Source organism: Panthera pardus, unplaced genomic scaffold (genome assembly GCF_024362965.1).
Source record: "Panthera pardus isolate Hobbes unplaced genomic scaffold, ASM2436296v1 HiC_scaffold_8, whole genome shotgun sequence".
NCBI classification, from domain to species: domain Eukaryota; kingdom Metazoa; phylum Chordata; class Mammalia; order Carnivora; family Felidae; genus Panthera; species Panthera pardus.
In genome coordinates, this window is record NW_026527013.1 from 144,286,070 (window position 1) to 144,357,160 (window position 71,091).

The 71,091-nt window shown below is 45.8% G+C and overlaps 2 protein-coding genes and 1 long non-coding RNA gene across 6 annotated transcripts; 2 read left to right on the forward strand and 1 right to left on the reverse strand.

Annotated features, from left to right (window-relative positions):
• Nucleotides 1-27,056: 27,056 nt before the first annotated feature.
• LOC109268952 (uncharacterized) lies at nt 27,057-33,378 on the reverse strand. Its single transcript, XR_002080856.2, has 3 exons — nt 32,162-33,378; nt 28,924-29,029; nt 27,057-27,592 (listed from the first exon to the last, which is right to left on the reverse strand). It is a non-coding gene; the product is annotated as an uncharacterized LOC109268952 (long non-coding RNA).
• A 12-nt stretch (nt 33,379-33,390) lies between these two features.
• Nucleotides 33,391-34,976, forward strand: HILPDA (hypoxia inducible lipid droplet associated). The gene is given in 3 exon segments (XM_019452663.2): nt 33,391-33,606; nt 34,716-34,942; nt 34,945-34,976. Coding segments are annotated over 3 exon segments (459 nt in total). The 5' UTR covers nt 33,391-33,406.
• GARIN1A (golgi associated RAB2 interactor 1A) lies at nt 33,495-59,911 on the forward strand. Of its 4 annotated transcripts, none has more exons than XM_019452661.2 (5): nt 33,495-33,606; nt 49,911-50,089; nt 50,922-51,171; nt 54,621-54,739; nt 59,547-59,911. In XM_019452661.2, exons 2-5 carry the CDS (start codon nt 49,932-49,934, stop codon nt 59,740-59,742), a joined length of 723 nt encoding a protein of 240 aa, XP_019308206.2. In that variant the 5' UTR covers nt 33,495-33,606; nt 49,911-49,931; the 3' UTR covers nt 59,743-59,911. The 4 variants fall into 4 exon arrangements, with proteins under 4 accessions (XP_019308206.2, XP_019308207.2, XP_019308205.2 ...); XM_019452662.2 differs by lacking the exon at nt 33,495-33,606 and adding an exon at nt 35,244-35,341; XM_019452660.2 differs by lacking the exon at nt 33,495-33,606 and adding an exon at nt 35,514-35,595.
• Nucleotides 59,912-71,091: the final 11,180 nt, after the last annotated feature.

Here is a 71,091-nt window from a genome sequence, read left to right on the forward strand (position 1 = left end):
CGTGAGTTCAAGCCCCGCGTCGGGCTCTGTGCTGACAGCTCAGAGCCTGGAGCCTGTTTTGGATTCTGTGTCTCCCTCTCTCTCTGACCCTCCCCCGTTCATGCTCTGTCTCTCTCTGTCTCCAAAATAAATAAACGTTAAAAAAAAAAATTAAAAAAAAATGTATGGAGTACTCCTATGGGCAAGGTGCTTTGTGCTTAGGTGTTAGAGGGGTACACAGAAGAATTAGATACATCTCTTGTCCTTGAGTTACCCACACTGTAGGAAGGTGGAAAAGGCAAGGATAACTGCAATATGAGAGGGAAACTAATGGCGAGTTTATACTTAGTTTACACTAAGTATATACGCATCAGACACCAGGCTGGGCAATTTGCTTATCCTTTTCTCAGCAAACCTGCTTCTCATGACTTATGTCTATTTCTCAGGCGAGGAAACTGAGGCTCAGGAAGGTTAAGCAGTTTGTCCACCGTCAGAAAGTAGTGATTGGTGGAGCCCCACGGCTTGTTTACTCCAACACCTGAGCCCTCAAATGTCGTCCTAGTAACTCTCATCTGCTCTATCCTGTACAGAACTGGACACCTTTGGCAGAGAATCTAATACGAGGTACGGCCTCTCGCAATGAACTTCAAAGGATGGTTCAGATTCTTTTGTGATTCAGATTTTGATCTGAACAAGTTTTTCTTGAAAGAAGTGGAGTTTAGCTCGGAAATATTTTCGTTACGGGACAGCCGGGTGGTTCAGCCAGTGAAGTGTCCAACTCTTGATTTCAGCTCAGGTCATGATCTCACGGGTTCAGGTTCGTGTGATCAGGGCCTGCATGAGGCTCCGGCGCTGATAGGCTGATAGCACGGAGGCTGCTTGGGATTTTCTCTCTGCCCTTCCCACCCCACCCCCGCCAAGTCCCCGCTTGCCCACCTTTCTCAAAGTAAATAAACTTAAAAAAAAAAAAAAAAAAAAAAAGAGGGGCGCCTGGGTGGCTCAATGAAACCTCTCACTTCGCCTTCGCCTCAGGTCATAATCTCAAACGGTGAGTTTCAGCCCCGCCTAGGGCTCTGTGCTGACAGCTCAGAGCCTGGAGCCTGCTTCCGATTCTGGGTCTCCCTCTCTCTCTGCCCCTGCCCCACTTGCGCTCTGTCTGTCTCTCTCTCTCAAAAATAAACATTTAAAATTTTTCTGTAAGGAAATGTTTTCTTTATGGGTCCCACTTATTGTAAAATTTCGTAGCAGACATCACAAAGCTCCTTGTTAACAATTGTTCCCCCGATTGTGGGAAGAAAGTGGACTGACTTTTTAGGGACAAACATGAACATCTCTACCCCACAAAAGTGTACCTAGGCCTAAAGGAAGTTGTAATGATCACTTCCACCTGCACTTCTTACAATTGAAAAAGCGTGTTTGATTTGTTCAACAGATAATTGTGGAACACATGACATAACAGGTATATACCCATAACAGGGTATAACAGTGTGCGAGGCACGTTAGGATATATAAAGGAATCTAGCTGGGAAAATGAAATAGCAAAAGCTAAATAACAATATCAGGTAATGGCTCTCAGCCGGGGGTGATTTTGCCTCCCAGGGTGCATTTGGCAATGACTGGAGGCATATTTGGTGGTCACATCTGGAGGGGCGCTGCTGGCCTACACGGGTGGGGGCCAGGGATGCTGCTGAACGTCTTAAAATGCACAGGATAATCCCTCGCAACAAACGATTATCCAATTCAAAATGTCAATAGACCTGAGGTGGGGAATCCCTGATATGAAGCACGCGCGTGCTCATTGGTAGTGCAAACTAAGCGTGTAGAAATTGTAAGAGGAGACCCAATGCTATCAGCTGGAGTAATCAGAAAAGATTTCACTGAAGAAAAGGATGAATCTGGGTTTTGGAAGAAGTTACTTTTTTTCCTTTTTTTTAATGTGTATTTAAAAAAAAATTTTAACATTTATTTATTTTTGAGACAGAGAGAGACAGAGCATGAACAGGGGAGGGTCAGAGAAAGGGAGACACAGAATCTGAAACAGGTTCCAGGCTCTGAGCTGTCAGCACAGAGCCCGACGCGGGGCTCGAACTCACAGACCGTGAGATCGTGACCTGAGCCGAAGTCGGCCGCTTAACCGACTGAGCCACCCGCTTAACCGACTGAGCCACCCAGGCGCCCCTTAATGTGTGTTTTTGAGAGAGAGAGAGAGAGAGAGAGAGAGAGAGAGAGAGAACGAGCGGGTGAGGGGCAGAGAGAGAGAGAGACAGCAGATCTGAAGTGGGCTCCATGCTGATAGCAATGAGCAAGATCGGACTCTCGACTGACTAAGCCACCCAGGCCCCGCCCGAAGAAGTTATGATTTAGGAAAAGAGGGGAACTGGGGGGGACATTCCAAGGGGGGAATATAGCATGGGCAAAACTGTTGAGGTGGAGTGAGGTAGGGGGTTTCTGGGACAGTGAGCAGGCTATCCTGGAGGGAGCACTCTCTCCACTCCACAGACTGAGGGTGGCATCAGGCAGGTGTTGACCTGTGAGGAAGCCGAAGCACAGAAAGCTTAAGAGAGGACCCTGTGATGGTCTCTGAGCTGGGGTGAGAAGCCAGTCCTCCTGTCCCCTGGGCCCTGGGCTTTCCCCACTGTAGTCCAGCTCACCCGAGCCACCGCCCCACCTTGTACTGATGTCTTTTACCAGGAGCCAAAAGGAATTTGGGGGGGGGCATCACCCAAACCAAAGCTTCCCTCTGTCCTGAATCCAGCTCGTCTACTCTGAAACATTACCATCTCTTTACCTGAAATGACATCCTATAGAAACCTCAACACACACACTCATACGCTTATCAAATAAGAAGAGGAGGCTGGTAGAAATAGAATCACATTCTAAAGAGCACCAAACACACAATTAATAGTCAACAGACTAACTGAGGGAAGAGAAGCCAGCAGATCAATAGAAACAGAAGAGCTTCTGGCTGGCTGTGGCGCGAACGAAGAAGCCAGTAGGCACGGGACAGTGGGGAGAAGGAGGAGGGCTGGATGGGCAGGTCCTCAGGGTTGTCAGAGCTGGTGAAATGGGGGGAAAATCTCACCTGGTGGAGGGGAAGGGAGACCGGGAGTTTCCCACTTAGACAATCAGAGGAGGCACAGGGCAAAGGTGCCAGAGGGGCAGAGGCTGTCCTGACTGGTTAGTGACTCTCTCCTCTCCAGTTTACATTTAGGGGACAGTGGAGGCGAGGCATCCAGGAGCAGGGTCAGAACAGGGTGGAAAGGAGAACAAAGGGCAGGTGCTTTAGGTCAGAGGAGAGGATGCGGAGCCTGGGATTTGGGGAAAGCACCAAGTGGATTGCCAGGCGCTGTCCGCAGGCTCCTCAAAGAGTCATCCACCTGTGCCCCCAGACACTGAGGACATGGATGAGGTTAGGTGAGAAGGAGCCGCCCAGGGAGAATAGCAATTGGGGGTGCTACAGGAGGTGGAGCCCCACCCCTGCCAGCCAGCCAGCCCTAGCCAAGTGATGGGGGTAGATGGGAGGAAGCAGGACCCAGGTGCTGGCCTCAGGACTCTTCTCCCATACCCTTCCTTGTCCTAGTCCTGGCCTCCCGGGCGTAAACAGCCTGACAACTTGGCCCCATATCACTCAGGCCCCAAAAACATGATGAAAATCATGTTTTTCATCTCCAGTGGGGATGAGGTTGGAGTCCGGCAGGGTTGGTACAGGGGTGAGAGTGGAGAGGGGTGGTGGGTGGAGGTCACCAGTCCAGGAAAAGAGCTATGCCAAGACCACAGCAACTCCTTGTGCCCATTCCCACAGCACCCTCCACCTTGGGTCCCCACCGAGACGCCCTTCCCTTCACTCCCAAGGGTGCAGGTGGCACACGAGCCTGTCTTTGAAGGCAGTCTGCCCACCCTCTCTTGCTTCTGTTTCCAATCATTTCTCAGCCTTGCCTCATGAGAAAAATGTAAGCAATGTGCAAAGCACACTTTTCTCTTGCCTGGGAGGCCCTGACATTATCACAGCCACAACAAACCGCGGCCTTCACCCCAACCCACTCCTGCCTCTTGCCCAAGGCTGGAAAGCAGAGGGATGTAGGGTGATGGTGGGGCCAGTGTGGGCCCAAGGCACCAGGGCGGGCCCCCACCCTGGTCGCTGCATCCGCTGGCCTGCGGAGGGGCTACTGTGGGTGCTTTGGGTTCCCAGGGTGCCGTGAGGACAGGAAGGTCAAGATGTTCCCATCCAGGTCGGGAGGGCAATTAGGCCCTAAGTTCTGGAAGAGCCACACCCTCTTTCCTTGTCTGCCTAAGCCTCGTGCCAGGTCACAGTGGACAAGCAGGACAGAGGGCAGAGGGGAGAGTGGTGAATGGGGGCCTCTGCCTTGGGGTGAAGGCCGGGCTGTTAGGGGGAAAGAGGGCAGCCTCAGGACCACCTCATCCCCCCAAGTCTCCCTCCACCCCCAGCCATTGCCTCCCACTCCCCTAATCCGGCCAAGGGTACATCTGGGAGTGTTACCTCTCCACCCTGCTCCCTGGGGGCTCCCACACTCCTCTGTTCTCTCTCCTGCCCCATCTGCTCACTCCCCTGCCACGCTCAGAGGAATTACCTGTTTTCCTGTTTCCACCCCCTCCCCCAAGTATTCCAGCTCAGCCCCCAGCTCAGCCCTCAGGGTGGGTGTGAGGACTGCCCTGGGGGTTTCCTGATGGAGACTTGGGCCTCTTGGCGGATCCCCAGGGCCCCAAGCAGGCCTCCAGACGCACCTGGTTACCTACAGGCAGGCCCTGTATCCACAGCACCGCCTTCCCCTCCCTTAGGTGTATCTGCGCCTCGGCCCAGAGCCGCTGGGGAAGGCTAGGGCACCAAATTATCAGAAAGGGCAATCTTGGGGGCAAGACTGAGGAGGCAATACCTCTACCCCCTCGAAGGTACAGAGGTGGGCCTGATGACCCCAGGTCAGAGGGAGATCTCGTTGGGATACTGCGTACCCTTCTTTCTCCTTGTCACCCTCATTATAGTCCTATACTGTCTCACTATCCCCTACCAGAGCTGTGGAACCCTTGACACAATCCTACCCACCTTCCAGGCAGGCCTGCCAGTGAGTGTGAGTGTGTGTGTGTGTGTGTGGGGGGGGGTTGGAGAGAGAGAGAGAGAGAGAGAGAGAGAGAGAGAGAGAGAGAGAGAGGAGCATGACCTGGGGCTCCTTCTCACTACATACACTGCAGAAAGGAAAAAGGGCATCTTATCTGCCTGTAGTCCCCAAACGCTGCGAGATGCTGTCCTGTTTCTAGCCAATGAAACCAAGAACTCTCTCGAGACTGAGAACAGATTTAGGAAGCGGTTTGGAAAGTTTACATCAATGCCAGCGACCCGTCCCAACGTGGGTTTCTGTGGCCCCTGGAAACCCGAGCCTCCGGGGGTAGGGTTCTGGTGTGGGGCATTCCTGACAAGCCCCCTTGAGTGCTCTGGCCCCAGGATGGGGGGCGGCAGGAGGAGGCGGGCAGGGGAAGAGGCGTGAGACCCTGGCACTTGGCACCCCCCCCCCCCCCGGGGCTGTGCTCATAACAGCGTGAGTAGGTAGGGGCTTCCGCAGCCACTCTGAAGCACGTGGCCCAAGTACGCGTCCACTCCTGGCCAGCACGAAGTCTCTGCTTCCTGCGGTCCACCCTTGGTTCTTCTGAGGCCTGATTGTCATTGCGAGGGAGTACGTTACATGCTTAGGGAGGTGACCAATGCGGTAAGTTCCGTGAAAATGCCTTGAGACGTGTTGAGCACTGTACCGACACAAATTCTTGTTCTCAGTGGTTTCGTCAAACAAAGAGCCCGGTAGAGGGTCCTCGCCCCACAGGGGCAGGGGTGGAGTCGGGGTTGGAGGTGAGGTTCACCTCATCCAGCTCTTTTCATTTTGCAAATGGGAAATGTGAGCCTTGGTGAAGCGAACTGGGTCTCCCAGGGCAGGACGGAGTGGTTAAGCCAGAACTGGAGTCCTGGAAAGCAGCTGTCACGGAGCATCCAAGGTGGGACACTGCTGTGTGACCCCCAAAATGGGGCCCTTTGTGTACATCAAACCCATGCCACACAACAGCCTGTCAAGTAGGAATATTAATTTTATAGATGAGGAAACTGGTTGTGAAAAGTTCTTTTTTTTTTTTTAAACGTTTATTTATTTTTGAGACAGAAAGAGACAGAGCATGAACAGGGGAGGGGCAGAGAGAGAGGGAGACACAGAATCTGAAACAGGCTCCAGGCTCTGAGCTGTCAGCACAGAGCCCGACGCGGGGCTCGAACTCACGGACCGCGAGATCATGACCTGAGCCGAAGTCAGCCGCTTAACTGACCGAGCCACCCAGGCGCCCCAGAAAAAGTTCTTTTTTAAAAAAAATTTTTAAACGTTTATTTAGTTTCGAGAGACAGAGTGCAAGTGGGGGAGGGGCAGAGAGAGAGGGAGACCCAGAATCTGAAGCAGGCTCCAGGCTCTGAGCTGTCAGCACAGAGCCTGAGGCCGGACTCAAACCCATCAACCGTGAGATCGCGTGACCTGAGCCGTTGTCCGACTGAGCCATCCAGGCACTCTAGCGAGAAAGGTTCTTTTTAGTTCACTCTTCCAAACTGAGATATAATTCACATAGCATAAAACTCATTTAAAAATGTACAGTTCCGTGTTTTTAGTGTATTCGCAAGATTCTGCAACTCTTACCACACTGTCTAATTTCAGACCAGTTTTGTCACCCCAAAGAGGACACACCCCTCACCTTTTTGCGGTCACTCCCCATTCTCCCCCCATCCCTCCCCAGCCCCTGGCAACCACAAAATTACTTTCTGTCTCTATAAATGTGCCTATTCTAAACTTTTCATATAAACAGAATCAGACAATAATATGTGGCCTTTTATATCTGGCTTTTCACTCACTTGAAAATTTTCATTTACCTACGGTAAAATTCACTCTTTTTGATTCGCAGTTCTGAGTTTTGACAATGTATGGGGTCATGGAACCACCAACAGGATCCAGATGCGAAACAGTTCCCATCACTTCATGCGCCCCTTTGGAGCCAGCTGTCCCCCTCCCCACCGCCACGCCTAGTCCCTTGCATCCCCAAATCTGTCGCCTAGTCCCTTGCATCCCCAAATCTGTCGTCTGTCCCTATCCTTTTGCCTTTCCTGGAGTGCCCTGTAAGTGGAATCCTAGCTTTCCAAGTCTGACTTCTTTCACTTAGCACGATGCATTTGAGAGTCACCCACATTGTTGCCTATGTCGGTGGTCTCCTCTTTTCTATTGCTCAGTGGCCTTCCATTGTGTGGCTGTGCCACGGGTAGTCACCCACCCACAACTGAACACCATTTGGCAATTATGAACGAAGCCTCTGTAAACATTCACACACAGGCTTTTGTGTGAACGTAGGTTTCATTTCTCTTGGGTACCACGGGACTGGGAGTGGCAGGACATAGAGTAAATGTGTAGGTAACCTCATAAGAAACTGCTAAATCAACTTCCAAATTGCTGTTCCATTTTGCGTCCTCAGTTCTTGCCAGCATTTGGTAGGGTCAGGGTTTTGTTTGTCTTTTTTGCCATTTTAATGAGTATGTATGAAAAAGGTTTAAAAAAAAATTTTTTTTTAACGTTTATTTATTTTTGAGACAGAGAGAGACAGAGCATGAATGGGGGAGGGTCAGAGAGAGAGAGGGAGACACAGAATCTGAAACAGGCTCCAGGCTCTGAGCTGTCAGCACAGAGCCCAACGCGGGGCTTGAACTCACGAACCGCAAGATCATGACCTGAGCCAAAGTCGGACGCTTAACCGACTGAGCCACCGAGGCGCCCCGAAAAAGTTTTTAAATTTGCCTCAAATTATACATACAGTGAGCGGCAGAGCTGATATTTAACTGTAATCTATGCGTCTCCTAAATCCATTCCCTTTCTTCTACGCATACACATCCTTGAACACTTCATTTACCCCACCTTGACTCAGCGTGCAGTGATGGGGGGCCGGCGAATACCCTCTACCAGCCAGAATAACCTAGGTTATGTTGCAGTAAGAACAGCAACGACGAGGGGTGGCTAGGTGGCTCAGTCGGTTAAGCGTCCGACTCTTGGTTTTCAGCTCAGGTCATGGTCTCGCCATGGGTGGGTCTGAGCCCCACGTTGGGCTCCTAGCCAACAGTGCAGAGCCTGCTTTGGATTCTCTCTCTCGCTCCCTCTCTCTTCCCCACCCCCACTCACTTTCTCTGTCTCTCTCTCTCTCAAAGCAAATAAACCTAAAAATTAAAAGAAAAAAAAAAAAAAGAACAGCAACAACTCCTCATTCTAAACTCAGGCTGATGGAGTATTATCCTCTTGCTGTGGCAGAGAAGAGAGCTCTGAAGGGCTTAAAAAGGCATTTAAGGACTAGAGTCTGAAAGCAATACCATTATTTCCACTTATATCTTATTGGCCATAACCGGTCTGTGGCCACACCCGTCAGCAGGGACCAGGGACCCAGCAGTGCAATCCTACCGCGGGCCAGAAAGCCGAGAGGAGGAAACATTGGGTGAGTGGCTTTAATATATACCATATATTTTATAGATAATTGTTGATTACTTAGAAGGTGCAGGTAACACTAAATGAAAGGGGTTCTTGTAAAACATTGCATAATTTTAAAGATCAGTCCCAACCAGGATTTTCAACACCCTCTTCACAGTTGTCACAGAAAGCCTAGACAACAGACAGGCAGCCCTTTTTTCCTGGATTCAGGAAGAGCCCGCATGGCTTACAAACATATGTTCCATTAAGGTTTGGCAATGGACTGAAAATCCAACCCTCCTGTCCCTTATTCCATTCCCCAGGTTCATATTGCTGTTCTAGCCATGCCCTAATTCCCTTTGATTTGTGATTGCAGGCAAGGCTCTTTCTTCAGGGGGGGAGGTACCAGGCACCCTCTGAGCCTCAGGGTCTTAAAGCTATAGGGCAACTCATGCTAGATAGACCAGGGAGATGTAGGCAAAGACACCTTCTCTACACAGTCCTGCCTGAGACCTTGGACTAGACGTGGGAAAGTCTCCAGGCCAAAGCTACATCGACTAGAACAGCTGGGTTCTAGTGAGTTCATGAGCTTGGCCAATAGAGGGCCTCCCTCAGTTGTCCTCATATCAGCTGTGTGACTGTGGCCAGAAATTCTGTGTTGTTTCTTCATCTGGAAAATAAGGATGATCATGACCTCTGTTAAGCTATGAGAAGTAGCAGTTTATAAAGGAAGCACCTGGCACATAGCGGTTGCTTAATAAACAATAGCTATTATTATCATGACACCTGGAGCTAAATGGAAGCCCTGTGCATTTTCTTTTTCTTTTTTTTAATGTTTATTTATTTTGAGAGAGAGAGAGAAAGAGAGAGAGGGAAAGTACACACATGTGGGCGGTGGGGGGTAGAGAGACAGAGAGAGAGAATCCCAAGCAGGCTCCACACTGCCAGCACAGAGACCCACGCGGGGTTCGATCTCACGAACCGTGAGATCATGACCTGAGCCAAAATCAAGAGTCTGACCCTTAACTGACTGAGCCACCCGGGCGCCCAGCCAGCCCTGTGTATTTTCATACACAGAGAGTAAAAAATCTGCAGAGGGTGAGTTCTGAGGTGTGATTTTTCCCTTGACCTTGGGAATGAAGGTGTTATTGTTAATTGGTTAAAACTAGTCCTTTGTCTCCTGACTATTGAAATAACTCTGCCATTGTTATTGTTTTCATTAGATTGGCACACCTATTTTGCGTGGCTGACATATATGCCCAGTGTGAATAAGATGTAATTATTAAAACTCCAAATGGCGTTTAAAAAGAAATCTAGAGAAACTTCTTGAGAAGGTCTACTGCCAGAGAGCCTTAAGCAAGGAAAAAATAGCTTTCTTTTCTTTTACAGTTTTCACATTTCGTTCTTGTTTTAATTCTTGAGTTTGTAATTACTTTATGTATTATTGTACAATGGCTAATAAAGAGAAATAAACTCTAGAAGTTTAAACTTTTAAACTTTTATTCACTTAAACTTTTTCAAAACAAATTGGTTTGGATGGCCATACTCAAACCCAAGTCTCGGTCTGAGACAAGGGTGCCCCCTTCTGGTACTTTTCACTACCGCAGTGACTCCATAAACTGGTTAGGCTGTTGGCCTCACGCAGCTGAGAAGGGGTCCTGGTGAACCCCACCTTCTGTTTCATTCTTCTCAGCTGTGGGTCTGCGGGTCTCTGCATGGTGCACAGACCGGCAGAGGGCAGTGGCCCTCAAGTGTTGTGGGGTTTTACTCTTTGGGATCACATCTTCTAGTTCCCAATAATGCCCCTCCATCAGTATAGCACCAGCCACACAGTCTAAAGAGCAGCTCATGAAAACCCTATGATTTAAGACTGAACACAGTTATTATTCTCACTTTAACGGAAGAATAGAGGTTAAAGAAACAGCAAGTGATTGCCCAAGACCACACAGCCCCTGAATGGGAAGAAAGTTCTCGAACCCAGGCCTTCACATACCTAGCTATGTATTTTCTCTGCCTGACAACATTACTTTTATTTTTAAAATAGCCTACTCACTGTGTACTAGGTCAATGAATCTCAGCCCTGGCCACACATGAAAATCTCTTGGGGTACCTTAAAAAAGTAATTCCTATGCCTGTGCCTCACCCCAGCCAATTACATCAGAATCTGTGGGTAGGGTTCCTAGCATCCATGAGTTTTATTAACCTTTCCAGGTGATTCTAACGTAAAGCATCAAGGGCCATCGCATAGGTGCTTTACAAACACTTCAGTTCAACCTTATCACAAACCCCTCAGCTACGTATTATTATCCACATGTTACAGGTGAGGAAAACAAAGCACAGAAAAAAAAAACCAAAAAGCAAATTGCCCAACTGATCCTGGATAGTCCCTAATGCCCTAAGGTTCTCCACATTGCCGTAGGGGGGTTTTCAGGAGTGGGTAACACCTATGTCTGTCAACACCCGTGTGAACTAATTAGCTCAAGGCAGTTCACCATTTCTACAATAGGCGGCGCTAAATTCCTTTCAATGACCTATTTTGGCAAAACTGAAAATTTCTCCCGGTAGTCAGCGGGTGGTGTTCAATATGATTCTAAGGTTTGGGAAGTAACACAACACCCAACAGTCACAATATCCCATTAGTAACTGTGGTCATTTAAGAATTAATCAAAATATTTTTTCTTTGAATTTATGTGTACTATGTTTTCAAATGGTTATGTTGTTAGGATATATATATTTGCTAAGTGGTTTGGTCTTGACTAGTTAATAAAGGGAAATTTATGGCATTAAAAAAAAAAAAAGGCACTGATGCACTAAGGTCTCCACCCTAATGCCAAGGCCACCCAGTAAACGTGCAGAGGGAGGATTTCAATGCGTTCAATCTGACCCCAGAGCCTGAAAACCTACCCTTCCTTCTTAATTGGCCTCAAGAAGTACTTCACTTCTCTGTCCTGTCCTAGATGCCAAACCATTGGGTTAGGAGTCAATCCGGAAAAGATGGAGCAGACATAAATTGAACATTACTATTAAGGCCACAAATCATTTCGATGTCCTTTGACAAGCTACCTAACGTCCATGAGTCTCAGTTTCCTCATCTGCAAAATGGGGATGGTGAAATCTACGCTAGAGAGTTACAGGCTGAAACAATGTTCAAATCATGAGGTGCCTGGGTGGCTCAGTAGGCTGAGCGTTCAGCTCAGGTCATGATCTCACCGTGTGTGGGTTTAAGTGGGCTCACTACTGTCAGTGCAAAGCCCACTTCAGATCCCCTGCCCCTCCCCTGCTCGTGCACACTCTCAAAAGTAAACATTAAAAAAAATTTTAAAGGTAAAAATCGTAAAGTATCCGGTATAGGACAGGTACTCAATGTACTCAATAAATGGGGTTTTTTGTTGCTGTTTTTTTTTTTACCTCTCTTCCCTCCTCACTTCCATGACTGAACTGAAGGCATAGGGATACACCATGTCCACAGAGGTATGAAGCACACACACGCACACACACACACACACACACACTCTAAACCATCTGTTTATGCCCAATCCTCAACCTCAAGCACATTATACATACATACATACATACATACATACATACATACATACATGTAATCACAGCATCTCAGCTGATGAAATCAACACACAAAAAAGCCCCTGAGAGAATGATGAAGCAGAGAAGTTTTTGAACTAACTCTCCTTTTCCCACATAACCTTCATGGATGGCCACTGCTATATAGAGACCCTCTGCCAGCCCCGCAGTATTGTGCAGACTCTAGAGATCCAAACCCTCTCCCTTTCCAGTTGCCCACCACATCACTGTACATGACCCCACTGGCCCAAGGGGATGCTCAGGACCCAAAGGTGTCTTCCACTTCGTCTCCACACACAAAAACACTCCCACCATTTGTTCTTAGCAGCATCTGTCGCAGATTGGATGACCACCTCTCCCAGGTGTTATTTGCAGGAGGAACCCTCTACACAAGAGGGTACCTGAGCTTTCAACTTTAGATATCGTTTCTCTGGGCTTAAAGTCTTTTATAGGTAGACCTCTGTGAGAGGCAAATCTTATGTCTCACCTGGCAGGTGGTTCAACTTCGGGTCAGCTTCTAGGGAGGAAGTGGATGAAGAAACAGTGTGCTTAATACATTCATCTCATAAATATCTAGTGAGTATTTACTATGTGCTAGGCACAGGGGCACGGACATGAATAAGATGTAATCACCGACCTCAAGGCTTATGGTCTAATAAAGGGCACAGGCTGGGAAACAGGCGATTACAAATCGCATGTGACATATGCTAACACAGGAAGGAGGCATAGGCATATGGAGCACAGAAGAAGGGCACAGAATCCACACTCAGAGGGTCAGCAAAGACTTCCTGGAAGAAGGGACATGTAGACTGACACTTAAAGGTTGAGAAGGAGGCGTGCCTGGGTGGCTCAGTCAGTTGGGCGGCCACAGCTCAGGTCATGATCTCATGGCCTGTGAGTTCGAGCCCAGCATCGGGCTCTGCGCTGACAGCTCAGAACCTGGAGCCTGCTTCAGATTCTGTGTCTCCCTCTCTCTCTGCCCCTTCCCTGCCTGTTCTCTTTCTCTCTCTGTCTCTCAAAAATAATAAACATTAAAAGAAAATTTTTTTTTTTAATGTTGAGAAGGAGTGAGGCACGCGGAGAAGGTCAGGAGCATTCCGGGAGAGAAAACAGAGCAGCACGGGTAAGGTCCAGGGATGGAAAAACAGAGTGGATGAGAACTAGGTGCACCTCACAATTGTGCAAAGGATTGGGACATGGTTACGACCACTTTTGAGTCTTTTTTGAGTCTAAAGCTTTGCCCAAAGTTTTCATTTAACAACTATTTACTGAGCTCCTACCACGAGTAAGGACTGTTTGCTGCGTGGGGTCCGTGTGTGTGAGGAAACCCACACACCACACCAGTGTGAGCCCCACATTAACCTTTCCTCTCTTGCTGTGCCCACTCACTACCTTCTTTAAGACTCTCATGATCACGGGCCAGTGTCCTACCTGGATGGCAGGCCTCATTTGAGTCTTGGTTCTCATAAGTCCTCGCTAAGGTCTTGCTTTGGATTCCAGCAGCCCTAATGAGAACTGTTCCAGAGTTAGGCAGGGCTTGTATTAACCCTTCAGCCTCCAGGAGCAGGGGCTCAGAAGTGAGGTGACAGCAAGGTGGCACTGCATCCATTCTGAGTTTGAGGGGCCTGGAGCCACCCCGTTGCTGCGTCAGAAACTTAAGCATGGGGAAAGGTGGCAAAGATGATATTTACTTTTTAGCTGAGGGTTACGCACCAGAATTCTGGAGATAACTAAGGGAGAGGATTTGGCCTATTCCATTTAAACCATTGGAGCTCCCGGGGTTGTGTAAGACAGGGGGTTGGGATGGGTGGGTGCCAGGACAGCCAGTTCAACATGCTTGCTATCTAATGTCCACGGAGTGGCTTCTGGGCATGATGTCCCCAGGGCCAGTCCTGATGCCCATCCCCCATCCCCACCCTGGGACCCTCACCATCTTTGAAAATCAATAAATTAAATTAAAAGGTTGTAAGTGAAATCAGTCAGGACAGAAGTCGCCCCTAAGGAGACACTGCTGCTGAGAAGCCATCAGCTTCCAGAGGGCTGCTCAGCTCTTGACCTACCTGCTTGTGACTGGGGCAGGACCTGCCCACCTCCGGGGAAAGACTCAGTCACTCTGGCCCTGCCCGCCTAGCCCAGGTGTGCTGACTTCGTGAGTGCTGATGGAGGCTTAGCTCAACTGGCACCTTTCACCTCCTTCCTGCCCACTCACTTCCCTGCCACAGCAACCTCCCTACAGAGTGCAGGCGGACACCTGTCACACTGATTCCTCTGGTTGGGGGAAGGGGACTAGACTCTGCCACGCTGCGGGGCGCGGCGGGGCGGGGGGGGGGGGGGGGGGGGCGTTTACATCTGGCCCAGGCTTTGGGGGCTCCCCAGGGCTTCTCCTCCGGGTCGCTGTGTGGCCATCCTCAGGAAGGTAGAGTGGCTGCCTCACTGAGTTCGGGGACCACCGCCTTCTGGAGGCCCCTCCACACAGGACAGTCTAGGACAGGCACTGGCAGTCCCCCCCCCGCCCCCAAGAAGAGGTGGCTCCCGAGGTGAAGGTGACCGGGAGTCCTTGGTATCTCAAAGCACCTCCAAGACCGCCTGCTCAGCCCCCCCCCCCCGGGGGAGCAGGAATTCTGCCCCCCCCCTCGGGTTCCCCCCCCCCCCCCCCCCCCCCGGGGTTTGCTGCCTCTCCCAGCCTGGATGTCAGTCTGTTCCAGGGGAGAGGTGAGCAGGGACTCCTTCCCGTTAAGAGCGGCCCAGGGCAGTTTCCGATTGAGTCAGCCTCCCGGGGAGAGCACCGCTCGGCCAGCTCAGAGCTGGGTGGCCGCAGGGACTTGCCCGCTCCCTTCCTCCCAGCACGCGGGGCAGCTGGGCAGCCCCCGCGGCAGCGCAGACCGGCAGACGCGCAGACAGACCGACGGAGGGGCGGCCGTGAGTGAGTTAGAGCGAGCTCCAGCAGGGAGCAGAGCCGGGAGCAGAGGGCGGCGCGGGGGGTCCTGGGCCCCTCGGGTCGTCGGACGCCAGTGCTGTCCAGCCAGAGAAAGCACTTGACCGCAGCAAGTCGGGGGCGGGGGTGTGGGGGGGTGGGGGTGGGGCTTGCTTAGATTTCCCTTCCCTCCTGGGACAAACTTAGTACCATCCAGGACCTTGCATCAGAGACTGGTACTTTCCGCACCCAGGACTTCCCCGGGGAAGTAACTTCTGCCGCTGGGAGGAAGGAAGGGTCTCCCCACCGCCCCTTCCACTCTCAGGAAACACACATGAGGCGTACAAGAGAGGCGATGTGGAGAATTAGTTAAGAGCATGGATTCCAACTTGGGTGAATCCTGATCTTGTCATTAAAAAAAAATTTTTTTTTTAATGTTTATTTTTGAGAGACAGAGTGCAAGCAGGGGAGGGGCAGAGAGAGGGGGAGACAACAGAATCTGAAGCAGGCTCCAGGCTCTGAGCTGTCAGCACAGAGCCCAATGCAGGGCTCGAACCCACAACTGTGGGATCATGACCTGAGTTGAACACTGATGCTTAACCAACTGAGCCACCCAGGCACCGCTAAAAAATTTTTTTTCATGTTTATTTATTTTTGAGGGAGGGGGAAGGAGCAGAGAGAGAGGGAGATTCAGAATCCGAAGCAGGCTCCAGGCTCTGAGCTGTCAGCACAGAGCCCCAAGTGGGGCACCGTGAGATCATGACCTGAGCTGAAGCCCAACGCTTAACAGACTGAGCCCCCTGGGTGCCCAGTGATCTTGTCATTTTTGAGCTGTGTTACCCTAGGTGAGTTCCTGTGGTTCCTCAGACACCAGCTTCCTCACATGTAAAGTGTGTAATAATTACTATTGCACCTGTTTCTGAGGATTGCTGAGAAGATTAAATGAGACAGAATTCAGATCGCTTAGCTCCCTGCCTGGCACAAAGTTTGAACTCAGCACATGGTTTTCAAGTGTGCCTTTCACAGGAAAACACCGTACCCCAAGAGGTGGTGATTTCACACAAAAAGGAAAATACGTTTGGGCAGATGGGTTTTGGATCACCACCCAAATCGTATGGAACAGATGACAGCTTGTTTCTCACCAAGCACTTCAGTTTCCTTCTGGATAAAGCAGTCCTAAAGAAAGGCGAGCTGGATGCAAAAAGTGCTTCCTAAAACCCTTCAAACATGACTTCATCAATTCTCCCATCTGTACCCACCTCCCCCCCACACCCACACACACAAGATTTCAGCCCAGCCCCCCAGAGCCGCAGGCCAGGAGGCAAACACGGATGTCTCCCTGTTGGCCTTACATAATCAATATCTATTGATTTTTATTTTTTTAAATTATATAGATTCTTCCCTTTCCCTTTGTCCTTGTTGCCCTTGTCCGAAGTAGAGTCAGTTTCTGGAGGCACCAGAAATCTCAGCTGAGTCTGAAACGGTGAATACAAGTTCCCCAGAGAAAGACAGAATAGGTCAAGTATTGAGAAGAGCAGAGGCAAGGCTCAGCGGCTTCACCAGACATGTTCTATGGAACAGCACGAAGCTCTGTGCAGAGGAAGCGAGGTCCCAGCTGAGGCACCGTGGCCTAATGGCTTCGCACACCAACTCGTGGGCTGCCCTGTCTGGGTTGGAATTCCAGCTCCCACCTTCATCAGCAAATTACTTAATTTCTCTGTGCCTCAGTTCCTCATCCATAAAATAGGATTTGCTATAACAATACCCAGCTCCGAAGGCTGTTGGGAGGGTTAAACAAATTGATACGTGGAAGAGAACTGAGAACAATGATTACATATAACAAGCGTTCCCTGTATGTTAGATATTACCCTTTGCAATTCATATGTAAGCTTTGGAGTGGCCCGTTGTTTTTTTTTTTTTTCTTCATTCAAAACCCCAAGTACACCCTGTATTTTTATTTATTTATTTTTTGATGTTTATTTATTTTTGAGACAGAGAGTGAAGCAGAAAGCGAGTGGGGAAGGGGCAAAGAGAGAGGGAGACAGAATCCAAAGCAGGCTCCAGGCTCTGAGCTGTCGGCACAGAGCCCAACGATGGGGGGGGCCTCGAACACACGAACCTCAAGATCACGACCTGAGCTGAAGTCAGACACTTGAGTTTAACTGGCTGAGCCACCCAGGCGCCCCCACCCTGTATTTTGATTAATCCGAAATGCAAACCACCCAAATGCACTTTATTTCTCTGTATTAATGTCTTCACCAACGTATTCTTCAACGCTGGCCTGGGGGTTGGGCAGATGAGTAGAGGAATTTACAGGGGCCCCTGGGTGGCTCATTTGGTTAAGTGTCCAACTCCAGCTCAGGCCAGGATCTCACCGTGTGTGAGTTCGAGCCCTGCATTGGGCTCTCTGCTGTCAGCACAGAGCCCACTTTGGATCCTCTGTCTCCCTCTCTCTCTGTCCTCCTTCCACCACTCCCATGCCTGCACACTCATTCTCTCTCTCTCTCTCTCAAAAATAAACATTAAAAAAAATCGAGGAGTTTGTTGCAGAAAATCAAGGAGCTGTCTTGTGACACAATGAGCCAGTTATACAATCAACATTAGTCGGCAAGGATTTATTGAGCACTCACTAGGTGCCAGGTATTATGTTTCACACACCTTCCTCTAGAGCCCCAAATAGGAGAGTTAGGTGGAGAGGGGTTGATTTAAGGGTCTCAGAAAGACCAGCCTTTGTCTCTAATATCTCTCTTCGTGACTACTTGAAATATTCAGGACTGATTTCACTTTTTCAAACCCCTCTTAAGGGTGCTGCATTCTGGTTGGGTCACTGTTCTACGGTACTCAGTGAGGTCACACATCTAATACCTAGCACCGGTAGGAACTCCATTGTCTGATTAACTCATCTTCTGGAGCATGCAGATCCCTAAAGGCTTCAGTGGGGCTGCGAGGACTAGAAATCAGGTGTTTATTTGCGCATTTTTCCCCCTGGGGAGTCCTATTACAGGCAATATAGGAACTAGATAATAGGACAGCCTTCCAAATACAAAACACCAAAAACATGACAAACGTTCTTTTAAATGCATAGCAGAGCTTGAAGAAAAAAAAGAAAGGGAAATCTACAGAGTCAGAAGACGAATACATGAAGCAAAGCAAGCGGACCTGAAGCCAGCCAGGGCTGTCCTGTGGGTGTTGGCTCATCTCAATAACCAGAACCTGGCAAAGAGCTGGAGCCCTCAGGGCTGTGCTCTCAAGGAAGGGTGGGCCAGGAGAAATCTAACCATCAGCAGAGGGAGGGGTCAGAAATATGTGCCTGTCTCTGTGTGCATTCCAGACCTGAAAAAAAATTTCCCATGAGAATTTGCTATCATGCCCTTCAGGTGCATTTGAGACTACAAGGTATACTATACCTGGTCTGGTAAAACACTAGAGGAAACATTAACAAAAATTCACAATGACTGGTGGCTCTTTAAAGAACTTTGCACCTGGGGCACCTGGGTGGCTCAGTCAGTTAAGCGTCTAAGTCTTGATTTTAGCTCAGGTCATGATCTCACAGCTTGTGGGTTTGAGCCCCACATCGGGCTCCATGCTGACAGGGCAGAGCCTGCTTGGAATTCTCTTTCTCTCTCTCTCTGCCCCTCCTCTGCTCACTCTCGGATCTCCCTTTCTCTCTCAAAATAAATGAATAAACATAAAAAAAAAAAGAACTTTGCACAAAGCTTCTCTGGAGGAGCTACCCCTCCCCCAGATTCCATCAAAAACAAGTTTGGACAAGTAACGCTCAAATACAAAACAAAACAGAGGAAAAAAGCCTCCATGAGCAAATATCAGCATACCTAGCAAACTGCTGTGTAAGACCCCTTCCATCTCCTGCTAATGGAATTATTAGGTACAGCATTAAAAAAAAAAATAAGACTTTTTAAAAATGTTGAAGGAAAACAAGAAGAAACTGAAAACATGAGAAAAGCACTACATGCTATCAAAAAAGGCAAAAGAGTTTTGATAAACAAGTCAAATTAGTCATGGAGAAATGAAAGCCGTATTGATCCAAATTTAGAACTATTTAGGCAAGTTAAACAGCAGATTAGATAGAATGGAAGACAAAATTAGTAAGCTAGCAATAAATCTAAGAAATTACACAGCATGCAGCAGAGATGGACAGAAAGGAGGATATGAAGGAAAAACTAAGAGACACAATGACCAGAATGACTAACATCAGGACTGACATTCATGGAACTGGCATTCTGTAAGGGAAAATAGAATAAAGAGAGGAACTATTCTAAGAAATAGTGGCTGATAATTGTCCGGAAACAACGAATGACAAGAGTGCTCCCCTTCCATCGTTAATGGAAGCTAGATGACAAAGGAATAATATTTTAAATGTCTGAGAGCAAATAACTAGCAAACTACAATTTATACTTAGCCAAACTAGCACTTAAAAGTGACACCACCAGGGTGCCTGGGCAGCTCAGTCAGTTAAGCGTCCGACTCTTGGTTTGGGCTCAGGTCATGATCTCAGGGTTCATGAGATCATGGGGCTCTGCACAGACAGCACAGAGCCTACTTGGGATCTCTCTCTCTCTGCCCTTTCCCATCCCACACATGCATAGGCACTCTCTTTCAAAATAAATAAACTTAAAAAAATAAAAGTGACAGGGTCGCCTGGGGGGCTCGGTCGGTTGAGCGTCAGACCGATTCGGTTCAGTTCATGATCTCACGGGTCCGTCAGTTCGAGCCCCTGTGGAGCCCCATGCTCTGTGCTGACAGTTGGAGCCTGGAGCTTCCTTCGGATTCTGTGACTCCCTTTCTCTCTGCCCCTCCCTCACTCGCGCTCTGTCTCTCTCACTCAAAAAATAAACAAACATTAAAAATAAATCAATAAAAATAAAAGTGAGAGCACCCGTGGAATGGGAGAAAATATTTGCAAATCATGTATCTGATAAGGGACTTGTATCCAAAACATGTAAGAGCTCTTGCAACTTAACAACAAAAAGATAGTCCAATTAAAAGATGGGTAAAGGAGTGGAAGGACTTTTCTCCAAAGAAGATAAACAAATAACCAGTATGCATGAGAAAAGATGCTCAACATCATTAGTCATTAGAGCTTAGACTTTTTTTTTTTTATGGAGGTACAGTTCATACACGGTGAAATCCACCCGTTCAAAGTATACAGTTGCCGAGACATATAGTAACTCCATGTGTAACTTCCTGAGGAACTAGGGCATGTTTTTCCAAAACAGCAACGTCATTATATCCCCTGCTGCAGTTCCTGAAGGTTCCAGTTTCTCCACATCCTTTTCAACACTTGTTACCCTCTGTTTTATTGTTTTATTTTGTTTTGTTATTGCCTCTGCAGCTGAAGGTCTGTGGGAGTGGCATTCAATCTTGCTTTCATTGTATTTGTATTGTAGGCTCTGTGATCTTTATGTAGGGTTTTATAGAGTTGGAAAACAAAAGACTCTACTCTCTATACACCCTTCAGAATTAGGAAATCAGCCTTATCCACGCTAAAGAGCGTCCCAGGATTATTTCCAATATTGCAAAAATCCTGATATAACCCACGTTAGGGTTCTCAGGCTAACTGAAATGTCAAGTGATTTAATTTTGACTAGAATTATTTTAGCTGAGGGAGAAAAGAGAATGCACTTCCTTCAGGCTGTTTCACCGCCAAAAAGCACAAACCTGGCATATAGTAAATGTTGAAGTGAATGAATAAATCATTATTAGTTCTCACTTGTTAATCAGAATCTCTGATTGGCAAATCGTTGGGGGAGACAGAATCGAAATGTGGATTAATGGATGAGGCTAAAGAGTCCTTAGTGTCAGAAGAATGGGAACTTTGCCTCTGGAAAATCCAGAAGTGTGACCTGTCCCCAGAGTTACTCCTTGGTGAAGACTGATGGGACCGCTCTCCTTCTAAGGCCTTTGCCTTCCCCTGGACCTCTGCTCCCAGCTGACTCCTGATCTGGCCCCAGATATGCCCATCCCCTAGATGCCTAGTGTCCCACAGCACAATCCATCTCCCCCCGCCCCCACTGCCTTGCTCCTTTCCCCACCCCCACTGGTGTCCTAAAATGAGTTAATCTGACATTCCTGCAGATGTGTAAATGATGTCAGTTTGTGTTAGAAATCTGTATGATTTCCCTAGGGCAGCCATAACAAAGCGCACTAAAACAACAGTGTGTATTCTCTCACAGCTCTTGAGACCAGAAGTCCAAAGGTGGGGTGGCAGGGCCATGCTCCCTCTGAAGGTTCTGGGGTAGAATCCTTCCTTGCTGCTTCCAGCTTCTGGTAACCCAAGCACTCCTTGACTTGTGGCAGCATATCTTCAATCTGCCCCTGTCTTCACACGGCCATCTTCCCTCTGTCTGTGTCCAAATTTTCCACTTCGTTAGAAGGATACCAGTCATTTTCCAAACATGTATCATGCTATTTGGTAGAACAAGAAATAAGTTAATTTTTTGCCCTCAGAGGACTTCTAGTCTGAGATTTTCCTTGATTTAAAGTGACTTTCTCCGGGCACCTCAGTCAGTTGAGTTTTGGACTCTTGATTTTTGGCTCAGGTCATGATCCCAGCGTCATGGGATCGAACACTGCATTGGGCTCCACACTTAGCATGGAGCCTGCTTAAGACCCTCTTAATAGTGAATTATTATATTAACCATATATTGTGCATTTTAAGTTAAAGTTTACTTTTTTATTACTCATGTAAGTGAGTTATATATAAATTTAAGTGATAAGGCCCAGAGCCTTATCAACCAAAAGTATGAATATACTATTAAGCTTCTAGACCCGTAAGTTGAATAATCAGAGGATAAGAGGGAGGAAGTGACCTAAAGGCAAGTAGTGTAGGCTCTAAAACACCCTGCCCAGTGCTTATTCATAGTGACGCTTAGTAAATCATTGTTGAATAAATGAGTGCAAAAGAGAGGAAGACAATCATAAACAAAATTAAAAGCAAGTAGGGAAATATTTTTTCATAAATGCAACAGGAAAGGGCTCAGCTTCTTAATATGTCCAGAACTTGGAAAGTTGATAAGAAAAACAAGAAATTTTTAATACAAAAATGGCAATGCCAGATAAACGCCTCTCCTGGAACTTAGCATATTAATTTTGTACGAGAATATAGGGGACCACATGAGGATAAGTGGACCTTGGGTATGTAAGAAGGGGGACTCAATCAGAAAATGCAAGGAGGCTAGCAGCAGATCTGGGTTGGACCTTTTTCAGATGAGCAAAAGGGCAGGAGGGGAATTACTCTGCGTTCTGACAGGATGATCTGATGTTGATCTCAGATCTGATGATCTGAGGTTGGGGATAGCAGCCAGAAAAAGCAGAGGGATACACTGATGAGCTTCCTGCTTTGGGAGCAGGAATGTGACTTTCCTGGGAAGGACTTAGAGGGTGAACCCATCCTTTGGGGAGGAAATCCAGCTCTGGCAGTGGACATCACCCCCGGGGGAGAAGGGTAACATCCTCCCTGGAGCTTGAGCCAGCTCTGTCTTGCCCTGACAGGTCAGGGGAGCCCAGGCTTGGGAATAGGGTTTGTTGAAATCTGGGCTCTGCTGAGAGCAGCAGCTTCTCATTTTTGTCTGGCATGGGAAAATGTCCTTTCCTTGGTCAACCAGGTAATGAGACTTGGGAAGTTAGTAATGCAAGATTGGTTACTGAGCTTGTTTCCAGGCCATTGTCTGGCCTCCAGACTGTGGAATAACTTTGACTTTATGCCCTTCCCACTAGGGGCCTCATGAATGATGTCTCATCCTCAGGAGATAGTTTCACAATGCATCCCCTCTGTGGGAAGGGGCTGTTCAGGTGTGCTGGCCTCTGGGAGCATGGAGGGGAAGGATTCCCCTCCTTTCCTGGCTTGGAAGAAGTAAGGGAGCTGTAGGCAGCCCGTGTCCACTATTTACTGGGTGACTCACTAATCCAACCGGAGAGCTTGAACTTCCTGCAGTGACTGAGCCCAGCACACAGTTTCAGGTACACAAAAACAGCAACAGTCACATGCCCGTTGACCAAGTGACCTGTACCAGGAGGCTTTGAAAGTCACCTGCCCAGGCACTCTGGGGCAGTAGGAATCACATCGACAATGAGAACATCAACAGGCTGAGAGCCACTCACAGTGTCAAGGTTCCAAAGTGTGCACACACCTGCCCCGATGTACACACTCAGAGCCCCCTGGGCTCTACGTGTCCCATTATATACCTGCTCCTTCTTCTGGGTGGCTCTCATTTTGCATGAGTCCCTAAGCTGGTGGTTTTCTTCACTGTGGAAGGAGATTTTCCACATCTACCACTTTTTCTTTTCCCTTGATTCCTCCCTCTCCTGCAGAGACAGAAGAGGCAGGGGACAACTATGAGTTTATTCCAGAAGCCGGAGGACAAGAAGCTGCCAGGATGCCATAAAAGCACTGAGTTATAGAATCTAATCCACTAGAAGGAGCTTTAGAGCATTATGTAGCTCAGTCCCTGTGTTTTAACAGAGGACCCTGAGGCTGCACCGAGGAAGGGATGTGCCCCATTGCTTCAGGCTGGGCAGTGGCCAAGCCTGAGTTTGGTGATGTGGGTGACATGGGCAGGGAGGGTACAAGTTCAGTCTAGCTAAAGGGTTTAGTGACCTCAGGGGGCTCACTGATATTTACTGCTTGTGTGTGATAAGAGATTGATCACCAGATCACCACTGAGCATCTAGTCTGTACAAGGCACAGATTAAAAAGACGCTATATTTTTGGGGCACCTGGGTGGCTCAGTCGGTTGAGCGTCCGACTTCGGCTCAGGTCATGATCTCGCGGTCTGTGAGTTCGAGCCCCGCATCGGGCTCTGTGCTGGCAGCTCAGAGCCTGGAGCCTGCTTTCGATTCTGTGTCTCCCTCTCTCTCTGCCCCTCCCCTGCTCATGCTCTGTCTCTCTCTCTGTCAAAAATAAATAAACGTTAAAAAAAAAAGACGCTATATTTTTAATTTTTAAAGTAATCCTTCCTCTCAAAGTGATGACAACCTAACAGTAGAAATAAATAAATAAGTAAAACATTTGTTCTAGGGGAACAGGAGGTTTTCTAGACAGAACACCTTTATCGATTGAAAGACAAAACATTGAATGCTATGATATCAGGAAGTGATACTTGAGTATGCAAAAGAACCAGAGGTGAGGGACTGGAGAGGTTCCCAAGGCCAAGTGAGAGAGCTGGGAGCCTGGCATACTGAGTGAATTTAGCTGCCTTTCAGGATCCATCGGGGTGTTGGGGGAAGCATGGGGGGGGGGTGGGGTGGATTGGGAGGTTGGGGTTGGGGGCTGGGTAGGGCTCAGGCGGGCCCGGACCATCACTATCACCATTGAAGGGAAGGGAGGGGGAGAATTCTGGCTGGACAGTCTTTGCCGGCAGCAGCTTCTGCCCTTCTTGGCTGGGATAAGAGGCAGCAGGGCGGCCCCCCTGCCCTCCACTAGCCAACTTGGAACAGAGCCACGCAGTCAGTCAGCTGGCAGCAGAAATGTCTGGGCATCTGTGTCTGGGGAAAAGGTGCCAGCCTGACAAGAAGAGAGAATGTGCCCATGTGGGCACATATGTGTAAACACAGGGCATGTGTGTATGTAGCCACACGCAGAAGAGACGGAGGTAGGTGTTGTAATTATGAATGAAAACAGCACAGACATCGGGACGACCCCATGCCTCCCGAGCCCCCCACCCCGATGTCCGTCCCCCTAGTGCAACAGCAAAACACCTGCCTCCTTCTGAAACTCCTGCAGCCACTGGCCAAGCAGCACAAAGCCCACTCTGCCCCGTGCCTGGCTCGGTCACAGCTGACCTGGGCTCCCTCCTCTCCGCCCACTGTGGTCGCCAAGACAAGGACCAGGAGGAAGGAAGACTTCCTCTAGGTCTTAACATTTAATAACGTTATGATTCCATGAAGGAAAGAGGGAGCAAAATATCAACACACAGATTTACTCTAATTGTTGGGTGGACATAACTTAGTTGACAGCCCAGAAACAGAAAGCTGTTTAAAATACATGTTTTGAGCGAGTTTCCCTTCTGATTATTATTACCTACAGAAATCAAAGGACTAGGTAGTCCTCGGCCTTTGTGGAGATGAGGAAATAGTGCTTCTTCACCCTATATTTTCCTCGGCTTTTTCACGCACGTGCTTTCCCAAAGTTCATCGAAGTTTTCTTCTTTTTATTTTTTTTAACTTCAAAAAAATATGTATTTATTTTGAGGGGGGGGGAGGCAGAGAGATAGGGAGAGAGAGAATTCCATGCAGGCTCCTCACTGTCAGCACCAAGCCCCATGTGGGGCTCGAACTCATGAACCGTGAGATCACGACCTGGGTCAAAATTAAGAGTCAGAGGCTTATCCGACTGAGCCACCCAGGCATCCCTCTTTTTCTTCTTACCATATATGCTTAGAAAATTGGAAACTACAGGAAACTATAAAACTAATTCATAATCTACCACTTACTCATTTTAAGAAACTTGCACGATTCCTACACATGCCTACGTAAGCTGGATGCCTCCAGCACATTAAAATACACCCATATCCCACATTTAAAGTTATCAGGTTGAACTGAAATTGTCCAGTTGACATGATGTCATATTTGGAGAACCTTTGATTAAGTGTTTATTCATTTTAATTTTGCCTTTTAAAAAATCTTGAAGGAGCGCCTGGGTGGTTCAGTCGGTTGGGCATCCGACTTCGGCTCAGGTCACGATCTCCCAGTTGGTGGGTTCGAGCCCCGCGTCAGGCTCTGTGCTGACAGCTCAGAGCCTGAAGCCTCGTTCACATTCTGTGTCTTCTCCTCTTTCTGCCCCTCCCATGCTCATGCTCTGTCTTGCTCTCTCAATAATAAAAAATAAACGTAAAATATATATATTAAAAATAAATAAATAAAATAAAAAATCTTGAAGCAACTTCTTCTCTTTTCCATATCTCAAATATTTTTAAGAGTCTTTGAAAAGTCTATAGGTCCCTGGCACTGAGCTTATTGTGATTAATGAATTAAAGGGCCCGCCTAATGAAAAATAATGTCAATGTTAATATTTCAGAATGCACCCTGTCTCTCCCATATATATATACATATATGTGTGTATATGTGTATGTATATATACACACATATATATGTATATATACACACATATATGTATATATACATACATATATGTGTGTATATATACATATATAATATGTACGTATTTATGTGTGTGTATATATGTATAAAGTATATGGTCCATATAGTTTTGAAAACTATTCTTTTCTACTCTGCATTGTTCATCGAGCAATTCCCAAATGGGGCTTGTGGACAGAGGTCTCCAGTGTCTTCCAGACCCACTCCCACCCATACCGCAGCTTCTGGAACCACACACCCCTGAGGCAGAAATGCTTAGAAGACAGTTCATTTGCCTCCTCCCTGCATTTCACAGGGAGAGTAACTTGTCCCAGGTCAGTGAGTAGTTAGCATCAGAACCACACTCAGAATTGAGGCCCCTGGCCCAGGTAGGGGGCGAAGAAGCCTCTGTTTGCCTTGGGTGCTCTTGGCCCATCTTTGGGGACCGGCTCTACCTTCCATGGCTCCACCTTCCTCTGGTGCCCTGCACTGCCCCAGCCCGCCCAAACACCCCACCTCCACAGTTGCCACTGCTCTTGACCCAATTTCCCCATCCAAACTCCCTTGGCTGTCGTTGCATATCTGCTGTTGTCACAATGTTGCACAAGCAATTAATTTTACAAAATGTGTTTTTTCTCCAATTGTAAAAGTAACTCATGTGCACCCGAGAATAGTCTGGGGGGGGGGGGGCGGATATCTCGTTGCTGTATCACCCGGTAATGCTCATTATTAAAATGTTGCACAACAGATACAAATAAATGAAACCAATCAGTGAGCAGCTGTTCCTTATTCACTCAACAAATATTTGCGGAGCACCTACGACATGCCAGGCAGCGCTCTGGGTTTAGCATAGTAATTGACAAAACAGCCCAAATCCTTGTCCTCAGGGAGCTACCTGCTAGTGAGGACAGATAGTTGATCCGTACATAAATATAAAACACGTTTGATGGTATTGAGTACTATGAAGAAAAAAATAAGCAGAACGTTCCCAGCTTAAATGTTTACCATTTAAAAAAAAAGTGGTATTATCGAAAACGGTTTTGTTCTTGTTTTTCTTAACCTTTAAAAGTTTTTTTTTTTTTTTTTTTTTGAATTGACTTTGGACTTAAAAGTTGCAAAGCAGTAGAAACACTTTCCATGCACTTCCCCAGCCTTCGTATCTTGGCTGTTCCCGTTGTGATGGTCCAGCCAGCGGGTTCACACAGATGCAGCTGTATCCACTAACCCTGACGGGTTTCTTCGCGGTTTCGTCCGTGGTTCTGCTGCCGTCTGTCCTGGGCGAGGACCTCTCCGATCTCACATGCTGCACTCTGTGGCCGTGTGTCCTACCTTCTTCTGGTCTGGAAAGGTAGTTTTGAGTAGTCATAATTTGTTCGGTTTTATTTCGTTTTCCCAGTGTTTACTCACTCTTTCTTCTTGAATCTCACGATTTTTTCCCCTAGGTTCAGTTTTCTTTTCAGGTACATGCTTGCAAGTTTCCTTAATAAGGGTCTAGGGTGGTTCATTCTGTTTTTTGTTTGTCATTTGAAGATGTCTTCAATTTGCCTTCCTTTTTAAAGAGTAACAGCTGTATTAAGATCCAATTCACATGCCCAAATTCACCCCGTTAAAGTGTGAAATTCAGTGGTGTAGAGTGTATTTACAGAGTTGTGCAACCAGCTCCACTGTCTAATTTTAGAACAGTTTCATCATCCCAAGAAGAAACCCTGTACCCATTAGCTGTCATTCTTTATCCCCTTCTCCCTCCAGCCCCTGGCAACCACTAACCTACTTTCTGTCTTTAGAGATTTCCCCATTCTGGACATTTCATGTCAATGGAATCATACAATACGTGTCCTTTTGTGTCCAGCTTCTTTCACTCAGCATAAAGTTTTCAAGGCTCACCCATAGTGTAAGCATGTATTAGAACTTCCTTTTTTTACGGCTAAATAGTATTCTATTGTATCACATTTTGCTGACCTGTTCATCAGCTGATGTACAGTTGGGTTGTTTCCACCTATTTGACTATTAGGTGTAATGCTGCTATGAACATTTGCGTATAAGTTAATGGTAACTCTATGTTTAACTTTTTCAGGAACTGCCGAACTGTTTTCCACAACAGCTGACCACTTTACATTCCCGACAGCAATGCGTAAGGGTTCCATATCCTCACCCACGCTTATTTTATTTTCTTTAAAAATGGATATATAGGGGGGCGCCTGGCTGGCTCAGTCAGTTAAGCGTCCGACTTCGGCTCAGGTCATGATCTCACAGCTCGTGAGTTCGAGCCCCGCGTCGGGCTCTGTGCTGACAGCTCAGAGCCTGGAGCCTGTTTCCGATTCTGTGTCTCCCTCTCTCTGACCCTCCCCCGTTCATGCTCTGTCTCTCTCTGTCTCAAAAGTAAATAAACGTTAAAAAAATAATAATAATAATTTTTAAAAAATGGATATATAGGGGCACCTGGCTGGCTCGGTTAAGCGCCCAACTTCGGCTCAGGTCATGACCTCACGGTTTGTGAGTTCAAGCCCACATCGGGCTCTCTGCTGTCAGCACGGACCCTGCTTTGGATCCTCTGTCTCCCTCTCCCTCTGCCCCTCCCTTGTGTGCTCTCTCTCAAAACTAAATAAACGTTATATATATATATATATATATATATATATATATATATATATATATATATAGCCATCCTAGTGGGTAGGAGGTGGTATCTCATTTTGTACATCCTGTCTTGCGGGTCTGTTTTAACATAAACTGTAGCATACTACACACACACTATATACTTGGCTTCTTCCACTTAATGTATTGTGGAGATCACGTCCGTATGTACAAAACTGCTTATTCTTTTTGCTGACTTTACGGTGACCCACTGTATGAAAGTGCAATCCCGGTCATTTACTTAACCAGTTTCTCCTGATAGGCTGCTGTGCTTCTTCCCAATCTTCTGTATGGTAAACAGTGCTGCAACGATTGCCTCTGAATACGCCATTCTCCACGTGCAGGAGTTTGCCTGCAATGACAAGTGAAGTTCTAGGTTAAGGGGCGTACACATTCTTTCGTTTTTACAGCCATTACCGAATTGATTTCCATACAGGGTACCCATTTGTACTCACCAGCAATGCAAGACATGTTCTTTAACCGGACCCAGGATCATAAGATCAAATTTGTGAAGATAGTGTATTTGTCACACAGTACTCCCACGTGGGCTGACTATGACTCCATAGGGGGTGTGAGATAAAGATAGGGTTCATAAGGAGCTTTTCTTTTCTTTTTTTTTTAAATATAATTTATTGTCAAATTGGCTTCCATACAACACCCAGTGCTCACCCCAACAAGTGCCCCCTCAATGCCCATGACCCACTTTCCCCTCTCCCCCACTCCCCATCAACCCTCAGTTTGTTCTCTGTATTTAAGAGCCTCTTATGCTTTGCCTCCCTCCCTCTCTGTAACTTTTTCCCCTTTCCCCTCCCCCATGGTCTTCTGTTAGGTTTCTCAAGATCCACATATAAGTGAAAACATATGGTATCGTTCTCTGACTGACTAATTTCACTTAGCGTAATACCCTCCAGTTCCATCCATGTTGCTGCAAATGGCAAGATTTCATTCTTTCTCATTGCCAAGTAGTATTATTCCATTGTATATATAAACCACATCTTCTTTATCCATTCACCAGTTGATGGACATTTAGGCTCTTTCCATAATTTGGCTATTGTTGAGAGTGCTGCTATAAACATTGGGGTACATGTGCCCTATGCATCAGCACTCATGTATCCTTTGGGTAAATTCCTAGCAGTGCTATTGCTGGGTCATAGGGCAGCTCTGTTTTTAATTTTCTGAGGAACCTCCACATAAGGAGCTTTTCCTGATAAGCAGTCCCCAATGGGGAGGTAGAACGCAAAGAGAAGACAAACTCTCTTGGGACCCTATCTACCCTCCTTTGGTGGAACAGTGGGGCCAAAGATGCTGGGTAAGATAGTCATCTTTTCCTGTATTTCTCCAATAAAAAATGCTTACTTCGTTTCCAGTCTTCCATTTACTCATGGTGAATGTTACAATTCCAGATCCCCAAGCAAGGCATCTCCACCCTAGTTATGCTCTTACTTCATATTTGCCTACCACCCAGTTCTCTCTCTTCCTCTATTTCTGGGCTCCCAAGAACCGCAGTACATTCATGATAGTGTGCTTTGGGAGCTAATTAGATTAATAACCACCATTTATTTTGCCCTTAGTCTATGCTAAGTATTTTACACCCATTCTTTAGTTTAATCTTCGTAACCGTCTTATTAGGTTAGAACCATTATTGCTTCCATTATATAAATGAAGAAACTGAGGCCAGCAGAGCCCGAGGGCAACAACTAACAAATTGCGGAGCAGGATTCACGCTCCAGTGTGACTAATTTCTAACCAATACTCCTACAGTACCTGGGGCTGGTAGTTAGATATTTTAGGTCTTATCTATCCAACTAGATGACAGCCTGCTTAGGATAAGAATTTGCCTCTAGGGGCTGGCTCAGTCAGTGGAGCAAGTGACTCTTGACCTCAGGGTTGTAAATTTAAGCCCCATGTTGGGCACAGAGATAACTTTTAAAAAAAGAATTTGCTGCAGGATCCCTGGGTGGCTCCGTCGGTTAAGCATCTGATGCCTGATTTGGGCTCAGGTCATGATCCCACTGTTCATGGAATCCAGCCTCAAGTCCGGCTCATGCTGAGCATGGAGACTGCTTGAGATTCTCTCTCCCTCTCTCTCTGCCCCTCCCCTGCTCATTCTCTCTCTCTCTCTCTCTGTCCCTACCCCTCTCTCAAAATAAATAAACACTTAAAATAAACATGTTTCTTTAAAAAGAAAAAAGAACCTGCTTCTAAATGGCTTAATAAAACAATAGTCACTACTTACTGAGCATCTCCTATTTATTTATGATTTTCCCTAATTTACAGATTAGGAAACCAAGGCTCAAATAGATTGATTAATTTGGCCAGTGTTGGAAACAGGACAAGAATCCTGACTTAGACATCCCAGTACCTACCCAAAGATGACAGCCAATAATATTTGTAGCTGATAGTTGGGAAGCAAAGGGCTATCTACATTCACTCAAACCCTGGTTATCTTCAGCTGGCATGACATTCAAGCAATGACAGTGAATATGGGGGAGAGGGAATTGTTCGAGAGGTGCCCATCTCTTCCTTCCAGCTGTGTGAAAATAAAAATTTAAGGCTCACAATATGCAGACCCCAAAGGGTTATTGTGGAACTTCGGGGTTCGAGCACCAAACGTAGGCTACTATGAACAAAGTCCCTCTTTGGGACTTTTGTGGTCAATGATACAGATGATGTTAACACTCATGGAATGTTTTCTAATTTTTTTTTAAGTTTATTTATTTATTTATTTTGAGAGAAAGAGAGAGAGAGTGTGAGCAGGGGAGGGGCAGCGAGAGCGAGGGAGACATAGAATCCCAAGCAGGTTCTACACTGTCAGCATGGAACCCCCATGTGGGGCTCCAACTCACAAACTCCGAGGTCATGAGGTGAGCTGAAACCAAGAGTCCAGCACTTAAGGGACTGAGCCACCCAGGTGCCCGCCATGGAATGCTTTCTATGTGCCGGGCACCGTTCTTTGTGCTATACAAGGATGAATTCATTGGCTTTCCAGGTAAGGGCTATTATCATTCCACATAACATGTGAGGAAACTGAAGCACAACAAGATTAAAGGATTTGCCCAAAGCCCCCAACTAGCAAGTGATGGCTTTTGGGACATCTGGCAGTGTGATTTTGGCGCTCTAGCATCTCCTAACAACAGAGCAAGAGTCACTGGGTCCAGCACAAAAGCAGACAAAACTCTAAGGAAAAACCAAAAATTCTTGCCGGCTAAACAGAAAATTTAGTTTCTAAGTGCCTGCCTGCCTGCCAGCACGTCTTCATCCCCAACTTTCTCCTTTCTCCACCCACTCCTCCTGGAAAAAGAAGACTGTGAACCCAGAAAGTAGGGGAAAGGTCGCAGCTGGGATTTGGCTCCTCCCTTCCTGCTTTTTCACTAAAAGGCAGAGCACGGCAGAGCTCCCGGGTTCTCCCGCATCCAGCCTCGGCACATGATCCTGGCACGTGGAACCACCAGTCCTACAGCTCCGTGGACCAGCCTAGACTCACCTGCCCCGGCGCTTTGGCCCACTGCCCTCCTCCTCCTCCCCAGGAGGAAAGCAAGGAAACCACTGGCAGCCTTCTTGCCTGAAGGTTCCTTCCCAGGGGCCCGCTGACTCCTGGTGTCTTCCCAGGACTCTCTATTTTCCGAGACCCGCCTTTGGGTGCTCTCACAGTAGAACGGTTACGTTTCTCTGGTTTTGCGGGGGGTGGCGGGGTGGGGGTAGGGGTGGGATTAGCAAAGCTTCCCAGCCCCCAAATCTGAGTATGAGACTGAACTGTCACCTCCTAGCTCTTTGGTTCAATCTGAAAGTATCTTTAAAAATCATCTTGTAGGGGCGCCCGGGTGGCTCAGTCGGTTAAGCGTCCTACTTGGGGTCAGGTCATGATCTCACAGTTCATGATCTCACAGTTCATGATCTCACAGTTCCTGGGTTCAAGCCCCGCTTCGGGCTCTGTGCTGACAGCTCGGAGCCTGGAGCCTGCTTCGGATTGTGTGGCTCCCCCTCTCTCTGCCCCTCCCATGTTCATGCTCTCTCAATAATAAGTAAACGTTAAAAAAATAATAAAATAAAATCATCTTGTGTCCACATTTTAGGTGAGAAAACTGAGGCCCAGTGAGTACAAAGTGACGTCTTTGTGACGTCAGAACAGGCACCAGGGCCAGCTGAGTGTTTCACATTTTCTGACACATGACAAACTTTCGTAGAAAGCAGAACTTAATACGATGCGAAAACGCCTCACCATTCCAATGATATCAGTGGTAAATTAAACCTCAGGCCTTGGACTGGAGAGTGGGGGTGGTGCCCGGAATGCTGACACTTCTAGAAAGTGAAAGTCAGCTCTTCAGTCCCTGGAATTTAAACACTGGGGGCAGGGGGTGGGGGTCTGATGCCTTCTGACAATCTGTGCTTTGTTGGAATATCTGGTGAAGAAGCCCTCCTCCGCAGACCGGTCTTCATCGGACCTGAGGGTCCCTTGGATTGGGGCACCTCAGGTGTGTCTTCCAATCCACTTAGTACGGGGGTAAATGTGCCGATTCCTTCCAAAGTTTCCTGCAGCAGGAAAAAGCAGTCCGAGTTAACACACACGCTGGCCTTACTGCCGATCTCAGTGACTCAGAACCCCAAGTTGCGTTCTTTCCAAAACAGGTCGGACTGAGAGCCCTGCTCCGAGACCCCGACCTCGGACCGCCCCGCTTGGGGGCGGGGCCGCGGACGTGCGTCCGGGCGAGTGCGTGCGGCCCCAGTGCGCATGCGCGGGCTCCGGGGCTGGGACGTGGCTATAAGTGGGCGGTGTGGGCGGCCTCCCGGCGTTGCGTGCGGAGGGCTGCGCTTTTGTGCTCCGAGAATCTTCTTGGTTGCGATTCAGCTCTGTCCCGGGGCTGACTTTCTCGACTCCTGCACGACCCGCTGTTACCGCGAGTGGACGGCTCCTGGCCCTTCCTCCTGGAGGTGAGCGACCCTGTGGGCTTCCCCGCCTTCCCGCCCCTATTCCCCGGGCTGCGTGCCCCTCGGGCCGCCTCGGGTTCCTGGCCTGGGGCCGCGCTGCCTGGAGCGGGTGCTCCTTGCTCCTCCTCCACTCGGGTCCGGGAGTCAGCCGCTCCAGCTGTGTTTTCAGGGATGACCCTGTGTTACATGACGCCCTCCCCATGCTCGCTAGTGCTGGATTAGGTGTCCCAGTCCTGCCCTCCCGAAGAACCCTTCTTGTCACAGCACTTGGCGCGGTGGGTGGGTGGTAACTGCCTGTCTTCTTGTTTAGATTGTCCGCCCGATGAGGACAGGGTTCATGTCTGCCGGACCCCGTGTGGCCGTAGTACCTTGCAGAGCGCCTAACACACTATACTATTCAGGGCGTAGTTGTTAAGTGAACTAGATAGATTTGACTGTCTTAGAATTATTTTTACTTATCAAAAAATTTATGATTAACAGGAACCTGACTGAGATGTGAGGGAGACCTCTAGACAGGTTGCTTTCTCAAGGGCATGTTCTTACAACTCCTCCCTCAGAAACAGACTCGGTTCTGGAAGATTTTTGGTCCCTCTGTGCCCTGAGCTGTGGCACAGGGATTGTGCATTGCACCAGGCGGGAGGAGTAAAAAGGTTTTGCTTTAGAAGAAGTGAAAGTTGTTTGTTTGTTTTTTTAAAGTTTATTTAAACTTTAAAGAGAGAGGGCACCCATACATGTGGGGGAGGGGCAGAGAGACAGGGAGAGAATCCCAAGCAGGGTCTGTGCTGTCGGAGCCCGATGCTGGGCTGGAACCCACAAACCGTGGGATCATGACCTGAGCCTAAATCAAGGGTGGGGGGGAAGCTTACCCCTGAGCCACCCAGGTGCCCTAGAAGATGTAAAAGTTTTGAGGAGTGCTTTTGAGTTAGCCCAAGAATTAAGTCTAGCTCTGGGGCCATGGAGTTTATAGTGTAAATATGCTGGGAGATTCTGTTGCGGAAGAACATGCGCTGGTCCCTATCTCCCTGTCTTAGCTCCCTAGGAAGACAGAAGTCAGCGCCAGATGCATGCATATCCCAGAAGGCTATAGGTTAACCGCACCTCTCTTTCCTCAGCATCCAGAGGCCTTCCAGAAGTGGAAGAAAGCTTTACTGCTCTACAGAGGAGTGTGGGGTCCTTTCAGCCATGAAGCCTCTGTTGAACCTCTATCTCTTAGGTGTGGTGTTGACCCTGCTCTCCATTTTCGTTAGACTGATGGAGTCCCTGGGAGGCTTACTGGAGAGCCCGTTACCTGGGAGCTCCTGGACCACCAGAAGTCAACCAGCCAGCACAGAGCCCCCTAGAGCCTTCCAGACCATCCATCCAGAGGGGTGTGATAAGACCTCACTCCACCGGCTATAACCTTGGAACACCAGGCAGGGTCCGGGCAGGAACTGCGCAGGCAGGCTCCGAACATCAGTATTATCAGAACTGTTACCAGGCCCTTGAAGGGCCTCTCCGTCTGGATGCTCCTGTCCTGGAAAAAGAGCCTGTCCCATGTGAACGGGTTGCCTATGACTGTGATGGAATGATGTCACTCTTCCCGGGGTCTGCTGTACCCTCTGGTGTCCTTGACAACAGTTCTCTGACATCTCTTAGCTAGGGGCTTGTGCTTCATGTTCAGCCGTTGGGAGATGGTGTCGTTTTCATCCCTGCTTCCTCAACATCTGCCAAGAGTTCCTTCGGACTTGCGCGTCTTATAGTCAGTCAGTTTGATGTTCAGCCTCTCTTCGGTGAGAGCTTGTCTGTGTGGGAGTGATGTATGGGTTGGTGTATGGGAGGGGGAATGATGAAATAGTGTCCAATTCTCATTGTTTCACATGTTAAATGCCCTTTCTCCAACATACAGCGAACTTGTGAATATCAGTCTGAAGGGGACACTGGGATGACAAAGCCTGCTCAGGACATGGCATTATGGCCACCATGTGGCTTAAATGGATTTCTAATGAAATAAAAGTTGAGTATATATTTCTACTTTGTGTCATGTTGACCTCTGCCCTTGAGATTAGTGGTAGGGAAGGGTCTTAATTCCTAGATCTGGGGTTTGACATCTTAAAAACTTAGAAGCAGAAAAGTACTTAAAACACTTTGTTTAAAACATAAGGTAAATACACCTGGATTTGGAGGCCAGGGCAGTTGTGTCTGCCTCATATCAACAAGTCTTCTGATCCTGGGCCAAGAATATTCCAGTATTCTCTTGACTCTCCATTTCTAAAGAAAAATGATTATTCTAGCACCCTCGCCTTCTGTCTCTGGGAGAAGGAGACTGTCAGTCCAGTAGGCCTTGGTTTTTTCCTTCTGCACTGCTGAAGTAAGGAGGGCTCAACTCTGTTCTCCAAGTCATTTGGTAAAATGCCCACATCTCACAACAGTTGTTTCTGTTCACTCCCAGATCTCTGCAGCGTGGCTTTTACACAGAAATGGAGGGCTATTTTTTTTCTACTTGTATCCACCACTCGTCCATGTTCAGGTGCATTCACTCCTCTGTCCCTCGTAATATAGATCCATTCACAGTCTCTTGGTTTGTGTTATTTTATGTAAGGTAAGTTTGATTTACTTTTGCCCAAGGGTAAGACTGGAATATGGTCTTCTCTGCTGAACTACTTTTGCTTCCTGGGTTGTTCTGAAGCCTAAGTGCCACTAGCTGAAACTGTAACAGAAACACTAGCTTCTAGTGGTTTGGGCATCACTTCTTTTTTTATTATTATTTTTCAAATTATTTTTTAAATGTTTTACTTCTTTTTAAGACAGAGAGAGACAGAGCATGAGTGGGGATGGGGCAGAGAGAGAGGGAGACAGAATCTGAAGCAGGCTCCGGGCTCTGAGCTGTCAGCACAGAGCCCACTGTGGGGCTCGAACTCATGAACCGTGAGATCATGACCTGAGCCGAAGCCGGACACTCAACCGACTGAGCCACCTGGGTGCCCCTGGACATCACTTCTATTTATTGCACGGTGGTGGTCACTGGTGCTATTTACCAAGTATTTCCAGCTTCCCACCTTCTGGGCACATAGCACGATTGGGCTCCCTGATCCTTTGTGGATGGCTGGGGTTATGTGAACTTGTGTTTCAGCAGCATAGTACAATCAAAACTATAGTTGGTTTTTTATCTCTGATTTCAGGCACTTTCATGTGCCAGTAGTTTTCCTAGACATATTTCTTAAATTTGATATATTTTCTTATTCTCACATCTCTCCGACTCATTTGGTATGTTTCAAATTTTAAGTGGGAGAGTTGCATTTTAAGTCTCTTCCCCAAGCAGTTTAACTGCAATGGTTTACAGGGTGCCACAACCTTTGAGGTCTTTGCTCTAAGACAGTTGGATCTACTTGGAGGTTTTAGGTTTTAACAACAGATATGATGGTCATACCGCTGTTACAGTCTTTCCTACGAGTAGGGTCACCTGCTGTCCCCACTTGCTTGGCAGAGGGGTTTTCTGGGGTGTAGTACTTATCAGAGCTAAAACTGGGACAGGTATAGGTAAACCTGGTCAAGGCAATTAGATGGGTAAGATGGCCAATCGGTTATTCTACCTGAAAAACATGAGTTCAAAATGGCGTCTGTCATTCCAAACATTTCTCAGCTTTATCTGTTAACCCGTTAGGGATGAGAAGCAGTTGCTTCTGTGAACCCTGCAAGCCGGTTGATTTCTGTAGTCTCTCTACGTCCCTTGTGCTGCTTGCAAACTGGCCAGTTCAGGTCTTGTCTGAGCTAATTCTGTACTTTGTTGATGGTGACCAACAGTATCCAATTCAGGCTGCTAAAATTCTGTTCTCTGACTTTCTCTTACTAGATAGATTAAATAATGTGTGTCTTCTAAGTTACTGTAGACAACAGTTTTACCAGATACTCTTCTACTGTATAACATGAGTTGTCCTCTTTCTTTCAATAAGATCTCTTTGCTGCCCTCCAAGTAAGTTAATGTCACACATACTAAGGCTTTTTCTTTTTTTAACATGCAACATTCCCCCCCCCACACTGCCCCCCGCAACACACACATTCCTGTCTCCTTATCAGTCAAGGACACATTAGATTAGGTTATGCGGCAGCAACAACCCTAAATTCTCAGTAGCTTAAAAGAGAGTACATTTGCCCAAGGCAGTACTCCTAGGAAGCAGAATTGGGGCCTAATCAAGGAATATTCCCTTCCTCGGGGTAAGGGGACTTCACTGCATCTGCTCAGTGGCACGTCATAATCATGAGGCTGCTGTGTTTCCCATTCTCCCCCTTTCCCCTCAGTGCATTCATCTTGTCCCCATTCCACCAATATTTACTAATTTTTTTTTTTTTGACATTTATTTTTGAGAGAGAGAGACAGAGCATGAGCAGGGGAGGGGCAGAGAGAGAGAAGGAGACACAGAATCTGAAGCAGGCTGCAGGCTCTGAGCAAGCTGTCAGCACAGAGCCTGAGGCGGGGCTCGAACCCACAAACTGTGAGATCATGACCTGAGCCGAAGTCGGATGTTCAACCGACTGAGCCACCCCGGCGCCCCTCCACCAATATTTATTAGACGTGTGGAAGCACATGGCTTGTCTTTTTAGTTTATAGATCTCCATCTCAAGCCACATCCAAAACTGGTATAGAAACTATTGTGCATCACCTGGAGATTCTTCAGTTTGGCCTTGATGTTGTGGCTGAAGGGAATTATTGGATTGTCTCCTTCGGGGAGGTATGGTGAATGGATTCCACCTGCAGGAGGGATAGTGAGCTGAATGATTATTCACTAGAAGGTTCAGTAGTGGTACTCATTAATGTTCTCCAGGTATTTCTGCCCTTGCCTTTGAAGCACATGATAGAAGTGTACTCCCTGACACCTTTGTGGTCGGACAGGGCCATGAATTAGTTCTTGCCAATGAGTTGTGAGTAGAAGTGATGTGTGTTAATTCTAAACTGGAACACTTAAGCACTGGTTCAAAAACCTCCAAAACCTTTAACCTTCTTTTTCCCTCCACTACAGTGACTATCAATGCTCCAAATGCAGCTGTTCCATTAATGTAGGTCCTGGAGTGAGGAAGTCATGGAGCAGAGCCCTTTATCTCTGGTTCATCTCTGGTGAACATGTAGTATAAATGAGAAAGAAACCTCTGTTGTGTTAAGCTACTGCAGCATAACTTGGCCCATCCTGACTGATACATTGCCTTTGGCACCTACTGGGTACCATGCATTGACTAAGATTTCATTACTACCTACTTCAGATAACATGCATAAGACCGCGGGGGGGCGGGGGGAACATGTAAACAAACCCATAACCTCTCAAGATTCTGTGATAGAAATACGCGTACAGGATTTGAGTACATAAAGTTATTTACTGGCAGGAGGCAGATATTAAGGGAAAGCTTCTTAGAGGATCGGAATTTTTAAAAATGAATAGGTACCCAAGTTCAGAGTTTCCCACGAGAGGGAACCATGAGCAAAGGACATGGAGATGAGCTTAAGCACACAGAGCATGTTTAGAAAACTGGTAAGCACAGATTTTAAATCCCAGTTATTAGGTTGAAGTCTTAGCACTAGTGCCATCTAGTGGAGTCTAAGGAAGAAGGAAACACTAAATCCATGCTGTGGAATGCTTTCTGGATGTGAAGGGCTGTGCCTCTACAGCTTATGATAGATATCAGAATATTAAGGGGTGGAAGATATGATCTAGTCTAATATTGTCCAATAAAAATGTAATGCAAGCCACATAGGTAATTAAAATTTGTTTAGTGGTTACATTAAAAAGAAACAGGAAAAGATATATATATATATAATTTGTTACAATATTTTTTTTATTTTAGAGAGAATCTTAATCAGGCTCCATGCTCAGCGCGGAGCCCAACACGGGGCTCGATCCCACAGGATCCGATCTGAGCTGAAATCAAGAGTTGGACGCTCAACCAATTGAACCACCCAGGCGCCCCAGGAAAAGATATTGTAAACACATTTAACCCAATATATTAAAAAACATTATTTCAACATGTAATCAACTTAAAAAGTGATCTATGAGATACATATTTTGCATTTTATTTTGGTACTGTGTATTTATATTGGTATTTTACACTTAGAACATATTTCATTTGGATTAGCCACATTTCAGGTGCTCAGTCGTCACACATGGCTAGTGGCCACTACATTGGACAGCATAGATCTTTTCATTTGACTGCAGAGGAAATGGAAGCTAAGTAAGTTAGACAATAGCATTGAATTAATGGGTGGTAATTTCCTAGCATGCAGCTCTTTTTTCTACAACATGATTTTTTTTTTTTTTAAGAACTCTCCAAAATGCAGTGTAGCAAAATATGTCAACAATGTGCTTTTTCACCCCCAAGGTAATTCTTGTGTGGGCACATGTGAGATTTTTTTTTTTTTCTCTAAGAAAACCTATTGTTACAAATCAAAATTATGAAATGACAGTAACTTGCAGTGTTTACATGCTGCTTTGCCCATAGACTGTCAGTAATGCCTCAGACTTGACTTGCTTTGTATGGCAAACCTATATCAACTTAATAACTCATAATTCATCGCTTAAACATTAACTTTTTATTATTGTGTTTCCTTCTAGACCTTGTTCATACACATTGGACATTTCTATATTGTAATAGTATGAATGCAGTTTGGACTCTTTTTTTCCCTGTTGCTTAACATTATGAAATGGAGAAACAAATAATTGATAAAAGTAGGTAGTTTTATTTAATCTGAGGAATTCTAAATTGGAAAATATGTTCATAAGACTTATTAGAATAGTGTACTCATATTTATGTAAGAAGGGATAGAAAAAGTTAAATGTATTATACTGGTATAAGTATGTGTAAACTCTAAAAGAATAGAAAAAATAACAACAGTGGCTTCATTTTGGGGCAAGTGTGATGGGAACTAAGCCAATGATGAGGGTGGGAAGGAGCTCTTCACTCTCCCATTTGAAAGTTTATTATGTTTGTACCTCATGAATGTGTTATTTGTTCACAATTTTAATTTTTAAATGCCTACAATCTTTTACAGTTTCTATTGTAACAGCCTTCTGGAATTTTAATTGGGATTTTATTGAGCCTACAGATCTTTTCTTTTTTTTTTTTTTTTTAAGTTTTTATTTATTTTGAGAGAGGGGCGGAGAGGGAGAGAGAGAATCCCAAGCAGGCTCTGTGCTATCAGCATGGAGCTTGATACTGGGCTCGATCCCATAAACTGTGAGATCATGACTTGAGCTGGAAATCAAGAGCTGGATGCTCAACTGAGCCACCTAGGTGCCCCCAGCCTATAGATCAATTTGGGATAAATTGACATCTTAATATTGAATCTTCCAGTCCATGAACATAGTATATCTTTCCTTCTGTTGTTGATAAAGAATTTTGTATCTCTCTTCATGAGTAATGCTGGTTTGTGGTCTGTTACTTTCTTTTCTTGCATTGTCTTTATCTGATTTTGGTAATGCTGGGTTCATAAAATGAGTTGGGAACTGTTTCCTACTCCATTTCCTGAGTTTATATAAGATTAATATTCTTTCTTCCTTAAAAGTTTGATAGACTTGTCCAGTGAAGACATATGAGCTTAGAGTTTTATTTGTGGCAAGATAATTACAAATTCAGTTTCTTTTATGAATGTATATTTATTTGATTTTTCCTAAATCTCTTTTTAAATCATTTTTTTCCTAAGTTTTAGTAATATCTGTGTGATGACATTAGTATAGAACATTTAAGTTGCCAAATTTACTGGCATTAAGTTGTTAAAACTATTTCCATATTATACTTTTAAAGTGCACAAGATCTATAGTGATGTTCCCTCCTTTTTTCAGATTGGCAATTTACATATTTTCTTTTTTTTTCTAGATCTCACGAACTATACGTTTTTCACTTTTTAGAAATTTAACTGCTCTTTTATTTTTTAAATTATTTTTTAATGTTTGTTTATATTTTAGACATAGTGTGAGTGGGGGATGGGGCAGAGAGAGAGGGAGACACAGAATCCAAAGCAGGTTCCAGGCTCTGAGCAGTCAGCACAGAGTCCAACGTGGGACTCAAACCCACAAACTCTGAGATTATGACCTGAGCCGAAGTCGGACGCTTAACCGACTGAGCCACCCAGGCACCCCAACTGCTCTTTTTAAAAAATGTAACTTTAAAAATTAAAAAAAAAGGGGGGGGGGACCTGGGTGGCTCAGTTGGTTAAGCGTCTGACTTCGGCTCAGGTCATGATCTCACAGTTCGTGAGTTTGAGCCCCGCGTTGGCCTCTGTGCTGACAGCTCATAGCCTGGAGCCCATTTGGAATTCTGTGTCTCCTTCTCTCCCTGCCTCTCCCCTACTCATGCTTTGTCTCTCCTTCAAAAATAAATAAACATTAAAAATTTTTTTTTTAATTTAGCTTTAGAAGTAGGTTGTTTAATTTCCAAATACCTTGACATTTTCCAAATATTTTTTTCTTTCATTGATTTCATTGATTCCAATTTCATTGATTATGTTAACAGAACATACCTTTATAATTTTAATTAGTCAAAATTTATTGAGACTTATTTTATGGCTCAATATATGATGTATCTTGGTGAATGTTCAATGTGCACTTGAAAAGAATGTCGATTCTGCTATTGAGTGAGCTGTGTTTTACAGAAAGTGTACAAAATATTTTTTATCAAAAGTATTAAAAAATACAAAACAATTTTTTTACAAAATTACATAAAGTTCGTTGCTAGTGGGGCGCCTGGGTGGCTCAGTTGGTTAAGTGTCCGACTTTGGCTCAGGTCTCACAGTTTGTGGGTCTGAGCCCTGCATCAGTCTCTGTGCTGACAGCTCAGAGCCTGGAGCCTGCTTTGGATTCTGTGTCCCTTTCTCTCTGCCCCTCCCCCACTCATGCTCTCTGTCTCTCTCTGTCTCTCTGTCTCTCAAAAATAAACATTAGAACAATTTTTTTAAGTTGGTTGATGGTTATTTAAGTCTTCTGTATCCTTATTGATTTCCTATTTGTTTTAGTTTCATGTTTTTTTAAACTCTGCTATTGGATACATATACTTTTAGGATTGTTATGTCTTACTAAATTGACCCCCTTATCTTCTTTAAATGTCCCTCTTTATCAAGGTGTATTATTCCTTGTCATGAAGTCTTCCTTATATGATATTAATCTAGCCACCTTAGCTAACTTACGATTAGTGGCTGCAAAGTTTTATCTTACTCTATCCTTATAACTTATGTGTCTTTATATAGTGTGGATTTCTTGCAGATAGCATTTAGTTGTGCCCTCCTTTTTATACAGACTGGTAATATCTGATTTTCAATTGGAATGTTTAGGCCATTTAAATTTAGTGTAATTATCCATAAGGTTGGGTTTAAATCTTCTATCTTGTTATTTTCTATTTCCCATCTGTTCTTTGTTCCATTTTTCCTTACTTTTTTTTGGATTGTGAATTATTTAGTGTTCTATTTTATTTTCACTATTGATTTATTAGCTATAGATCTCTGTTTAATTTTTTTTAATGGTTCCTCTATTCTAGGATTTACAACAAACATCTTTAACTTATTATAGTCTGACTTCAAATAGTATTTTATCGGGGGCATCTGGGTGGCTCAGGCAGTTAAGTGTCCAACTCCGGCTCAGGTCACGATCTCACAGTTTGTGGGTTCGAGCCCCGCATCAGGCTCTGTGCTGACCTCTTGCTCAGAGCCCAGAGCCTGATTCTGATTCTGTGTCTCCTTAACTCTCTGCCCCTCCCCCGCTCACGCTTTGCGTCACTCTGTCTCTCAAAAATAAATGTAAGAAAAAAAAATTCAAATAGTATTTTATCACTTCAGGTATAATACCAAAGCCCTGCAATACTACACCTTTATTTCCCCCTCTCATCCTCTGTTCCTTTTTGTCTTATATTTTAGTTCTATGTATGTTCTAAACCTAATGTTTCATACTACATTGTTATCACTTAAACATTTTTAAATGTTTACTTATTTTGAAAGGGCAAGTGAGAGAGTGGGGCATGGGCAGAGAGAGAGAGGGAATCCTAAGCAGGCCCCACACTCAGCATGGAGCCGGACATGGGTCTCCAGCTCATGATTGTGAGATCATGACCTGAGTCAAAATAAGAGTTGGATGCTGGGTGCAGGGGCACCCAGATGCCCCTGCATTGTTACCATTTTTAAATATTCAATTTTTGTTTAAAGAACTTCAAAAATTATATGTGTATATATATTAAAATGTTGACTCATGTATTTCGAATTTCTAGTGGTTGCTTACTCTTTGTGTAGATGTAGGTTTATAGGTTTTTATATATTTGAAGTCTTCCAGCCCGTATTTATTCAAATATATGTCTTCATCTCAGGAAGTAAACAGTTATGTTCAATACAGCCCTGACCACATGTCCACAACTCTGGTCAGACTACTTTTAGAGCTAATAATGATTCTTCCCGTATGTAGCATACTATGTACATAGTTGCTTCTCAGCAAATATTTGTAGAGCCATGTGCAAGAAATTTCTTTACCACTTTTTAAAATTTACTTAATAAGGAAACACTTGCTTATGGTAAATAGTTCAAACGGTACAAAAAATAAAGTGTGAAAAATAAGTCCTTTTTTCACCACCATTACCAATGCCCTACATTTTTATCCTCCCAGAAATGATCTGGGCATGTTCAAGCATATCCTTTTTTTAAATCCTTTTACCCAAGTGATAGCATTTTATATATACTGTTTTTCATCTTTTTCTAACTGTATAGGTCTCAGTAATCATTCCATATCAGTATATGTAAAGTTGCCTTATCTTAATGGCTGCAAAACATTAATATAGAAGTATCATAATTTAACTGGTGCTCTATTGATGGACATTTACCTTTTATAAGGAAAGGAGAAAAAATGTCAAGAACAGAGAGTAAAATAATGCAAAAAAAGCCAAAATAATGACCTTGAAGGTTGTTTGAATATTTGAATTTCTACTATTATAATCTTTGCATCAATAAAAAATTGTAAGAGTTAGTTTTCGCTTCCAATGAGCAAGTCTTTTTTTTTTTTTTTTATCTTTATTTATTTTGGAGAGAGAGAGAGACAGCGTGTGAGCAGGGGAGGAGCAGAGAGAGAGGGAGACACAGAATCTGAAGCAGGCTCCAGGCTCTGAGCTGTCAGCACAGAGCCCGACGCGGGGTTCGAATTCATGAGCTGTGAGATCATGACCTGAGCCGAAGTCAGACACTCAACCGACTGAGCCACCCAGGTGCCCCACGATGAGCAAGTCTTAAGAAGAAATAAGCCACTACGATACAAACTTCTGCCTCTGAGGTAACAGGTTTGGAAAAATACCAGAGAAGCAGGCCTCCCACCCTATGTTAAGAGAAGCACCAGGAAATTTAACTCTAGTCACAGGAGGATTGTGCCTGTGTGTCTTGAGGGTTTAAAAGACATGAGAGAACCGACTTACCTCCTTGGCTCGCTCCTGTACAAACACCAAAGTGAGAATGCCTGATAGCTATCCAGTCCTAGTCTGAGAGGATAACTATTAACTCACTCCTCCTCAACTTCATGCATCCTGAAGAAGTCTTTAAGTGGAAGTTTCTTCTCCTGGTACCAAAGATAGGAGATTGCGAGGGGAGGGGAGGAGTTGGTGCCACTAAATGGTACACTAGTAAATGTTTCACACCAGGTCTGATTGGGGATATATATAATATGTAAAATAATAAGCATACATGCATACACATGTTATTATTACATATATATACATATACGATATGTATAGTGTTATATGCATTATAACTACAATTTAATATACATTATAATTAGTCATATATATTATAATCATATCATTATAATTATATATATGTATGTATATATCTATATGTACATATATGCATACATATAAGTATGTATGTTTTCTCTACAGTTTTACTGACGTAAAGTGCGTATAGCACCCAATTTACAACTAACAATAAAATACACAGTGCTCTTGTACGTTTCATATAGCCAATTGATTCTCACAGAAATCTTTCACTGATTTTTGTCCAACTCTTGTATTCCTAGCCAACCAACGCAACTGACAAGTACAGTTCCGACCTGAATGTTGGCTGATTTTTCCACTTCTATTAACGAGTAAGATGAAAGTGAATTAACCTAGTTGTATGTTGGAACTTTACACGTTCATCAGTGACTTCAGCAACTTCTTTGCTAAATCAGATAATAGCTTTCAAATACTGAAAGCTACTGAGACTCCTCAGATTTTTTGTGTGCCTACAATATGACAGCAACAGCCACACGCAATTTACATCAACATTTTTTCTATCCCTTTATTTTTTTTTAATGTGTATTTTTGAGAGAGAGAGAGAGAGACAGAAGACAGAATGTGAGCAGGGGAGGGGCAGAGAGAGAGGGAGACACAGGATCCGAAGCAGGCTCCAGGCTCTGAGCTGTCAGCTCAGAGCCCGACGCGGGGCTTGAACTCGCGAGCCGTGCGATCATGACCTGAGCCAAAGTCAGACGCTTAGCCGACTGAGGATTCCAGGCACCCCTTTATCCCTTTAGACAGCCAACAAAACAATAAATCGAGGCTTAATTGGTTTCCATGGTGTAAATAACCCCCAACATGGCTGGTTTCAAGATAGTGACCAACATGAAGTGACCAACACACCCCGAGAAGATAGGACGAGGTAGTGCAGCATCACACAGTGTTTCTACCCTGTAGATACAATCCACGTAAATAACCTCAAGGGTATAGAGAGTAGTAAAATATAGTAAAACAATTAAGAAGTGGTGAGTTTGGGTCATTACCTTTGCTTTTGTATAATTTGTTGAAGTGTAAGTTTCCGTAGTTAAATTTTTACTATTGGCTGTGTTTTAACAATGGCTCGTAAAATGCCTGAAAATCGAATCGTTTTCACGGGTCTCTTTTGTGCGGGCTCCAGCACGCCACTGTGCTGCACTTCCTCATCTGCCCACTGTTCCCAAAGAAATAAGCCTCCTTGCCTTGTTAGCAGCCCGGTGTTTCCAAAAAGTTCTCATTTTTCTCCCATGAAACGAGGTAGGGAAGATTGGCGTGAATTACTCGTCTTCACCCCGAGCTCCTCTGGCCCGGTGAGAGCCTGACTTCAGGGAATTCACACAGGTAAAGTTTTTGTGAGGGGCTTCGCCACCTGGGGAGAGAATTGAAGGCTGTGGGTTTCTGGAGAAACTGCCTTGCTGTTCTGGCCAGCTCACCACTGTCTTGCCATAACCGTAGTGCATTTTCCTCATGTATGCAGAGAAACTGAGTGAAAAATGGAATAGACTACTATTACTGCTAATTTGTAGTGCGTAGGAAAGGGGAGAGAAAAGCTCTGCTTATCCCCAATCCTCCCTTGCCTCTTCTTTTTTTCCTTTCCTGTTGTTACCCATCACATTCCTTGATGTCATGCCTGCCATTGTGAGCCGACAGGCCCTCCCTGGCCTGGTGGACAGCTTGTAAGTCAGGAGGGGAGGGGGAGCTGTGGAGGTTGGGGGGAGCAGTGGTCACACCAACACCTTGGAATTGGGCTGGGTCTGAGTGGAGCCCCAGAGATGTTCTCCAGCCCATTCTTCCCAAGAACCAATGAGTAAAATTAGGGGCCTCCCACCTGAGGTCAGGGAACCAGGCCCTGGAGTGGATCTGGGGGTGGAAGATGGCCTTCTTTGTCAACTGATTCATTCTCCAGAATTCAACTTGTTCTCCGACTCGGTGGTATTTGAAAGCAACTTTATCCAGGTACCTGTGTGCAGCTCAGAACCCACTTTCTTTCGCTTTCCAGAACTTGTTCCTAAGGGTTGGTCCAAAAGTGCTGGTCCAAAAAGGCCTCCGAAAGCCCTGGGGAGGAGAAGGAGGCTGCTATGGCTAGGGACAACCAGAGGGTGTGGTCTGGATCCCAAGTTCAGCTCAGTTTGTGTCTACAGCATGATGGGGCTCCTTGAAGGTCATATGCTTTCAGGAAATAGAACTACAAACTGCAAAAGGGGACCTCAGGGCTCACCCTCCAGGCAGGGTCCGTGGGCCACTAGGGAAGGAATGGTTGGTTAGAGGGAATGAAGGTTGTTTTTAGAATCCCTGCTCTGAAATCCAACCTCCTCTCCATGGGATGGTTTAGAAATAGCCTTGTTTGAGAGCCAAGCCCCTGGAATCGGCCTTGCCCAGATTCTACATCCCCTAAAAGGCGGTGCTATGGCCATTGGAAGTTAGCATTTTTGGTCTGGGAAGCATGAGGCCACTGGGAGTATGGGATAGTCATAGGACATCTTGGGGCACCTGACTGGCTCAGTGGGTAGAGCATATGACCCTTTGTCTTGGGGTCATGAGTTCAAGCCTCATGTTGGGGGTAGAGTTTACCTTAAAAAAAAAAAAAGTGTGTGTGACATCTTACTAAGGGCCTGCCCACCTACCTCCCTCTAGAGGTCTAGCTGGGATCTGCATACCTGTGCTCCTTTGCAGGTGCCGCATGACCAGCTTCTCAGGGTCTGTGTGCTGTGTGCGGGGCAGGAGATGCAAAGAGAGATCAGATGATATCCCTGGCCAAGGAGCTCATGAATTTGTCAATTTAAAGGGCATGTTATAACATGGTCACTGCTCAGAAAGCTCTGGCAGGTGGTTTGGACCAGCTCGTCCCTAAAGCATGAGCAGAGAGAAGGGTGCTAGTGTCCGGGGAGTTCAGAGCACTTTTTGGAGTTTGGCAGTTGAAGAAGGCTCCCCAGAGGAGGAGGTGAAGCCCTTCTTGGAGGTATCCCTAAGACTTTGGTAAGTGGAGGAGCAGAGGGAGGACACTGCAGGCCAAGGGACTTCAGTTACCTGGGTGAAAGTGGGAGGCTAGAACCCATAGGGAGGGTCTGTGCTCGGGAATCCATGTGATGGGGTCACAAAGCAGTGAGGACTCACAGGAGAGAGTGGAGACCATTTGAGCTCAATCAGAAGACGCGTTCACAGAGCAGCAAGCTACTCCCTGACGGAGCCCCCCAGATTTCAAAGAGCCGGTTCACCGCTCCGAGCGCTCCCCGGTTCCTGCACTGCTCCCAGGGGGCTGCAGAGTGGGGCAATCAGCTGGCAGCCCGCGGGCGTGCTCCTTCCTAACACAGTCTCAGCGGAGGAAGAGCAGGGACGTGGCAGATCCAGACTCGGGATAGCGAATTCCAGTCATTTCTATTTGGGTGTGAGGTTTGGGCAGGAGGCTTATTCTCTTACTCTGTTCTCTTTGACCTGCTATTAAAACTGTGTAGATTCTCTGGGTGGACACTTAGTGATTCATGCAGCAGGAAACTCGGACCGTTCCGGGGAGGGCAAAGCCTGCCTGCTGGAGCTGCCCTGGGGCAGAGGGAAAAGTTGACCTGAAAGGAATCACCCCACACAATTAGGTGGCTCCCTTTCTCCCCCCTCAGTATCACCTCTCTGCCATCACCTGTAAGAAACATCACTCACAAACCTTTACTTAGCACTTACTCTCAATGTGTGCCGCCCCTGTGTTTCGTAGTACATGTGAATGTCATTCCGCAATGTGGGCTCCAAGAAATGTTTGTTTTTGTTTTTTCCTTCAAAACGAAAATGGACTTTTCTTAGGAGCACCATCTAGTCAGGCGTATGGGAACTGAAATTTCAGTTATTCCTGGGGCTCTCCCCTTGTCCCCAGCTCCACCATGGCTGTGAAATGGTGTCAATGGTCCTACAAAGTCTAGAACATTGGGAGAAGGCTCTCTGGTCGGTCACTCCTCAAATGTTCCTTACCTTACCTTGGTCCTTTGGTTCCTTGGAGGCTTCTCTGCCTGCCCTGGACAGTGAGGCGGGCGTGTCTTAGCTGAAATACTGTGCCCAGTGCAAACCATCCAGTCTCCCTGGGCTGCCTCTGATGCTGCAAGAGAACAGGTTCTCACGAGATCTAGCAACAAGCCGGGCCCTCCCTCATCTTGCGGGAAGCTCCCCAATCGTCCCTCAAGCTGGGCTGCCTGGGTCTGCCCCATTCACTAGCTCTTTCCTCACTCTCCTCCCCTTCTGGAACCTTCTTTACACAATCTCCCTTCCAGATCATTGGAAACCTGTGCTGGCTGCTTCTACCCGAGGATGGGGGAATAAAATGTCAATGCCTCTCAGCTTTTTCTTACTAATGCATCCCTTTAACGTTGGATAATGCAGAGGATGCAAAGGAGGGCAACACAGTTTCCTGTCGCCAATGAGCTGGTCTATTTGGAGAGACCCACAAAAAGGATGGATGCTGGTCATTGCCCAGGCCAGTGTGCCGCACACTTGCTCCGAGCATGTCCCCAAGTTAAAGTGCTGCTTTCCAGCACCTGTATTCTCCCACCCTTGCCTTCCTCTTTCTCCCTGACCCATGTACCTGGGCTGATTTCCAGGTCACTAAGCCCGGGAGCTGGATGGATGAAGGTTCTACCACTGTGATCCTCGGGGTGACCTCCTCAGTGCCCTCCTTGCCACTCCCCAACATCCTCCTGATGGCCAACGTCACCTGGCCCCAGGGTCAGTTTTCCACCTGGAGCTCACCTGATTGTGCTCCAGTGGTCACCCTCAGCAGGTAAAGAAAGGCTGCAGAAGGGGTGGGATGACCGTACTGTTTTGCAGCTGGATTTTAGATAAAAAGAAAGGACAGTATATAAGCTATGTGTATACACGATGTATAGTGTATAAACTATGTAGAATTCATTCATTAAAAAACATGTCTTTCGTATCTGGATATACCAGACACTGTGCTTGGTGCAGTGATAGAGCCCTGGTCTCTGTCTCAGCCTGGTCTTTGAGGATCTTGGCTTCCTTTTATTTACTTTTATATTGTCACTATAGACTTAGGGGGTTTCCCCCGCAAAAAGGCGAGGGGTATGAAAGTCAGATGGGATTATGGAGTGTTACAATTGAAAAAAAAAAAAACCAAATACTGGATGTACAGGACACATCCACCCTTCTTACTGTCTCAGCAAGGTTAACTAGGATACAGGGAGGAGATCTGGATGGAAATAGGGTCAGAACACCTGAGTTCCAGTTCCTACTTAACGTGGTCTAAACTTGGGCACATCAGTTAGCTGTTCTGAGCCTCAGTTTCACCATCTGTACAATGGAATGAAAAATACCTTTCTTTCATCAAAGGGTGTGAGGATTGAATGAGAGGTTAGACATCGTCTATCAGCCATTGTTATTGATGTGGGCAGGTTCTTTAGTGATGAAGGCCCTGAAAGTCAGAGAAGAGTTAGTTTTAGTAATCATTCCCACTCCCAGACCATGAGCTTTCTCCCGTGGGCATCCCCCAAGCAGAGGCGGGAGCCTAGTGAGATGGGGCCAGGCTCTAAGTGGGCACGCATGATTGATCGAATGCATGGGCCCCTCTGCTGTGGGGATTTCCCGATTGTGTCCAGGATTCTCCCCCTGAAGTTTGTGGAACTACAAATCTGTGACCGGCTCCAACGCATCCTGAGGGTTAGGACAGTGACTGAAAAAATCTACTACCTAAGGCTCCACGAACACCACCCAGAGGCCGTATTTCAATTCTGGATCCGCTTGGTGAAAATTCTGCAGAAAGGTCTGTCCATCACCACCAAAGACCCAAGAATCCAATTCACGCACTGCCTGGTGCCCAAAATGTCCAACAGCTCCACCGAAATAACAGTAAGTGGGGCCTCCCACCAAGACCTGCAGCGAGACGGGGGATGGGAAGCCCGGCTCCTTAGAGGATTGGTGGGCATTAAAGTCTGGTGTTGCAGGGGCAGACTTCGTTTTCAAGGGCCAAGGATACACACGCATCAAACTGGGGTCTACAAACATAAAAAGCAAATGAATTTCTTTTTCTGAAAAAAAGAGCTATAAAGTGGTTATCTCACTTAAAAATTGTTTTCTGTTGGGTTTTTTGTTTTTAAGTTTTAAAAAAGGAATAATGCTCACTGAAGAAAATTAGAAAATCACAGAAAAATCACCCCTACTTCTCTCCAACCCCAAGCAATCACTTGGAACATTCTGGCATACTTCCTTCCAGTCTTCCATTTAATGTATTTTTTTTCCTTTTTTTGTTTGATATTTATTTGGTTTTGGCATTAGAGTTATGCTGTCTTCTTAATATCAACTGAAGAATTTTGCATATGCTTTCACATTGTTGAATATATTGAAACTTTGAAAACATTTATTCTTTAACGTTAGAGGCTAGATTGAATTTGCCAGGTTCTTTTTTTTTTTTTTTAATGTTTGCTTGTTTATATATTTATTCTTTCTCCAATTTTTTATTTAAATTCCAGTTAGTTAACATACAGTGTAGTGTTAGTTTCAGGAGTAGAATTTAGTGATTCATCACTTACCTACAATACCCAGTGCTCATCACAAGTGCCCTCCTTAATGCCCATCACCCATTTAACCCTCCCCCTACCCACCTCCCTCCATCAACCCTCTGTTTGTTCTCTATAGTTAAGAGTCTGTTTCCTGGTTTGCCTATTCCTACCACCACCCCCTGATTTTTATTTGTTTTGTTTCTTAACAGTTTTCCATCTTTTTTTCCCCTAGATCACTTTTTTAAAAAATTTACATCCAAGTTAGTTAGGATATAGTACAACAATAATTTATCCATTTAGCCCATCCCCCCTCCCACATCCCCTCCAGTAACCCTCTGTTTGTTCTCCATATTTAAGAGTCTCTTATGTTTTGTCCCCCTCCCTGTTTTTATATTATTTTTGCTTCCCTTCCCTTATGTTCATCTGTTTTTTATCTTAAAGTCCTCATATGAGTGAAGTCATATGATTTTTGTCTTTCTCTGACTGACTAGCTTCGCTTAGCATAATACCCTCTAGTTCCATTCACGTAGTTGCAAATGGCAAGATTTCATTCTTTTTGATTGCCGAGTAATACTCCATTGTATATATATATATATATCACATCTTCTTTATCCATTCATCCATCAGTGGACATTTGGGCTGTTTCCGTACTTTGGCTACTGTTGATAGTGCTGCTATAAACATGGGGGTGCTTGTGCCCCTTCGAAACAGCACACCTGTATCCCTTGGATAAATACCTAGTAGTGCAATTGCTGGGTCGTAGGGTGGTTCTATTTTTAATTTTTTGAGGAACCTCCATACTGTTTTCCAGAGTGGTTGCACCAGCTTGCATTCCCACCAACAATGCAAAAGAGATCCTCTTTCTCCACATCCTTGCCAACATCTGTCGTTGCCTGACTTGTTAATGTTAGCCATTCTGACAGTTGTGAGGTGGTATCTCATTGTGGTTTTGATTTGTATTTTCCTGATGATGAGTGATGTTGAGCATTTTTTCATGTGTCGGTTGGCCATCCAGATGTCTTCTTTGGAGAAGTGTCTATTCATGTTTTTTGCCCATTTCTTCACTGGATTATTTGTTTTTTGGGTGTTGAGTTTGATAAGTTCTTTATAGATTTTGGATACCAACGCTTCACTGATGTGTTGTTTGCAAATATCTTCTCCCATTCCGTCCGTTGCCTTTTAGTTTTGCTGATTGTTTCCTTCGCTGTGAAGAAACTTTTTATTTTGATGAGGTCCTAATCGTTCATTTTCGCTTTTGTTTCCCTTGCCTCTGGAGACGTGTTGAGTAAGAAGTTGCTGCGGCTGAGATCAAAGAGGTTTTTGCCTGCTTTCTCCTCCAGGATTTTGATGGCTTCCTGTCTTACGCTTAGGTCTTTCATCCATTTTGAGTTTATTTTTGTGTATGGTATGAGAAAGTGGTCCAGGTTCATTTTTCTGCACGTCGCTGTCCAGTTTTCCCAGCACCAATTGGTGAAAGACTATCTTTATTCCATTGGATATTCTTTCCTGCTTTGTCAAAGATTAGTTGGCCCTACGTTTGTGGTCCATCTCTGGGTTCTCTATTCTGTTCCGTTGATCTGAGTGTCTGTTTTTGTGCCAGTACCATACTGTCATGGTGATTACGGTTTTGTGATACAGTTTGGGGTCCGGACAGTCTTCCATCTTAAATTAATTTTTAACTTATATATTTGAGGATATTCAATACATAATAAATGTCTGAATGTTGCTTTTTTTCAGTTGAGATTATATCAGAAACATTTTCCCGTTTCTTTTTAAAGCTCTTCATACACATCATTTTGATAATTTCACGCCATTCCAGTAGTTGTGTGAATGAATTAAAATTTACTTTGTCATTCTCCTGTTATCAGACATTTAGAGTTGTTTCTAACTTTTCATTATGGTAAATGATGCTAGAACAAGCATTTGTGTGAATTGATCCCATTTCTGCTTGTTTTCTCAGAATAGATTATTAGAAGCACAATTCGAAGGGTATGAGCATTTTTAAGGCTCTTGATACATATTGCCAGATTATTTCCAGAAAGCTCATGCCAAAGTATACTCTCTCCAGTAATATGAGTGTCTATGTCACTGTGTCCTTATCACAATAGAAAAGAATAAATTTTAATAAATTTTCTAGTATGATAGGTGAAAAAGTAACAGCCCTTTGATTTTCAATGAGTTTGAACATCATTATACAGTCTTTTTGTGCTCTTTAGCTATTTCTCTATTGGCATTTTGTGTTTTTTTTCTAAACTGGTTTGTAAAATAAAGCTTTTTATATATCAAGAAGTTTAACCCTTGAATCACAAGTGTCTGTAAACCTTTCCCCCAAGGATTCGCTTTTTCCTCTCAGTTTATTTGCAGCTCCCCACCCCCCACCCCTTTTGACACAGAGAAGGCTTTTCCAGGACCTGCTTAGGGTAGAAGCACAGAAAGAAAGAGATTGGTAGGCTGGATTGCCTAACACCTTCAGACTTCAGAACCTAAACCCTTTCTTCCTCTTGTCTCAGTTGAAGGCCTTTCCGTATTGCTATCACTGCCTTCCAAAGTCAGCTTCCCAGCCCTGCTGCTCTCGTTCTTAATGTTCAGGCACAGTAGCCATTGGCAGCCCAGCAGAGAGAGGACGTTATCCTGCCAGGGCCCAGTTGGGCTCTGATGATTCTGGGGCTTGATGCTTAAGGAACAGGTTTCCGGGTCGAGCCTGGAAGACTCAAGGCTGAGTCCCTTCAAGGTTCTGGCCCCAGGAGGCCGAGAACTCCAGGCAGACCTGGTCATCTGACTGTAACTTTCTCCACCCAGCCTGAAAGCAGCCTCCTGCCATCTGCCCAGCCCAGCGAAAGCTTCATGCTGTTGACAGCCGAGCAGACCAGTGACAGTTTCTCGAATATCACAGGGAGGCCCCAGCTCTCAGCGGACAGGTGGGTCCTCCGTGCAGGCAGCTCCGGCATCCCTTCCCGCAGCACTGAGCCGTGGGTGGGGACGGTGGCACCCTCGGCCAAACTACCTCAGTTCCTTCTTTTTATTCTGGGCCATTATGCATATGATTTCTCCCCTCAGTTTTATTATAAGCCTGTCAAAAACAGGGTCTGTGGCTGTTGGGTCTGAATATTCCCTAGGCAAACTGCAGTGATTTCATAGACGGTGCTCAATAAAAAGAACGAGGGGTGAGTAAGTTATCAGAGGAGGGTGAGCTGATCAGGCAGGCTCGTGGAGCTCCGTATCGACTATCTCCAAACCCGGTTCACCAGGGTCCCCCGGGTAAGACAGTTCTGAGTTCTCTTCACCTCACTTATCTGTTCTGTAAAATGGACAGAATAGACAGTAACCCAAAGCAGACATGACTCCAAAGCCATTTACTAATTCACTAATTATATGAGACTCCTTGTGCAACAAGCGATGGAAAACAAAAGCAAGATCACACAATCAATACATTGAACAAGTACAACTTGCAGGATACCATCAAAATGTAAATTTATTTTGGGGGCACCTGGGTAGCTCAGCCGGTTAAGCATTTGACTTTGGCTCGGGTCATGATCTCACGGTTCGTGGGTTCAAGCCCGGCGTTGGGCTCTGTGCTGACAGCTCGGAGCCTGGAGCCTGCTTTGGATTCTATGTCTCCCTCTCTCTCTGCCTTTCACCCGCTTGTGCTCTGTCTCTGTCTCTCTCTCTCTCAAAAATAAACACTAAGAAAGTTTTTTTTAATGTAAATTTATTTTTGTCTTCCCTTTATAATTTTTTCAGTGGGAGTTTTCTTCTTGCCCTTAGATAAAAGCTGATTCTCTGACAGGCCCCCTAAGCATATGGGCTCCCTCTTAGAATATAAAAGGTCCTCTGGTCCCTTTAAATTGCCAAAGAAGCATCAATTCTGAAATTAAAATGTGGCTGATAATTACCAAAACTCTGAACTGTTCACACCTTCCCTCAGTCTGGCCTCATGTTAAGATGGCCCTTCACGGTGGGCACTGGGTTTTCACTCCTCTTCTCCTTCTGTTTCCTAAAGTTAAAAAAAAATTTTTTTTAATGTTTATTTATATTTTGAGAGAGAGAGAGAGAGAGCGGGGGAGGTGCAGAGAGAGACAGAGACCGAATCTGAAGCAGGCTCCAGGCTCTGAGCTGTCAGCACAGAGCCAACACGGGGCTCGAACTCATGAACTGTGAGATCATGACCTGAGCAGAAACTGTATGCCCAGCTGACTGAGCCACCTAGGCACCCCCTGTTTCCTAACTTTAAAGCTAATTTTTTCGCTTAGAATCTTCCTTGGGTTCTTTAAAGTCCCACACCTGACACCCCCCTCACCCCCAACTGCAACTCTGACACCTTCCTTTCCTCCAGCCACCACCCCCCTCAGGCTCTGGCTGTAAGGGCGTTCTCTTGGCTTACAATGGCTCCAGGCTGGCTCTCTCTGTCTCAGGTATAGTCCACGTCTGGCCCTCAGGAAATGTCCTCTCAGACTTTGATGAGCCCCTGGACACAGGAATGACTCCTCTTCACTCCTCCACCCAAGAGACCTATTCTTCCACCTTTCCCGCCCTTCAGATTTCCTGCTCAGGACTTGTGTCCCTACCTACGGGGTCTCCGAGGACCCCTGCCTCCAGGGGGCCCCAGTTCAAAATCTCTGGATGATCCTAGGAAGGCCCCTCTCTTTCAGCTTCAGGGGGAAAAGGCAGCAGCTTTAGACAAGGGACTCTCCACACCCCTTCTCTCTCTCAGTGCTGTTTTAGCCTCCCTCTGGGGCAGGGTCCCCGTGGTGGTCATGCTGGGCTGCTCTCCCAGGTCATTGCGTGCCTTTATATGTGCTTTCCAGTCTTGTGGTTCTTGGGTTTTGTTTTGTTTTGTTTTGTTTTACTTTCAAGATAGTTGTATTGAATTATAATGCAAAATTTTCTCTTTTGGATACTCTTGTTATTTGAATATTGGCTCATCTTTGCCTATCTAATAGAGCTGTCATTTTCTCTTTTTCTTTCTTTAAGCTCTCCTTCTATTCTTTTCTTCCTCTTAAGGCACTGTCTGCTTTGTTTGCTCTTGTATTCTTTCTGGCTTAGGCTTCATTTTGGAAATAATTGTTTCTTTAAAAATGTTTGATTCTTACCTCAGTTTCATCACCCCATTTACAAATCTTTTAAGTTCTGATTTGGGTGGCACCCTCATATAGTCTATCACTTTCTTAATTTCTTTTAGCTCATTTTGAAAAAAAAAATTTTTTTTAAGTTTATTTATTTTTGAGACAGAGAGAGACAGAGCAGGAACGGGGGAGGGTCAGAGAGAGAGGGAGACACAGAATCGGAAGCAGGCTCCAGGCTCTGAGCCATCAGCCCAGAACCCCAGGCGGGGTTCGAACTCACGGACCACCAGACCGTGACCTGAGCCGAAGTCTGAGCCAAAGTCAGACGCTCAACCGACTGAGCCACCCAGGCGCCCCTCGTTTTGAAAGGCTAGGTTGTACTTTTCATTTGTTTTGCAGACATATCTTTTTAGTGTGCTTTCATTGTAAGCATTTAGTATGCTTCATATACTTTGTTTTTCTCATATAATTTTGTGTGGCGTTTGATTACTATCCTTTTCCGACAGTTATTTTTAATGTGAAAATGATTTTCCTGAACCTTTGGGAATGACGGTCAGTCAAGGTTGCTTTCTGGTTTGATCTCTAGAGCTCCCTCTTGTGTGGCTTTTGGGAAGTGTTGATGGCCTTGTACTTCTAGGGCTGTGATCCTCTCTCCTGTCTTTAGCTGATCTTTCTCTTTTCTTTGCTTTTATTCTTCCCGTCCTACTCAATTTGGATCCCATTTCCAGTGGCTTTTCCTTAGTGTGAGGCTGTGTCTTGCAAGAGAGAGTGTTCCGATGGCTTCAAGAGACCATAAGGCATGTAGGGCTCCAGCCTCTTCTGACTTTGCCGCAGCCAGGGCCCTCGCACTTATTTCCAGTTTCCTCCTCCTCCAACTGTCCCGGGCACTTTCCACTGAGAACCTGTGGGGGGAATAGGAGCTCCCCTGCTTTCAGATACATCAGATGCTCTGTTGCTGCTCTGTGCGTCCTCGTACACAGATATGGACAGATATGCAAGATAACCGTCTGAGTCTTGGAGGAGTCTGTAGCTGGAATTTTTTTTATCCTGAGCTTTCTCAAACAGGCCTTTACCTTTGGGACTCATGTTGGCCTAAACTGAAGTGGGTAAAACCTAAGTCCGGGGCCACCAAGACTGGCAAGTCCCTCGGGCACCCCCAGCTTCAGCCCACACTTTGCCAGTCTTTAATTTTTGACCCCTGGGATTGTTCTTTGCTTTTTGTGGGCTTAACAATACACTTTAAATTATGTGATTATATTTTATCTAGCATCTCTAGGTGTTTTATGGCAAAGATTTTTTAGACTATTTGGCCATTTTGCCAGGCTCTGGCTACATAACTCTAAACTTATTTTCACTTAAAAAAAAAATCATCGCATCTTATCTTTGAATAGTTACAGTGTGAGTGATTTTTATTTTCCATTTGGTGCTTTTTTGTGGTTTCCCTTGTTTTCATTTTTTTTTTAATTTTTAGAGAGAGAGAGCAGGGAAATGAGGCAGAGGGAGAGAGAGAGAGAGAGAGAGAGAGAGAGAGAGAGAGAGAGAGACTCTCAAGAAGGCTCCACAGTGAGGAGCCTGGTGCGGGACTCAATTCCACGACCCTGGGATCACGACCTGAGCCAAAATCAAGAGTCAGATGCTCAACTGACTGAGCCACCCAGGTGCCCCAACATGGTTATTTTAAATGAAAAAACAAACAAAAAACAAACCGGGGTTCCTGGGTGGCTCAGTTGGTTAAGAGTCTGACTTGGGCTCAGGTCATGAGTTCAAGCCACGCACCGGGCTCTCTGCTGTCAGCACAGAGCCCACTTTGGATCCTCTGTCTCCCTCTCTCTCTGCCCCTCCCCCCCCCAAAAAAAAATAAACGTTGAAAAATAAAATAAAATTTTTAAAATAAAATAAAATAACCATGTATTTCACTTAGAATCAAAATTTTTAAAAATGTTAGCCACACCCTGTGTTTTTCTAGGCACATTCAGTGGCTGTAACTTTTTTCAAAGCTGTTACTGTTTTTGGAGAACTGTCGTGAGGTTTTCTTTTCCTTATGCTGGTAACTGTCAGGTTATAGTGGGCATCAGGCAGATCCCACGGGGCTCAGATCTTGCCTTTGAGTCTTAGTTAACAAATTAGGTTCTCACCACATAAGAGTGGTGCTTAAGATTTGGAGGGGTATCTGTTCCACTCCAGCAGAGCAGACCTTAGCCGGAGCCTCCCTCCTGCTTGGTTTTCTTTGTTCAAGTCGCTCTCTCTCTCTCTTTATGTTTACTTATTTATTTTGAGAGAGAGAGAGAGTGAGAGAGCGTGTGCATGTGAGTGGGGGAGGGGCAGAGAGAGGGAGAGAGAGAGAATCCCAAGCAGGCTCCACACTGTCTGCACACAGATCTCACGGGTTCAAACCCATGAACCTGTGAGATCATGACCTGAGCTGAAGTCGGACGCTTAACCAACTGAGCCATCCAGGCGTCCCCAAGTCTCTCTTGATACATCATACGATTTATACGTGTCGTCCCGGGCCATCATTCCCACATCCGCATCTACACTCAAGGCACTTGTACTGGAAAATATACAATTTAGAAACAGTTTTTTTTTTTTAATTAAACTTTTAACAATGCTTTCTCTTTCTTTTATTGCTTTCAATGACTCCAAAATTCCTGGGCTCCAACAGTAACACCAATGTCGCCATCAAAATAGACAATTTGGACAGCTCTAAGACCCCCTTGCGGGTGGCATCTCCAGTCAGTTTGAAAATACCCATGAGAGCTGCCTTGAGCCACAGCCTCTGGGAACAAGAGAATCCAGATGAGCACTTCCTGCAGGTTCCGGTCGCCAGTTCCCTAGGAGAGAACTTTTTTGGACCCTGACACCTATCCAGAACGGGGCGATCTTCCCTAGCTTCATTCTGTGCGCTTGCCACAATCTCCTATCAATGCTGTTTTCCCACTGTGGGCCAAAAGACCGTGGGAGAGGTATGAGGGTGCTTATAACACAGTGCTTTGTACTTCCACCAATAAACCTCCAAGTGAGTTCCTAGTTGTTACGGGCTGTGCTCTGCAGGGCTTCAGGCTGGGGATGGACCGATTAGGAACGGGAGCTCACCCCTTAGGAAAACAAATGGGAAAAATGTTCTGTCTGCTCAGCTGGAACCCCAAAGCAGCCAAGCAGAGACAAGAAGTCCAGTCCAGAAAAAGCCAACTTCCTCATTCAGGGGGGTAGGGGGAAACAGAGGCAGGGCTGCTGCAAAGCCAAAGTGAGAGAAATCTTGACAATGATGCCGACCAACTATGACGATGACCACCAGTGACCAGGAGTCCTAACGGATTTGGCTTTTCCTAGCCCGGGCCTAATGAAAGCAAACTGGAAGACACAGTATCTGTGTGTGTGAGGGGTGGGGCAGGAGCTCTGGCCAGCCTCTGGACAAGTGGCAAATACTTACGTGGACAACACTACCACCATATTCAGTAACTATTAATCAAGCCCCCTCTAGGTGCCAGGCACTGTGCTTGATGCTGGGCATATTAGAGAGGCCCAAACAGACGAGTCACCTGCCTCGAGGGACGGTGTGGGAGAGATACTGAGCCCTATCCCGGAGACACAGGAAGCCCACTGAGGCTGGCATGGTGTTTGAGCCACGGGTCTGCAAATCAAGGCTAGAGGACCCACCTTTCTAGAGTCCACACGATAGGAGATAGAGTGACAGAGTGAGAAAGAACGTGCCCCTCTTCCCCTTGTGCACACTCAGGTGGGCTCAGCTATAAATCCTGGCTCAAGAGGATCATAAAAGACACGAGCTGGGAGTATGCCCAGTGTCTGTGGGTTTCTTTTAATCTCCAATAAAAATAAAAACCAAACAAATTTCCTTCCAGCCTGCTGTAATCAAGCTGAGCAGTGTTGGTGCTGGTGAGGGACGTCTCGCAGCAGAACTTAGAACAAGCTAATGTGAAGGGTGACCATGCTCCCCAATGTATGCTTGTGGTCCTATATCATTATTGATATGTACCCATGCCACTCTCAAAGTGTCCCTGTATGAATGGCCAGTCACTCAACTGATACAGTGTATTTACAAACATTTAGGGGCTCTCCGCCCTCATTTCTATTGCCTTGGTTTAAAACTCCATCAACTCTCACCTAAACTATTGCGATGACCCCAGCGGGTCTCCCAAGCTGTCATCATTATGCCAATAATAGCTAACTTCGTTTAGCAACCTACCATGTGCCCGACCCTATGGTGAAACTTTACAGAGATCACTTAATCCACGCAACTCATTGGGAGGTAGGTACTCTTGTTACCACATTTTACAGATGATGAATATGAGCCTCAGGTTCAAGAACTTGCTTAAGGTCACAGAGGGAGTCAGTAGCAGGGCCAGGACCTGAACCCAGTCTAACTCCAAAGTCCAATGAGTTTCCGATTTCTCCCAACCCACTTCCCTTCTGTACTTCGACAGAGCGATCTTTCTGAAACACCGTTCTGACCACAGCTTCACCCTTGATAAAAACTAAACTCGCTGTTATGAAATGGCCAGGCTTGGATCGATCTCCAGCCCCTCCGCTTCTCCAGAGGCTGCTTCCATTGAACCTCATGTTCCCACATGCTAAATTTCTTGTGGTCTCCAAAACGCACGGGGTGTTTAGACACTACGAGGGTGTTGTATGTCCTTCACTCTACGCAAGGAACTTTCCTTGCGTTTCTACCTATTGCTGTCGTGATCCTTGTCCCTGCTGATGGGAGTTCCTCTACGCTAACATCGTACTCTGTGTCTGCCTGTTTATTGCCCTTCTCACACCTTTATCCTTGTTTACATGTTCATTTCCTTGGTGGGGCTAGGAACCCTTTGAGAATAGATGCCACTGTATGTTAGAGTTCTTTGCCAATAAAAGAAGCTGACTCAAATTTAAACCAAAGGGAATTTATTGGAAGGATCTGGGTTAGCTCACAGACTCAAAGGGACCGTTAGAGAGCCAGTCTTGGAGTGCACTGACATCAGAACATCTCTGGGCATTCAGGTAAGGGTGGCTAATTGAACATCTCATCAAACGCTGCAGCAGGCCGGGTGGTTTCCCCAAGGGAAATTGAGGGGTGTCACAAGAGAACGGCTAGGGGAACGGATGTCTGGTGGCTGACAATAACAGATGTCCACCAAAATGTGACTCTTTGCTATCTGTTCAGGGAGGCACCCCGCCACGGGCCTCAGGCGTCTCTGTACATCCTTGCTAAGTTAGCCAGGGTTCACTGGCTTGTTTTGCTCACTTGCATGTTTCCGGATAGGGATGAAGAGTTTAGACAGATTGTGTTACACTTTGCGTGTTCCCTTGAGATGGTTTTTCTACTCAACACTGGGTCTGAAGGATTCCAGTCTGATCGGCGTAGCATTTTGGGCCCCCCTGCCGCCGCCCCCCGGTTGGTGTTAACTCAGAGTCAGTAGCCCGAGGTTCCCAAAAGTTTCTGTGTTTTCCTTTTATGAGGGCACATTATCACTGTAAATGGCCTAAGGTCTCTTTGGAGATTCCTAGAAGGAACATTCGTGGCAGGTGGTTTTCGGTGTTTGTAATAGGATCCCCGGTTAAGGATCCCGGCCTTCCCCTCATTCACAGATCCCGGGTGTCAGCACTGACTGAGGACTGAGGAGTGATAAGCAGGCATGATTCTCTAACCGTATTCATCAGAGCCAGCTTTCATTTGATGATACAAATGACCCGAGCCATTGCCTATCAATTTGATTCCTAGAGACCCCAAACCAGTCCTGATATTTTAGTTGTCGACAACCACCTCTAGTTCAAGCATGAAATGAACGTCTCAAAGGATATCCAGTGGCTGACAGAGTTTCTGGAAGGGCAAGAGAGAAATGGCTTGAGGGCTTACGTAGCCGGGACAAGGAACAGTAGCCCAACCACGGCTGCGAGACTGCTCCAAGGAGGACTCCGTGCCCCCACTGTGGCACGTATCCTTCAGCTTCCACCAGTGGCCCTGGCCTGAATGCGCTTGGGCTGAAAAGGAGGCTGCGAAAGTCAGGCCTGGCTTCCGCCTCGAGGAAGTGAAACTCACGATGTGTAAATCCCCGGAAAGGAGGACAGGCAGCCAGATGGCATGAAAAATGTCCCGAAAGCATCCTTGATTAATGAACCACAGACACAGAATCTCGAAAGGTCACACCATTCTCGGCTCTGATTATCATGCAGAACTACGCTTCGGGTCCCCGAGTGCTCCCTAGAACTCTCTTCTCGTCACTGAGATTACAGAGCCCATTTACGCGTTTAAAGAGAGCCTCTTAAACATTCCAGCGCTTTCTCAAAACCTTGAGGATGTGCAAGCGTTCAGGGCCTTCTCAAAGGATGGAGTCAGGCAAGGGCGGCAGTAGGTACGTGATAGGTCCAAGGCAACTTTCTTGTCTCCCAAAGGCTTTGAATTCCTTTCTCTACATCGCATCAAGGAATTTCTGGCCTCTCACCATTCTTTAATGTGAACCAGGCCGAACTGAGTTTCGCTTCAGCCAACACGGCAAACTATAATATACGGCGCTGTGAGAAATAGCACAATTATGATGTCATCTCTGGTAAGAGCATCCACTTCAGTGAAATAATCCTCTCTAAAAGTTATGTTCTCCCTCCCTGATGGAGCGCCTTAAAATTGATACTCATCAATATTTACAGACTTTACAGATAGAAATTGCCCAGTTCCTTTGATATGTTTTCCTAAGTAAATGCTTTCTTAATTTGACAATAAATTTCATATATTGAAAAAAAAAATGCTTTCTCTCCCCTACACTGATTCTCATACATACCTACCCACACCTGCTGGGGCATCATAGAGTCGAATTCTGGTTACTGGCCTCATAACACGGAAGGGAATCTTCAGCACCCTTCTCGCCAAGGAAGGAACAGCTTCCTCTCACACAGGATGGGCAGTGGGGAGTTTTCAGAAGGACCCGAGGGTTTGGGTCTTTCAGGCCTTTTCCAACTGGAGTCTCACTCTTACACTGTGCCTCTGTCACACAAGAGACTGGTTTGAAGCTGTGACCTCGACAGCCTTCATAATTCAATAACCGAGAGAACCAAATGTGAGTTTTTCCCTTTAACTTCTGTTCTCTTTGAGTTATTCGGTGTCATCAGAAGCACCCATTCTACTCCAGTGTTCTGGAATTCTTCATGCCCTTTATCTTGTCCTAAGGCAGCAACCGCCTGCCTCCAGCAGACATGTCTGTTATCAAGTGGTCCTTGTTATCAACTACTGGTTATTTAATTAGCTGTGGACCACTGACGGCTAAGTTTTCACCCCAGAATGTTCATGGAATCTTGCTGCATTCATTCTATTCTATCTCGTTGGGGACCCATATGGCCTGCAGCCCATGCTGTAGTACCAATCCATACCAAACTAGTACCAACCAGAATTCTCCAGGTGCAGTCAACAGGGACAACTCTGAGGCAGGAGGAGCCTGGGTGTTGTGTCCCTGTGTCCATTTGAGAATGGCTCACAGAATCAAAGAGATCGCTGAAGAGACTGAAAAGACTGGAAGGAGCTGATCCAGGGCGCCACCAAGGATGTAGGACTTGGATTTAATCTCCAGTCTGTTTGGGACATTCAGTGACATGAATAAGTCCCCACCATGTGCTCTTTGTGTTTATCCCCTTAACGTTCAGTGTCCCAGGAATCCTGACTCGGGCCTTATGCCTCTGTGTGCTAGATACTTCCCTTCTCCTTCCAAATCCAATCATTTTTCCACCTTCTCCATGCCCCAGAACTCTGATTCCTGCCTGCTCTCCAAGCTGATCTGTATGGGCTACATCGAAGGGCCCATTGCCTCTGGTGTCCAGGTGGGTTTGCCCAGTAGGAAGTCCAGGTAGGAGGTCAAGACAATCACTCCGTCTCTTGTAGTCACATAAGTGGGCTGTGTCCCTGAACAGAAAGAAGCTGCTCTTCTTATGGTGGCCTCTTCTACTCAATGCTTTCCTAGTTTCAGGAACCATCCCTTCTGCTAACCCATCAGGTCCATTGTAAGGACCTAGCTGAATTTTATATACTGAGCAGGGGTATCATCCCCTTTACTTCTGACGTTTCCTCCTGGTAAATTGCCATCCATAGACCCTCACCCGGCTCCAGAGCCATGGCCAGGCAGCCCTTGCTGGACTTGCATCCAGGCTATTGCTTCTCTTTTGGTTTCTGCCTATCCCCCAAGCCTGGTTACTTTAACGTTCATTTGTGGTAGAGACCCGCCAATAGTCTTCCAAGAAATTCCCTTTGGCTAAGGTTGACCTGTCAATTTCTGTGATTACAACCGTGAAGTCTAACTAATGTGGTGCTGTTCCCAGAAAAGTGGATGCTGTGTTGGCAAATACACCAACCATAGATACCTTATTTGCTTGTGTACCCTCCAGTGCCTGGTTCCTGCTGGATACCCAATTAAAGGTTGTTAAATAAACCCATTTCTGCCATAGCCAGCCCTGGCTGCCCCACGTTGTTCTCCCCTACCCTCCCAACCCGGACCCCAACAAGGGAAGAAATGACAGCCTTTGTTTAGTGGACTTATCATTGACATCGATTTCCCAGATGAAAATGAAAATAACACCACATAAGGGATAGTAAAGTTTTTAATAACCAATAAACACGTGAGTTAAAAGAGAAAAGAAACAAAGCATTGTGATCCAGAGTCAATTAGAGCCCATCAGGATATGACATGTGCAAAAAACAATCCCCAAAACAATGTAAGGACGCATCCTAAAGTTTCTGAAATGGAATTCAGAGAAAAAAGAAAATGTCCTCAAGGAGCAATACCAAGAACAGACCCACTTAAAGTGTGCAATGGAATGAGATTATAAAGCCTCGCAAATGCCCTTATAAATCTTAAGAAAAATAACAAATGGCTGGCCAACTAAGAATCTAGTGTTGTGGATGAGATAGGAGGTAGAGGAAGCAGAGATTCTGGGGACACTGAACATGTAGAAATGACTGGTCCTGACTTGCCTCCTGAGCGGCCCGAGGGAACGACTGATGAACTCTCAGAACCACAGGCCTTTGATTTAGAAAACAAGACAAAACACAGGGGTCTTGTCTTCAGCAAGAATCCTATTAGGTCAAGTTCACCGGAATCCCCCTTACTACTGATATTTCCTCAATAATTTTCCATCCACCGGCTCTCACCCTGCCCTTTGGCTACACATTCCCACTTGCCCACATAGCATTGGGAGTGGAGCCCAGAGCCTCTCCCGCACTGCAAAATTCCTTTACAACCATCCCTCTGCCTATTGTAATAGCCTGGCCCTGCCCCACCCCCACAATGAAGTCTCCCTTACTATGCTGGAAAAACAAACAAAACAACAAAAACAAGAACCCATAAAAGCCCACAAGGGGTCAATCTTGAGAAATCCAAGACTTTGGTTTCAAAATAGGGAAACAACAACTCAAAGTGGTAAAGCTTCAGAAAACAAGCATTTAAAAATGAACATTTAGAATGATTAAAGCTAAAGTCACTTACAGAAGCTATACCATGAATGAAAACAGCCAGAAATACAATAATCTAGAGATATTTTGAAAGGGGGGCCATTCTGATTTTTGCTCTGTCTCTGATTCCTGCTTGACTAGGATAAATAAATTTCCCCATTGGGGATGTGGATAATGTGTTTTTTGTTTTTTTTTTTTTAATTAAAATATCACTGGGGCGCCAGGGTGGCTCAGTCGGTTAAGCGGCCGACTTCGGCTCAGGTCATGATTTCGCGGTCCGTGAGTTTGAGCCCCGTGTCGGGCTCTGTGCTGACAGCTCAGAGCCTGGAGCCTGTTTCAGATTCTGTGTCTCCCTCTCTCTGACCCTCCCCCGTTCATGCTCTGTCTCTCTCTGTCTCAAAAATAAATAAACGTTAAAATATCACTAAAAATTTTAATTATGCCCAAACAAAACTCTGTTTTTGAATGTTAATAGTCGCAACAGAAAACATCCCATGTGTCTATGACATATAAAGAAATAGTCACAGATGGTTTATTCTAAAGTGGTTTTATGGGCCCCTAAAGTCTCCAGTCAGGCACACTGCCTTGCACAAAGAAGGAAAGGAATTTCTGTCACATCCACTCCCTCCCCCATTCAAGGGACAGATCTAGATGCAAGAAGAATGTGACCAGCAGTATGAGGTTACCACGCATGCACACTCAGGGCATTCTATTTGTAAATGCTTTGCATTTTTAAAAGTGTCTCCACATCTACAACCTTTTTTTTTTTTTAATGTTTATTCATTTGGGGAAGAGAGAGTGGGGGGAGGGGCGGAGAGAGAGGGAAACAGAGGATCTAAAGGAGGCTCGTGCTGTCAGCAGAGCCATGAACACCAGAACCATGAGATCATGACCTGAGCTGAAGGCCGAGGCGCCACCGACTGAGCCGTCCCTCCACATCTGCAATCTAATGTGATTCTCGTAATTGTATGAGGCTTTTTATTCCGAACCGTACTTCATAGATGAGAAAAGTAAGGCCCGGAATAGCTTGGCATGATCTTTGGGCAGCCCATGACTCTCCAAGTCCAGAGGGCAGTAGGGCAATGGCCTCTGGGCCTCTGCTCACAGACGTCAGTCTCCATCGTGCCCAATCCGGTCACCCGTCATCGCTGAGACCTTTGGTTGCAGGCTCAGCTAAGCCAAGGTGCCCGGCCAGACCCAAGATGGGCATGCTTTCACAAGCACGTGTAAGCAGAGAGGATAACTGCCACCAGGTGGCGCCCCACCGCAGCTGGGACCCCGGTGGTTTGGATGAGCGTCTACATCCCCTTGGCTGAGCAGGCGAATCCCAGGCCTGTTGTTAACTCCGCTATAACACCATTCCATCTCGACTATTTGGGACCCCACTTATAGTGGAGCTTTACTGTCCTCGAGTAACCAGTTCAAGACGCCCTTACAGGTCTAACTTTTTTAACTACTACATCCTGGGTATTTCTGATTATATTTCATTCCAACCTCTAATAGAGTCAGGCACAAGCCTTTACCTATGGGAGCACGTATTATTTTATTACAGTTTTTTTCTTTTACGTTACGGCTAGGCTAGCATATCGGCTTTTTAAAGTGATATATACAGGTAGGTTAATATCACTGGATTTTGTTTCACAATGGCAAAGGGGATGTTATGAAGTATTTGGCATGAAAAGGGGGCTTGGGTGTGACTAGGTGGAGAAGCACCGTATTGGAGTATTTACCTTCTCCTTGATATTGCCCCGTTGATGTTGATGATACTTTGACAGCAACATTTATCCTACTATACTCTCTCCGCTCCTTCTAGTCCCACCTCGCACTGCGGCAGCTCCTCCAAGCCCCTTTGCTCTGCGGGTCCCACACCTTCTTCGGTCTCAGGGAGGCAAGTGCCGTCACAGCATCACGTGCGCCCCAGTACCATCCCAGCCCTGCCACCACCGCCTCTTCAGCCTCTCTCCTGCCCGTCCCGGGCCCCACAGCGACATCCTGCCTATTTGACCTTCACCCCAGCTCACTTCTGGTCTCCAATCTCTTCTGAGCTGTCCGTCCAGTGAGGCTATGCTCTCTCCTTTTTATTTTTTTTTTTTATTTTTTTTTAATGTTTACTTATCTTTGAGAGACAGAGCAAGAGCAGGGGGGCGAGGGGCAGGAAGAGAGGGACACACAGAAGCTGAAGCAGGCTCCCGGCTCCCAGCCTTCATCACAGAGCCCGACGCGGGGTTCGAACTCACAAACCGTGAGAACATGACCTGAGCGAAGTCAGACACTTAACTGACTGAGCCACCCAGGCGCCCTGTCTCCTGACAGTTTTTAAAATGTGATCTTTTCTAGTTGGGGGTATATCCTGTTCTCGTGGGGTAAGCTTTGTCAATTCAGCCTGAAGACCTGAGAAACAGAGAGCCCAGAAGAGCTTTCCTGCCTCAGTGGTGGTGAGACAGTGCTGTAATCAATAGGGGCTTCTGCTCTTGGAGTTTTTTCTATTGTTTTCCCTGAGCTGATTACTCCCTCCCTCAGGCTGTCTCCCTCCAATTTGGGGGGAGTGGGGGGTGGGGTGGGAGTGGGCGTGGGTCATTTGTAAGAACACACATAATTATATTAAATAGCTTACTTTCTCTCTTATCAGGCCATATCCAGATTTCCCGCTCTATTTTTTTGGCCTCCACTTAACCTCTTGTTCGGTTGTCACTAGTTAAGTTTTTGCTATTAAAAAAATTATTGTGTGTTTACTGTGGATGTCAGAGGGAGTAATTCGGTGACATGGCTCCTTTGCGGAGCCTGCCGATTATACAATGATATCCTTAACCCTTAAATAATAAATAACAGAACCCACCAGTTCTAGGTGGGCGCATGGCCATCCAGCTAAAAGCTACATGACCCAGCTTCCCTTGTACCTGGGTGTGGCCGTGTGACTGAATTCCGACCAATGGGGTGTGAGCAAAAGTGATTATGCCCTTTCCAGGTCATGCCCTTAAAAGGAATGAGTGTGCCCTCCCCTTCCCCTTTCCCCTTCTCACTGGCCAGTATGCAAACATGATGGCAGGAGCTGGAGCGGGCACTTTGAAACCCAGAGACAGAGAGTGATATATTGCGAATGGCAGAGATACTCTACCAGCTCAGGACAGCCTGTCTGTGGGCTACTGTGTAAGAGGAAATCAAATTCTATTTTAAGTCACTATATTTTGAGGTCTTTTGAGTGCCTGGACTATAAGTAATACAGGTTCGTATGATTACCTTTATCCAGGAGCCTGTGTACTTCCTAGTTATTTGTACTTATTTGTGTTCTCTTATTCAAATTGTATGTTTTATGCCTTCCTTTTCTAAAAAAGTAAACCGTTAGCTAGTGGTCTAATTTTTTTTTTTTTTCTCAAAGAACCAGCTTATGGATTTATTTATTCAGGTGTGCGTAGTAGTTTAATATTATTTTGACTTCCTTTACACTTGAACGAATGTCATTCGATTTAAATTTGTGGAATTCTTGGGTCACATCCTTTCTCCTCAACATCCTTTTATTTCGTCCCGTTGCCTTATGGCATCTAAGGAGGCTGAAGTCTAAAGCCAGTCTCATTTTATTCCCCTTGGTAGAACGTCTGCTTCTTCTATGCAGATATCTGTAGCAGGATGCTTTTGTTTTGCCTAAATTTAGGAACTTCACAAGGGCTATGTTGGTCTCAATGGTTTCTTTATTCAGTTTACCTGGAATATAGTAAATCCTGTCTGTTTGCCAAATTGTTTTTTGTTTGTTTGTTTGTTTGTTTGTTTGTTTCAGAAATGGCTTTTTCTTTTATGGTTTTGACTACTTTTTCAGTTTCATTCGTTCCCTCTTCATCAGGGAATCTAGCTGTATGTTGGATCGACATAAATGTCTTACATAACTATCGTTTTCTTTCCATTTCCTTGTTGCTTGCCCTTCTTTATTGTGCTCTGTGTGAAAGTCTCAGGCCTTTTATCCACGTCACTGACTTGGTTTGCTGTCATGTCCCCTCCATTTCTTGTGGCTTCTAATGTGACTGTCAGACACTGAGTGGGTTTTTCTTCTGTTTTCCCCTTAACTCATCGAATCCTGTCTTCATCTCATTTTGGCATCTGATTTTGTTTTTGTTTGTTTGTTTGTTTGTTTCATAGGGACTATACAGTCCCTTGAGAGTACAGAAAAGATTCTCGTCAAAAGCTTTATTCTGTTTCCTGGAATCGTTTTTCTCCTGATAACTATTCTTCCAATGTATTTTCCTGTGGACATTCTTTGGGAAAGAAGAGTAATATCGTACATAGATCCCATGGTAGCTTGTCATTAAGAAATAGTGACTATTTTAATTTAAAAAAAAAAAAACACTTTTACCTGAATCCATCAGCCCTTTAGATGTAAACTCTATTTCACAGAAAAGATAGTAACTAGAAAAGCAAACTAAACACAAGGAAGTAACCAGACAAATCTAGAAGGTGGGATTTTCTGTAGGACAACTGCCTCGATTGTTTAGGAGGAGTCCTAAAAAAGAGACTGTCTAGATTACGCTAAACTTAAGGGGGATGTGTGGTCCTGGATTCAATGCTGATTTCGATAAATCAGTCATAAGAATAATTGGAGTTAAATGGAGGAGTTTTAATATGGCCTAGAAATTAGAGGAGATGAGATAAAAGGATACTGAAACACAAAGGCAGAAAGTGTTGGCTAAATGATACAGGTTATAAAAAAGTCATAAAACCATTTTCAGAGTACAATCTCTCTCTCTCTCTCTCTCTCTCTCTCTCTCTCTCTCTCACACACACACACACA

What these genes read in the sequence shown, in the direction of transcription:
- GARIN1A (XM_019452658.2), top strand. Translation starts at nt 47,137, where the DNA reads ATGAGTAAAATTAGGGGCCTCCCACCTGAGGTCAGGGAACCAGGCCCT. An exon ending in CCAGTGGTCACCCTCAGCAG is followed by an intron (nt 50,090 to 50,921) that starts GTAAAGAAAGGC and finishes GATTGTGTCCAG; the next exon opens with GATTCTCCCCCTGAAGTTTG. An exon ending in CCCCAGCTCTCAGCGGACAG is followed by an intron (nt 54,740 to 59,546) that starts GTGGGTCCTCCG and finishes GGGCTCCAACAG; the next exon opens with TAACACCAATGTCGCCATCA.